Raw genomic sequence first — 60,948 nt, 5'->3', positions numbered from 1 at the left:
AGGGTGTGGGCTGTGCACAGGCTGTGGTGGCCAGCAGGTGTGTAATGGTAAGGCTTGTGCTTCACATGGTAGGTCTTTATACCCATAATAAACACAATATAAGTTTTAGTGGTACTTTAATCCTTTTTCTATACATGTCCCTTGTTCTAGGTGGATTCATTAACTTTCAGGGCACTTTGAGTGATGATCTGATTTGCAGGAAGTCACTCCAAGTTCATGCAGCAGTGTCATGTGCAGTCACTCTCCAGAGAAGAATTTAGAGTAAGATTGGATTGTTGTTTACTGCCTTGAAACAAATGCAGTAAATGGAGTTTTTACTTTTAGTTTTTACTATTCCAAATTATCTGGTGCTTGCCCTGAGGCAGAAGTAGACACAAAACCTAAGTGACTGAAGCACTGTGTAATTTGACCTTTCAGTAAATAAACTGGATCAGGTATACTTAAACCTGTGCTTAATATTATTTTGATCTCCTTTACCTCCCCGTGTATACATACTACTGTTGGATCACAGGATTTTCCAAGCTAGAAGGCAGAACTGGGAGCTGGGCATTGCTCCTCAGCTGCCCAGGCCGTGTGAGCTGATGCTTCCTCTAGACTGAAGTGGTTAATGTAAGGTTTTCTGACCTGAAACTGATCTGAAACAGTATGAAAGCCCCTGTTGTCAAGTCAGGAACTAGAAAATGAGGGCCATGCAGCCAAGAACCAACTCTTTAAAGTGTTCTCTGAGTATTTAACAACTGTGTTATTCCATCTCAGGTCCTCCACAGTCCTCATAATAGTGACCACATCAAAAATCAGTAGCGGCCTCCTCTCTTCTTGCCATGATTGTTTGCCTTTAGTTTCTGCTGGGTGTTTCCTGCATCCAGGTTCTGCTAGGTGTGCACTCCCCTCTCTTACCTGCTGCCTCAGGATTAGTTGGCATCTCTGCTGCTCCACGCTGTCAGTTCCTCCCATCTCCCCTTTCACATCGTGATCGCTCCCCACCTTCCTCTGAACTCCTGACACGGCTCTGCCCTCCCGGCCAGCCCTTTTCTTCCAGACTAGGTGTTAAGAAACTTAACTCTAAACCAATTTGTCAGCCTGTGACGGGAGGACTCCTTTGCCCTGGGTCCCACAGCAGCTCTCCTCTCTCTCCCAACTGCAGGAGCTTTTCCGCGGGCTCCCGGCCAGCCCCGGGCACAATTCCACTGACTCCCGCAGCATGCTAATGGTGTGCCCGCAGCACAGAGCACTTCTGTTGCCTGCAGGGCAGCACTTAATGAGATCTCCTCTCTTAACGAGGTTTCCCAGTCGGTAGTTTAGTTCTCTGAGGAGGGAAAGTGACTACAGTTAATTTAACCTTACCCCAGATCACTTTGCTGGCGTCCATTCTAAGTGCATTCCAACCTCACAGGCTACTGCTGTGGTATTGTAGGAATTGCCATGTAGCCACACATCTGTAATGGAAAACAAAAGCAGCTCGGTTTTGATATCTTATCTAACCCTTTGCATGACTAATAAGTTCATTAATCATTAAGCAGTTAATCAGTAAAGTCTAATAGACTAACAGCTGAATCTCTGTGTGCCAGGGATATGAGCTTGTTTTGGTTCTTGTAGAGTGAGAGCCAGTCAAAGATCTGGTGGCATTTTGTGTTCTAGAGACTGTGTGTGGGAGGAACTTGTTCCCCCCTGCAGTCCCCACAAGGTGTTAGTAGCACAGAAAGAACTAAAGCACCAAAACGAGGATAAATAAGCCAAAATATCACAGTGAGGTATTCAGGGGCCTGAGGTGGAGCTTGAGGTGTATTCCCTAACTCCAAGGCAATTTAGGAAAACATGATCTATCACAGAAGTCTCAGGTTCTACACCTGTGTTAGTGACCAGCTGTCATACTCCTGTCCAACAGCTTGGGTGGGTCTTGGGAGAAGTCGTGTGGATTCCTGTACACCCAGCCTGGTGGATTTGTTGTATTTTGTGGGCTGTCAGTCTGTGCTGGGCGGGCCCTGCAACTCAGGAGCGTGGCCTGCCTTGGGCTACCTGCCAGCAGCCTGCCACTGGAGTAGCACAGTCAGTGCTCATGGAATATTTATCTTGCTCTTGTAGGAGATATTAGGGAGGGGACACGATTCAGCTTTGCAAAACCAGAAGCTGAGGGGGATGTCAGCAGGTTTGGTGCCGGCCCTGCTGGCTGCTGAGTTTGTTAGCAAAGGCGATGCCGTGGTGGTGAAGCAGGTCACGGGGAAAGCTGGGAAGCTAATATGTAGTTCAGGATTAGCATCACACCCAGCGATGGCTGGAGAGGTCCAGAGTCGAGGCACAGTCGAAGGGCACATGGGCACAGCCCCAGCTCAGCTGGAGACCATCCCTCCTCTGATGCATCTCAGGGCTGAGCCACAATGCATCCCATGGTGTCCCGGGGTGTGGACGCCGAGATGTGGGATCTTGCAGTGATGAACGCTGATGTTTGAGGCTGGTGCAGGTGAGGCTGGGCAGGCCGGGATGGAGGATCAGCCGTGTGACCCAAACCCTGGATGTGTGACCTGGTGCTCGGCACCCAGTTGTGCGTCCCACTGTGGCCAAGCAGGGCTCCGGCTCCTGTGGCTCCTCAGGGCATGATGAAATGGCCACTGGGAGATGTGTTTGTGCACTCCCCAGTTCCTACGTCCTGTGTTGGGAGCACGCGGTGTTCCTGGGGCTGCAGGGTGTAATTACACATAGCAGAACAGTAATGAAGGGCTGGCTGGGACAAGAACTGCCCCCTGACTCTGCTCAGTGCTGGAAAACCCAGCCTGTGCCCTGTGCTGGTTTCAGATGTGAGGTTTGGTGACCAGCACCAGCAGAGTAAAATAAGATGTGGTTTCCAGCACTTGCTACATGAGATCTTTTCCCTAACTTGTCCAAAATGCTGGCAGGGTGCTAGCAGCATGATCTCAGAAAGGGATTCGGAGACCACCTTCGAGGAGGATTCCCAGCCCAACGATGAAGTGGTGCCGTACAGTGATGATGAAACAGAGGATGAGTTGGACAGTCAGCAGCCCGGGGCTGAACTGGGACCCAACCAAACCAGCAGGGACACCGAGGAGAGCCGAGATCCTGGGAAAAAAGGTATCAACACCATGAACTTGATTTGGGGAGAACACAATGCTGGATGCAGAGGCTGAGCCTCAGGAACCGATTGGGTTCTGTGATTATTCGCCAGGTAAGGTTTGGAATGACCTATCTGACTCTGGAGGAGTAATTGATGGCTGTTCAGTTTAACAAAGGTCAGAATGAAACTCAGCTTCATTCCAGCCTGCAGCCCAGTTCTGTGCCACTGCTCCTTGCGTAAAGATAATGAGCTGCACAGTGACCTCCTCCTAATTAAGGCAGGACCTGGATGTACATGACCTGTGCTCTGGGATCTGTTCAGATAGACCTTCAAGTACTTGTTTTCCCAGTCCTCTGGAAACGGGCTCCAGCATAATAAACATTTTGCTGTGCTCAGTCAGTGTGTTCCCTGGATTTCTGCTTGTGCAGAGCAGATTTCCACCTCACTGTTTATTTTGTAGCCTCATGAGTTTCCTGAAAGGTAAAAGGTGAGTAGGAGGTGTTCAAAGGAACCAACAGGTACAGCCTGTGGCTGCTGCCATGGTAGGAACAGCAGCGGGAGGAGCCTTTCTGGCATCCCTGTTCTGAACCTCTGCCCAAGAATCATCTGTAACTCCCCAAAATTCCCTTTAGTCATGCTGCACCATGAGTATTTTCAATGTAACTACAGTCTGTGTAATTTATACAGATTTTTTCCTGTTTGTGTGGGAACAGTTGATCAGCTCTCATTTCACATAACCACCTGTTAGGTGTTTTCATTTTACAAGCTCCTGTCACATGTTTAGTTTAAGACTTTTTTTATTATGACATCCTTTAAAGTTGATGAATTACCAAAGCAGCTTGCCAAATAATAGGTGTTAATACCACAGTTTAAAGTAATTTTGAGGAGCTTCCTTCCTGCAGGTTTTACCTCAGACCTAATTTGCCAGTTTTCCATCTGTTTTATCAACACTGCAATGTTTTTGGAATATGTTAAAGAAATGTTTATGTAGACTATATGGTTTTCTTTATGCCCTGTCATATTGACAAAATTTAATAACTTTCTCAATTCATGCATATAATCTTTTAACTCAAAAACATGGTTCTTCGAGATAAATATTTCTCTATTATCTTCTGGGCTTGTAACCAAGGTGCTGGAAATGAAAGTTGTATAGTCACAGGAAAAGTCCAGATATATCATTCGGGAATTCGTTCTGTGGTGGGTGGAAAAAAAAAAAAAAGTCTTTGTACTTGGATTTGGGTTTTGAAGTGCTAGTCACAGGCAAGCAGGCCCCACGCCTTCGCCGCCGGGAGTTTCACCCCATCCATGGGTGAAGATCTGTGAAACCAGGAAGAGCACCCATGAGTGACAATCACTGTGGGCTGGAGGAGAGGGGGAGATGCTTGGCCGGTGAGTCAGGAAAGCTGCATTTCAAAATCCTGTCTGCGTCATCCTTCCCGGGCAGGCAGAGCTGCCGGGAGCCGGCTTTGAAACCGGGGAAATGAGTTCTGGGATGTGGGCAGGGCTGTGTGTGGCTCTGCTGCGGGCTTGAGGGAATGGGAGCTGAAGGACCTGGGAGGGAAAGCGGCGGCCCGTGAAAGAGCAGACGCAGAAAATTACTTGATGGATGCAATTCCTGTTCCTGAGTTTTCTCACAATAGAACAAAACTGGTGGCTGAAGAAATAAGATGAGCATTTCAGATTTGTACTTTTTTATGGGTGTGAATGAAAACCGTGGCACAGTGTGGTTAAATCAAATAATTGCCTTCCAAAGGTGAACTGATCTCTTCATTTCCAGCAAGATACCTGGGTTGGAGTACTTTGCACATCACAGAAGCAAAACAAAAGAGGGGAGAGAAGGGAATTTGGCATGAATAAATGTTACTCTGCAGGTTTCCCACAGAACTTTCAAATGTTAAGCAACTCTTCTTCCTACCTCTGAATGTACTTGAATTGCTAATAGAGACAAACAGCCTGGAAATGTTTTGAAAAGGTTTTTAAAAGGATATAAAGCAGGTACTAGCCTTGCTTCAGTCGAAAGTACCTTTAAAATACGGATTTGAGAGAAAACCTGAAAGTGGCAGATTTGTTCCCTCATGTTTATAGCACTTTTCGACCCCTTTGGTCCCTTCCAGACTGCAGCTGGCAAGTTAAAGCAAATGATCAGCGCTTCTATGACCAGCCAAGCTTCAAGAGAACAATCTTCTTGTGCTTCAAGAAGAGCAAATATGCGGTACGTTGTCTTATCCCAATGAGGTGCTAATTGTCGGGTGAAAGATTCCTTAATCCGATAAGATCTATGGAATGGCTGGTGAGTGGTGTAAAAGCCACCGCTCACAATTCTCAGTGTTTCCAGCGGGCGGGGGGGGGGGGGGAGAAAGAATAACTGGGTTGGTGTTTTGGAATGGAAAATCAAGGTATTAAGAGATGTGTTTAAGGCGAGATGGAGAATTAGGAGTTTACAAATATGCACTGTACATTTGTGTTGGAAGGAGAAACTCTGCTATGTGACTGATGTTTTGGTTTCTCCCACAGGGAAATGCAATTAAGACATACAAGTACAACCCCATCACTTTTTTGCCTCTGAATCTGTTTGAACAGTTCAAGAGAGCAGCCAATTTCTATTTCCTTGTTCTTCTCATATTGCAGGTAAGCAAGATGGGGAATATTCACTGTGAAGGGAATTTGAGCTCAGTAACATTTATGACAGAATTCAGTGTTGTCCTGTCAGGGAATTGAGAGGCACTATCTGAACTGCTGCAGAGACCAAACCCATCATAACAGAAACCTGCAACAAATCTGGATGAGCTATGGCAGAGTTCTGGTATGAGCTAGTTGCACAAAATTAGAATGAACTCGTTGCAGAGCTCATGAATTTCATGAGGAAAAGATGTTTCTTGAGTTCATCTCATAAATCAGAAGCACCAACACACTATATGAGCCAGTGCAATTGTTAAAGGGAAGCTGATTCCTAAGTAGTGTTAACAGCCAAACTCTTCCCACAGAGTTTTGTTCATTTTCACAATCTGACTTAAAATTCTCTCTGGTGTGGGGTTTTTGTTTTTTTTTTTTTTTTTTTCTCTAGTCAGGTTACTATGGAATATCTCCGATTTAAACGTGTTTGATGATCCTATACTGAACTGATTTTATTGGTCTTTTGTAGTCGATTCCTCAAATAACTACCCTGTCATGGTACACAACACTGGTGCCTTTGCTCTTGGTGCTGGGAATAACTGCAGTCAAAGACCTGGTGGATGATATTGTAAGAAGCATTTTCTATTAATATGAAAAGCAAAACCCAGCCAGTGAGGCACATTTCTCCTGCTGTGACACAGAGCAGGGAGTACATTCTTTGCTCTGGTTTCAGGCTCGTTACAGGATGGACAACGAGGTCAATAACAGGACATGTGATGTCATCAAGGATGGAAGGTCTGTATGTTCCCCTCTGAGCTCTGTAAGTGATGATCATTGCCCTGTTGCTAAGCTTTGCCACAGATCTGAAGCTGTAGATGATAGGAAAGGTTCAGCTCAGTTCTCTACTGCCTGCCTGAATGAAAACCTAATTGAAGGTGGAAGAGAATTGCTTAAAGGAGTAATTTAATGATAATTCTCTGGGACTAAATCTGTGCTAAGTGTTTTACAGTAAATTGCAGTTTCTGAAAAGCAAACCCACAGCGCACCAAGAAGAATTTTTGTTCTAAGGAAAGTTCAGTATTGTAAGATTTACAGAGTGCATCATGTTCTAGATTAAAGAGTAATAATTATTAAACTATCTTGATATTAGGTTCAAAGCCACTAAATGGAAAGATATTAAAGTTGGTGATATCATTCGTCTGAAGAAAAACACTTTCGTTCCTGTAAGTGCTTCAGATACATGTGTTTTATATTTCTAGAGAGCTCTGTAGGAGTCCTGACCTGGCTTTATTTGATGTCTATTTATTTGTTTTCTAGGCTGATATTTTGCTGCTGTCCAGCTCAGAACCAAACAGTCTGTGCTATGTGGAAACAGCTGAACTGGATGGGTAAGGTTCTACTTAAGGATGTCTTGGAGTTAATTTGGACTGAGTAGGAAAAAAGCAAGGATTGTGTATGCTAGAGGCTGCTTGTCAAGCCACACCTGGGGAACTGTATCCAGCTGCTGATTCCCACAATTCAAGAATCATTAAAAATTATCCACTGGAGTGCTACAGACACATCAAAAGTATTGGAGAATGTGACATAGGAAGAAAGTGGGAAGAACATGGATTTATTTTTTACTTTAGTATAGGTTGCCCAGAGAAGTTGTGGTACCTTAATTTAACAGTATTTAAACTGCTCTCCTGTATCCATGGTATTAATAAAAACACATTTTTATCCTTTCTTCTTAGTGAAACTAATTTAAAATTCAAAATGGCCCTAGAGGTGACACACAGACACCTGCAGGAAGAAAGTGCCCTGGCAGACTTTGATGGTTGGTACAGTTCTACACCTAATGCTATTAGAACGTAGCTCAAATAGTTTGCAAGTCAATAAAAGTAAAGCTACAAATCAATGCATTTGGATTTAACTTGTATATTAAACACATTCTCCTCCAAATTTTCTAGGTCTGGTTGAATGTGAAGAACCCAATAATCGACTGGATAAGTTTACAGGAACATTATCCTGGAAAAACTCAATTTATTCCCTGGATGCTGATAAGATTTTGTTGCGTGGCTGTAAGATGAGGAATACAGACTTCTGCCATGGAATGGTCATATTTGCAGGTGTGTGATATTTCCCCACTAAAAGCACACCTGTAGAGTGAAAAAGAACCTTCATCATATAGACACTAACTGTATTTCATGTCCCAGTTTGGTAAAACTTTAATACCAACATGTGTTTGCTTATCCTATCTTTTCCCTTTTAAATTTTTGACTCTTTATTTTTAGGTGCTGACACAAAAATAATGAAAAATAGTGGAAAGACAAGATTTAAAAGGACAAAAATTGACTCCCTTATGAACTACATGGTTTATACGGTAAGCCTTTTTGTTTAAAATTCAGATTTTAAGTGAATAGTGAATGCAAAGTTAGGCAGCTTCTTTCCATGTGTGTGATAAATATGTTCTGACTTTTTTCTGGCCTGCTGAGCTGGGATGGAGTAGGAGGAAATACGAAAGGTGCCTTTGTGGGAAACGTTTGCTGCATTCCTCCCCACAAATACCTATCCTATTCTGTTTGGAACACGTGGATTTGGGATTTAAGTGGAGCAAATGTTTCTGAAGTGCGAGACCTCTCTGTGCCCTGTAGATCATCGTGGTCCTTATCCTGCTGTCGGCTGGGCTGGCCATCGGACACACCTACTGGGAGCAGCAGATTGGCAACTCCTCCTGGTACCTCTACGATGCTCAGGACTTGAGCCCTGCCTACCGCGGCTTCCTCAACTTCTGGGGATACATCATTGTCCTCAACACCATGGTGCCCATTTCCCTCTATGTGAGGTAGGGCAGTACCTGAGGAGGTGTCACTGTGTGGAAATGTGAGCTGCAGCTGGGAGTGAGAACATTCCTTCTCTTCCGTTTAGTGTGGAAGCGATTCGCTTTGGCCAAAGCTATTTCATCAACTGGGACCTGCAGATGTACTACTCTGAGAAGGACACGGCTGCCAAGGCCAGGACCACCACGCTGAACGAGCAGCTGGGGCAAATCCAGTACATCTTCTCTGACAAGACTGGAACCCTTACACAGAACATCATGACCTTTAAAAAGTGTTGCATAAATGGGCAAAGATATGGTAAGCCTGTGCAAAGGAGGAGGGTGAGGAATTTTAATGCGTGTTGGAGATCAGAGGCACACAAGTTCCAACTGAACTTCCACAATTTAGACCAGGAGTTGGGTAAAGCATAGAGTTGAATTGTTGGGGTTTTCCCACTTACAAAGTGGAAATTAAGGAACTTTAGTGGGAACTTCTCAGCTTTCAGAAAACCTGAAAATTGTTCATTTGCATATTTTTTTTTTATAAATTTACTTTCATTGGAAATGCTTTGGGGACAAAGTCAAGAAGCAGACAAGGAAATTTTAGTAAGAGCAGCAGTTTGTCCTTTTTCCTTTGCTGTCAGTCCTAGGGCATTACATGTTCTAGCTATGTTTTACTTTGGGGTGGGTTGTGAAAGCTCTCTTGTGCCTGGTCCCCCTGACTGCGGGTGCTTGCCTTGCAGGAGACTGCCGGGATGCAGCGGGGCAGCTGCAGAGCCACCCAGAGGTAGGATCTAGGATCATCCAGCCACTGCTGTATCCTGCTCCGTGCAACGGGAACGCTCCCTCGGCAGAGCAGGGAGATGCGGGTGGGCACAAAGCAGTGGCACCTATGGTAACTCAGACTCTCTTCCCCTGTTTTCTATGCAGCAAGTTGATTTCAGCTGGAATGTGTACGCAGACGGAAAGTTCTTATTCTATGATCACTATCTGATAGAGCAAATAAAATCTGGAAAGGAGCCGGAAATCCAGAAGTTCTTCTTTCTGCTTGCTATTTGTCACACAGTTATGGCTGACACTTCTGATGGTGAGTGTGGCTTTTGGGTTGGTTTGTTTTCCTTGTGTAGCAGAATACAATAATTCAAATCCAGATCCACAAGGGAGAGATCTGCAACTAATGCTGATACCATAAGGGAGGAGTGTTAGGCTGCACTTTTGAATTAAACAAAACTAAATGTAGAGGTTATCAGCTATTGAATTAGTGAATTCACAGGTTGGAAGATTCAATTAAAACACAGAGTATTAATACTGCTTTACTCCCATCTTTGTGAAATCTCCATGAAGCCAACAGTGTCCTGGTCCTTTCTTGTTCCTAATGTTTTTGGAGTTGTTTCCAACTCCAACTGTATTGGTGCCTCTGGCCAAGAATTTGTCTTTTGGAACTTCTTTTGAAAATGTTTAAACGACTGGATTGAGAAATTAGGGTATTGAGGTTTTGCTTTAATCTGTGGGGGGAAGCAGGCTGAGGACTGATGCTGTTTTGGAAGCAGATGTTACAGACTGGGGGCTCACAGTGCCTGCTCTCTGTGTGCACTGCTGGTGGGTGCTGCAGCAGTGTCCAGCTGTATCCTCAGCTGTGTCCTGGCTCCAATCCTACAGGTCAGCTCAATTACCAGGCAGCTTCCCCGGACGAGGGGGCTCTGGTGATGGCCGCGCGGAACTTCGGGTACGTTTTCCTCTCCCGAACACAGAACACCATTACCATAAGTGAGATGGGGGTGGAGAAGACCTACGATGTCCTGGCCATCCTGGACTTCAATAGCGACAGGAAGCGGATGTCTGTCATCGGTAAGCTGATTGCCACCAGCCTGCATGGAGAAGGCCACTTGTATTTCAGGGGTGAAAAGGGATGTGCAAAGGAAGCTGGGGTCAAGAATTAACAGCTGTGTGACAGTCCTGGGGTGCATTTGAATCCACTGAAGAAGAAACACCATCCTGTACTGTGGTACTTGGCAGTAGGCTGAAAAATCCAATCTGAAATGATTCCTTTATATAAGGTGCCACCTCTGCTGTTTCCCTCCACAGTAAGAGAGTCCAGTGGCAATATCAGGCTGTATTGCAAAGGGGCTGATACAGTGATTTACCAGCGGCTACACCCCAGGAATCTAAAGAGAGAAGCCACAGAAGAGGCACTCGATGTATGTTTGTATTTTGTACGCTCTTTTTCAAACAAAAATTGTTAATTTCTGACAATAGTGTTGTTAATTTTCTTTTCCTAAGCTATTAAGACAAATGGAAACCTGCAGTTGGTTCTGAAAGTTGGACTTTTTCTGTCAAACTTGTCAAATGCTCATGCTCTTAGCCTCATGTTTGGATTCTTTAGTGTGGTTTTAATTATTTTTCAGGTCTTTGCAAATGAAACTCTCAGGACACTCTGTCTGTGCTATAGAGACATAAGCCAGGATGAATTTGAAGTGTGGAATAAAAAGTTTCTGGAGGCCAGTTTGGCCACAAGTCACCGGGATGAAGCTCTGGACAAAGTGTATGAGGAAATAGAAAAAAACTTGATTGTAAGGAGCTGTACATTTTTAGTACATTTCAATTCTTACACTAAAAGAAACATGTTTCAGTGCTACTAACCACCTGTATTTCAAATCCCTTCCAGCTGCTTGGTGCAACAGCTATTGAAGACAAACTACAGGATGGAGTTCCAGAAACTATCTCCAGACTCTCCAAAGCAGACATTAAAATCTGGGTGCTTACTGGTGACAAAAAAGGTGGGGCTGCTTACAGCCAAACAGTTAAAAACAGGAGGATTTTTTCCTGTTCATCTACACTGTGGCATTGAAAGGGAATTCTCATTCTGAAACGTAAATGAGAAAATACTTAAGAGCACTTGAGCTGCATCTGGCTGCTCCTAACAATTACTTGTGACAGAGCTTTCAGTAAATACTTTCTTTCTTAATTTTTTTTTTTTTGCAGAAACTGCTGAAAATATTGGATATTCTTGTGAACTCTTAACAGAGGAAACAACCATCTGCTATGGAGAAGATACCAGGCAAGTGAAAACACAGAGCAGTTAGTTTTCACAATTTTCAGTCTGGGACTGACCTAGCTTAAAGTTTATCCTTGACTTTTCTGCAACCGTTTCTCCCTCTCTTTCCAGTGCTCTACTTCAAACCAGGCTGGAAAACCAGAGGAACAGGGCTGGATCCAGTCAACATTCCTCTCTCAGAATGAACGAGCCCTTCTTCCAGGACAGCAGAGATCGGGCTCTAATCATCACTGGCTCCTGGCTGGTATGTACAAAGGCTGTTCTCCCAAGTGTTTGGGATTTTGGGGCAACACCAGGCTACAGTGTTACTCCTTGAGGACTCTGTTCCTTTGTCTGCATCAGCAGTTCATTAAAGTGCCAGAAATGGATGCTGGGAGCATATTGATCTCAGGTGTGTTGTTTGGCAGTGCCTGGAGTAGGACTGGAAATGGTGCAGAAGGGAACATATTAAGTGTTATTTTTTTTCACAGAATGAAATCCTGCTGGAGAAGAAAAAGAAGAAAAAGAAACTTAAACTGAAATTCCCCAGAACAGCAGAAGAGAAGAAAAAACAAACTGAGAAAAGGAGAAGGGCAGAGGCCTACAAGGAGCAGCAGCAGAAGAACTTTGTTGATCTGGCCTGCGAGTGCAGGGCTGTGATCTGCTGCCGCGTGACACCCAAGCAGAAGGCCATGGTGGTGGAGCTGGTGAAGAAGTACAAGAAGGCCATCACCCTGGCCATCGGGGACGGGGCCAATGACGTGAACATGATCAAAAGTAAGGCAGCTGTCAAGCTCTCTCGCTAGGACAGATCTCCTCTGGCCTGCTCCTGCGGTCTCTCCACTGTCCCTCTCTGTCAGAAGACTCTTCCATCTGCTTTGCTGCCGTGGGGCTTTTAGCTTCTGTGCCAGTTTCCCTTTCTGAGGAAGCACTTTAGGAAATGGTTAGTGTTTTTTCCTGATCTATTTTATTTTTTTCTGTAGACATTCCCTGAGCAGGGACTCCAATCCCATCTGTTCTCAATGCTGTGTGTTACAGAACTGTAATATAAAGACCAAAGCAGTAGTTTGGCTGCCCCTTGCCTGGTGGCATTGGCCATCCCAGATTGCACCTGATACTCTTTAAACAGCTTCCCAAGACATCCCAGTGAGATAAAAACCATCTAGGATAGGGTTTATATCCTGAGGGTGTTTGTAAAGTGCCTGGCCAGTTTGTTCAGGACTTTACTCACTCTGTCTCATCACTTGGTTCTCCTTTGGTCAAATTTCCCAGGTGCATTCTGACAGAACAAGCACTGAGAGAGAATCCAGGTGACAGTAGAAATGTGGCCCCGGTCACGTTCCTGTCCCTTTGTCCAACCTAGTGTGTGGTGTTTGTGTCCTTCACCCAGCTGCCCACATTGGAGTTGGGATCAGTGGCCAGGAGGGGATGCAGGCTGTCATGTCGAGTGACTACTCCTTCGGACAGTTCCGCTACCTCCAGCGGCTGCTGCTGGTGCACGGGCGCTGGTCATACATCAGGATGTGCAAGTTTCTGAGATACTTCTTCTACAAAAACTTCGCTTTCACACTGGTCCACATCTGGTACTCGTTCTTCAATGGCTTCTCTGCCCAGGTAGGAAGGTGTGCTCATGTGGGATAACAACAAGCAGATGCTTCAGTCACTGTGCAACAGCAAAGGCTTAACCTGGAAAGTGTCAGGAGTGTGAAGTTGTCACCAGTGATTTCTGCAGGAGGATGTGATGAGTACTGCATGAGTTAGTTACAAGCAGCTAGGTATGGTTCCAGAGCACTAAAGTCAGGATCACTGTTGTACAGGGAGGAAGATTTGGAAGGAGGGGGGCATGTTAACATAGACTAAAGAGCTTCAGCAGAGCCTCGAGCCAAGGTGCTGCTGCCTTTGAGTAAACACCAAGACAGGGAGCTTAAAGCTGTAGTAGAGCACATGTGAGTTTTCTCAGGAACTGGAGGGGAAGGATGCAATAAATGAAATCTCTAAGCCCTGCAATTCCCCCTCTGTTGCAGACAGCCTACGAGGACTGGTTCATCACGCTGTACAATGTGCTGTATTCCAGTCTCCCAGTCATGCTTGTTGGATTGTTTGACCAGGTATCCCTGTGTTGTTATAACAGATGAATCCAAAGGTGTCTACCACCAGGTCTTTAAGTTACACTGGTTGTCCATTAAACAAGAGAGGTTTGGTTTTGTGTCTTTTAAGAATGTCTTCCTTTTGCATTACTCTGTGAAAATCCCTGCTGTTGGAAAGAGAAAGGGATCTGCCATTGCCTTTGGGACACTGTGTAGTTCAGCTTCTCACTCTTCAAAGCTCAGGCAAAGAATTGAGAACAACAATCCACAACTTTCTTTTTCCTCTTTCTTAAGGATGTGAGCGACAAACTGAGCCTTCGGTTCCCCAGACTTTATATTTTGGGTCAGAGAGATTTACTTTTCAACTACAAGAAGTTCTTTTTAAGTTTGCTCCATGGAGCTGTAACTTCACTGATCATCTTCTTCATCCCATACGGAGCCTGCCTTAAATCTATGGGACAAGATGGGGAAGCCCCTGCAGATTATCAGTCCTTTGCTGTCACAGCAGCATCCTCTCTGATATTTGTTGTCAATTTTCAGGCAAGTAAGCTTGGTTTCCTGAGCTCTGGTGCTCTGAGAACACTTTGTTCACTGTTCTAAATTTCTCTACAAGAGGGGTAACAACATGCAGAAAGTAGTTGATACTGTTTGGAATTAATAAAATTCATTTGGCACTTTTGTTTGCTTTTAGATTGGCCTGGATACATCTTACTGGACTTTTGTTAATGCTTTTTCAGTATTTGGGAGTATTGCAATTTACTTCGGGATCACATTTGACTTTCACAGTGCTGGAATCCATGTTCTCTTCCCTTCTCGCTTTCAGTTCACAGGTCAGTCCTGGTGGTTTGTGGTTCTCAGTCCTGTTTCATGTAGCTTTGTCATAAACTAACTTTTGCTCTTTTTATTCCCAGGAACTGCTCCGAATGCTCTGCGACAGCCATACCTTTGGCTTACCATGATTTTATCCATTGCTATTTGCTTACTGCCTGTAGTGGCACAACGCTTCTTATTCATGACAATCTGGCCTTCAGAGAGCGATAAAGTGAGTGAAATCTGTTATTTGAGTCAATATGGCAGGTGTTTATTACAGGGGCTGGTGACAGTGCTAAGGCATGGGCTAGTGGAAGGTGTCCCTGCCCGTGGCAGGGGGTGGGATGAGATGGGCTTTAAGGCTTTTTAAGTGGGTGATTTTTAAGTGGGCTGTTTAAGTAAGTGATGTTGCCCTTGGGAGAGCGACACAAGCCTGGCTTGGGTGCTGTGGGCAGAGGAGTGGCCACGGCGTTGGCCAGAGGCTCAGCGGGAGCTGTTTCCTTGTATGCCTGGCTGAGGTCTAGTGATACCACCGAGACCACATGAGGCTGCTGAGAGCCCCGGTTTGAGTTTAATTTAGGCTGGAGTGCCAGGATTACATGTCTAGAGTGTAGGGGATAGGTTTGGCTGCTTCTGCTCTGCCTTGAGCAGCACACAGCACAGAGCTATGAAAACACTTCAAGCTGTGGTGACGTTGTCCCAGTGCATGACGCGCTGTGTGTTCGTGTGCGTGCAGATCCAGAGGAACCGTCCGAAGTACCTGCAGGAGGAGCAGCAGTGGAAGCGGAGGCAGAGCGCGTTCCGCCGCGGTGTCTCCGCCCGCCGCTCCGCCTACGCCTTCTCGCACCAGCGCGGCTACGCCGACCTCATCTCCTCGGGCCGCAGCATCCGCAAGCGCCGCGCCCCGCTGGACGCCGTGCTGGCCGGCGGCACGGGCTTCGGGCACACGGGGGAGACCAGCTGATGGCCTGCTGCTGGGGAGGAGCTGTTCCTCACAGCGACTGCGCGAAGCTGTTCCGAACAAACTTGGGATCTTTTTTAACCTTGTGGCATAAGGATGTGAAGATTTTTATGTCTTATCACAGAAGTTTCTGGGTTTGTTCCTGGGAACACAGAAAGGCCAAGAGTTCTCCGTGAAGCTACTGATCCTTGTGTGACCACGCTGTATGACGGTGAAGGATACATGTGTTGGGAATGGAAACCCAGCAGTGTCTGTTTTTAGTGATGCGTGGAATTGCAGACTTTCCACTTTTTAATACTATGTTGGTATAAAACTGTATCTACATTTCATATTTGTCATTGAAAACGATTTTGCTTGTGTGCTCCATTTCATTAACTGCTCAGACACGATGGCTCATGGGGTGCCCAGACCTGGACAGGGCTTTGGCTGCTCCCATAGGAGCTGTCACAGCTGAGCTGGGATGTCTTTGGTGATAAACTCCAGTCAGTGTCAGATTGGATTAGGAACCAGGATAGATCTCAGCTCTGGAAGCTGCCCCTGGAGCTGGCACAAGCTATCATTTCAGTTCTGGACACAGTGGTGGATAACTAGAAATCAGTTACTTTCATTGGAATGTATTTCACTTGCTGGTGCCTCAGTTTTACAGTTTAAAAAGTATTTTTATGAGTCTCTACATTTGCACATTCTTTACTCGAGGTGTTTAAATGTTTCACTTTTATCTACTTCCCCCTCCCGAACTAAAGCTAATTATTGAAATGGTTTTATAGTAAAAATTATGACCTACAGCTCTCATTCAATGGAATGTACATTTCAAAAGTGTAATGCAAATAAATATCCGAAAGTATTCCCTTGCAATGAGTCCGGGGGTTAGACGGGGGTCGCGCCGGCGTGTCAGCACCTCGGGGAGGACCGGCCCGGCTTCCCCAGTCGTGTGCGGGGAAGGCAAAGGAACGGAAGGAAGGGAAAGGAAGGGAAAGGCAGGGAAGGGCGGAGCAGGGCGGGCTGGCTGACGCAAGGCGGTGGAGGGTTGGCTCAGCCCGCCTGTGATGCACTTCCTGCGCCGCGGCCATGGCGGGGGACGTGCTGGGCAGGACTGCGGCGCTAGCCCTCGGTGAGAGCCCGGGGCCCGGCCCCCGCACCCCGGCCGCCCCCCGCGTCCCTCTCATCCCCGCAGCCCCCGCCTGTGCAGGTGCCTCGGGGGGTTTGTGCGGGGCCGGGCCCGGCAGCGCTGCGGCCGGCGGGGCGCACCGGGAGCGGCCTTAACGCCGGGCCTCCCCGGGCCTCCCCGGGCACGGGAGGGATCCATCGCTTCTCATTTCGGTTCCGGCCATGGCCGAGCCCAGCGCTGCCCCGGCTGATCCCCGGGCCCCGTTTCCCTGCTCGCCTGCACAAAGCCGTTCCCGGGAGGGGTTGCTCCTTATGGTTCCCGGTGTGCGGCCGGTGTGGCTCCCGAGGGGTCGGTACCTCGGGAGCCCTTGAGATTTTAGCAAACACGCTGCATAGATTGACTTTTTAAGTGAAATGTATGAAATAATTCTAAACCTGACTGATCAGCTGGTGTCTTTGAAGGTTTGGTTTATCACTGCTGATAACCATCAGGATTTATTATAATAGAAAGGGTTGGGTTGGAAGAGGCCTTTAAAGGTCACCTCATCCAGGCCCCTGCAGTGAGCAGGGACACGTCCATGTGTGTCCACTTTCTTTCCCATAATTTTTTTTTGGGGTAATTGCCCGTTTTTATCATCTATCCCAGAAGAGCTGTATGTGTCTGAACGAGAGGGCAATGACTCCACCGGTGATGGGACGCAAAAGAAACCATTCAAGACTGTGTTGAAGGTGAGTGTGGAAAACACCTGCTCTGTTTGGCAGTGTGGAATGTGTTCTGGGCAAGTGATGGCCCTTGTCTTTTTGTACCTGTTTTTGCAACCTGAGCAGGAGCAAGGTGCCTTCTCAGGCTCTGTAAGGATGATTTTGGTTAATTTTGGTTATTTCCCTCCCCTTTTTAGGCATTGATGACAGCAGGAAAAGAGCCATTTCCTACAATTTATGTGGATTCCCAAAAAGAAAACGAGGTGCTGTGAAATGGAAGGTTTTCCTAGTGGGAATTATTTTACTGGTTCTCGGTGTGAAGGGACACAATATAATCTGCTGTATTTTGCTCTCTCCTTGAATTCTTTAGCGATGGGCCATCATTTCCAAATCACAGATGAAGAATGTCAAAAAGCTATGGCACAGGGAGCAGATGAAAAATGAAGCCAAAGAGAAGAAGGAGGTAGGCTGCAGAAGGAACAGAGCCCCATTGTTTTCCAAAAACATTACAGTGTCATCATCATTCCTGCACCTCCAAAAAAGCTGCAGGTTGTTCCTCACTGGTGCTCGTTTCACATGTTATTTACAACTGACCTGGTTACAGCTATTTAGTAAGTTATTTTTTTCAAACCAGGCAGAAGACCTCTTGAGAAGAGAGAAGAATTTGGAGGAAGCCAAGAAGGTTGTTATCAAGAATGATCCCAGTCTTCCAGAGCCCAAATGTGTGAGTATGGCCTGTGCTAGGGCATCTGGTCAGCACAGATATTGTGCTGCTCTGGGGTGGGGTCTGCATGAACTCTAAGAGGTGGTGAACCATTCTCCTATTTAATGGCTTTTATTCCCTGCCTCACAGGTGAAGATCAATGCTCTGGAGGCTTACAGAGGGCAGAGAGTGAAAATTTTTGGCTGGATCCACAGGTTACGGAGGCAAGGTAAAGCTCAAGCATTGTTGAGCCCGTGCAGGGAGATAGAACAAGTACAGCGGCCTTGAAATTTGGACAAAGAATGAGTCTGACAGCGCCTGGTCTCACATTTTTAAATCAGTTAGGTGCCCTCTGTGGTTGATCTCAATGATCACTGCAACACTGACAATTCTCCCTGATGTGGGTGCATACAGATATTTTTAGTTATTATTACATATTATTTTATGTCTATATTATACACTAGTATATATTAGTACTGTTATTATTAGTTATTATTATTAGTTCAAATCCTACAGGATTTTCAGTTTGGAGACTAGTCCTGCAGAATTTCCTTGACTTGTTTTGTGTTTTAAGCTAACCCTGACAAATGAGGGACTATCCAGCATCTGCTCATAGTGAAACCAAATTCCTTCTCTTTTTAACTAGGGAAAAATCTGATGTTTATTGTCTTGAGAGATGGCACAGGGTTTCTTCAGTGTGTCCTTTCTGATGAGCTGGTAAGCTGTGATGATTTTGTTCTGTTGTTAATTGAAGAGTTCATACTTCATCTGGTGTTCTCTTGTGTAGATGTTAAGTTCTCCTCAACCTACTGACTCAGTTGTGTTACTGTTAAATTGTATGTCCCACTGCAGTTTGTTGGTGTAAGAGCTGTTCAGAAGTGACTGTGTTAATCTGTGACTCCGGTAGATGCAGTTTGTCAGTGTGAGAGCTGTTCAGAAGTGACTGTGTGCTAATCTGTGACTCCAATAGATGCCATAGGAAAGGTAGGAATAAAAACTTGCTCACCTGTGCCTTTGTGTGTCTCGCTGCAGTGCCAGTGCTACAATGGTCTGGTGCTGTCCACGGAGAGCAGTGTGGTGGTGTACGGCACGCTGAACCTCCTGCCCCAGGGCAAGCAGGTACAGGAGCTCCTCTGGCTTCTCCTCCTCCCTCAGGGATCATTGATGTGCTGAGGGAAGCACAAGCAGAGGTGGAAGGAATCACTGGATTATTTCAGAGGGAATTAGGGCTAGGGAGAGAACAAAGCTCCCAAAGCTGTGCTGTCACCCACTGTTCAGTGTGAGACAGGTAACTGTGTGACTGTTCTACTTCTGCCTGAAATGATTTTCCACCCGTAATTCCTAGAGTATAACATGGAGAACTATGTTTCCTAAATGACATGACTTTACATTTCGGTTAAAATCTGTGGGTTAGCCTTTGAAGATTTGCATTTCTACCCTGAAAATGCTGTGATTGAACTAAAAATGACATTTATTGGGGTAGAAGGCAGCTGTGACCCCACATGGGGGAGCTGATGAGAGCAGAACTCAGTCACAGACTGTTTGGGTTGGGAGGACCTTATAGCTCATCCAGTGCCACCCCTTGTCATGGGCAGGGACACTTTCCCCTATCCCGGTTGCACCAAGCCCCATCCAACCTGGTCTTGGGCACTTCCAGGGGTGAGGCAGTCACAGCTTCTTGGGCCACCCTATGCGAGGACCTCACCACCCTCACAGGAAGGGTGGGAAGGATTTAATCCTAATATCCCATCTACCCTGCCCTCTGTCCATGGGAAGCCATTCCCCCTTGTACCTTGTGAAAAGACATCCAAGGGGCAAGCAGTGGATTTTTCCCCAGTGTTTGTTTCTCTCCCACTGCAGGCTCCAGGAGGCCACGAGCTGAGCTGTGATTACTGGGAGCTCATTGGCCTGGCACCAGCAGGAGGGGCTGACAATCTGCTCAACGAGGACTCGGAGGTGGATGTGCAGCTCAACAACAGGCACATGATGATTCGAGGTGAGAACATGTCCAAAATCTTCAAGGTGCGCTCCATGGTCGTGCAGGCCTTCAGGGATCACTTCTTTGCCAACGGATACTATGAAGTAAGTGTGTTCCCTGGTCAGCAGGTGACTGCTCTAGTGCCCTGACTCATCCATGTCCTCAGTTCTTCACTCAAGCAGTGACACCCTGTTCTCCTGCAGGTCACACCACCAACCTTAGTGCAGACGCAGGTGGAGGGAGGCTCTACCCTGTTCAAGCTGGATTATTTTGGTGAAGAGGCATACCTGACCCAGTCATCACAGCTCTACCTGGAGACCTGCCTGCCAGCTCTGGGAGATGTCTTCTGTATTGCTCAGTCCTACAGAGCTGAGCAGTCCAGGACCCGTAGGCACTTGGCAGAGTATGAACTGTTATCCTTGTTTCTTTTTAAAACCTTGATTTCCTTTGCAGTGTGGGAGTAAAAGAGGGTCAAAAGTGTGTGTTTGGGTTGTGGGTTTTTTTAATGAGTTTTTTCTTAGCTAAAGATGTGTTGCTTGTATGTGACTTTGCAATGGTGTGGCTCTGTTTCAGGTACACTCATATTGAAGCTGAATGTCCTTTTATAAGTTTTGAGGATTTGTTGGACCGTCTGGAGAACTTGGTGTGTGATGTCGTAGACAGAGTCTTGAAATCACCTGCAGCGAGCTTATTGTACGACCTCAACCCGGTAGGCAGCAATGGGAATAACCAGGAAAATAGGATCTTAAGCCTTTCCTGCTCAGCACATTCCTTTGGGAGATGCAGGGCATGGCAGTGAGCTCACTTACTATTTGTAATGGTGAGAAGAATATGAAACATAATAACAATGAAAAATCTGCAAGGCTGGTAATGAGGAAAGCAGGGAGCTGTGGGGGAAGATGTTCCCTGCTAGCGTGCTCCAGAAGCCAGCAGTGTTCCAGGATTTATGGAAGTGGGTGCTGTGCCAGTGGAATAAAAACCTCCATCCCAGAGCTGGGATATTGACTGGCTGGTGCTTGCTGGTGGAGCATGAGGGAGCAATGAAACAAGTGGTGTTTCAGTTCCTCCCCTGGAACATGGAGTCCTAAAGCTCTGGAAATACTTCCTTATCTTTCCTCCCAGGTGATCTGTGAGATTTACTGGGCTTCACATGGTTGTGTTTGGTTCAGCTTTGTAATACTGAGCTTGATTTGTTCATTTAAGCAATACTTTGATGTTGTGTGAGCTGGGAAGGGTTGTGGAGGTGCTGATCATCTAGAGAAGTAAGTATCCCTTTTAAAATGGTGCTCCTCCACCTATCTTTGCTCTTACCCACAGGGTTTCCAGCCCCCCAAACGTCCCTTCCGGCGCATGAACTATGCTGAAGCCATTGAGTGGCTGAAGGAACATGATGTGAAGAAGGAAGATGGCACTTATTATGAATTTGGGGAGGTATGCCCTGCTGGGAGGTGGGGTAAGGTCATGTAGGAATGCAGCTGTGGAGCTGTGGGTTGGGATTTGACCTGATGTCCTTCAACATTGGGATTAAAAACCTGTGTTGTCACCTGTCATCAGTTCCCTGGCCACACTTCTCCAGCATGTGAGACTGCTGTTTGAAGGAGCTCAGGAGAACCTGACAACATAGCCATGATTTTTTTTTCCCCGTGGTTTTGTCTCATATATTAGTGAGACTTAGATTTTAATTGAACAGATTTTTTCCCCTAGGCATGTGGGTTTTTATTTCTTCTAAAATAAGTTTGTTTTAAGAATTTAGATACATTAGGATGGATATGTGTGGTCTGAAACTCTCTGTTTCATGCCCACTTCATGTGGGCCTTGTGCATGGAGTGGTTTTGGTGCTGAACATTACTCAAGCCTTCCGTAACCATAGGATATTCCTGAAGCTCCCGAGAGGCTGATGACAGACACCATTAATGAGCCCATCCTGCTGTGCCGCTTCCCTGCAGAGATCAAGTCTTTCTACATGCAGCGCTGCAGCGACGACTCGCGCCTCACCGAGTCCGTGAGTTGTGTTTCCGCTGGGGTAGCATGGGGCAGGGGGGACCTTGGAGGGCACGAGCGCTGCAGGAAGCTCCTTGGAGAATCCTTGCCAGGTTTTGTTTGGGGTGCCTGGGCGTGGCTGGCTGGCAGTGAGCGCTCCCCTGCTGCGGCGGCGTTGCTCTGAGCGCGGTGCGCCGTGCTGCATTGCAGGTGGATGTGCTGATGCCCAACGTGGGTGAGATTGTCGGCGGTTCCATGCGCATTTGGGACAGCGAGGAGCTGCTCGAGGGCTACAAGAGAGAGGGCATCGATCCCACGCCGTACTACTGGTACACGGATCAGGTCAGTACAGCACATGTGCTGCTGGGCTGACACTACACTTGGGCCTTCTCCCCTCTTAGAGGGCTTGGTTGGTTGGTTTGGTATTACTGCAGATGTAAATTACAAGAAAATGTGCAATATCCCCTCCCTGAATTTCACAGAGAAAATATGGTACGTGCCCTCATGGAGGATACGGTTTGGGATTGGAGCGGTTCCTGACCTGGATTCTGAACAGGCACCATATCCGAGATGTCTGTCTCTATCCACGCTTTGTCCAGCGCTGCAAACCTTAGCCATCCTTGGGAAAAACTCCTGGAAAACTGAGCAGCTCATGCTTGGGAAAGAATGATACACGCTGCTGCACTACAGCCTGTCTGACAACAAGACTTCCTGCAACCTGTTGCTAATTCAAATACCAATTTAGGACGTGAAAAGGAAAAAAGTAAAACCTCTCTTCTAAAACAAAAGTGCTAGTATTAACTGGAAAAAGCCTTAGAAAAATTGTTTAGGTGCATTTATGCTCTTGAGTCATCACAAAACAAAGATCTTGATAAGTTGTCACTTAAAAAAACAAGATACACTTCTGCTTTTAATTTCTCTGACTTAAAATATGTTGGGCATTTGATCATTTTGTTTTTAAATTTGCTCTAGTTTTAATCTCTTTTCTCTTGGGATTTTTTGCTGGGGAAGTCAGAAGTTCAGGCTCTTGAAATTCCCTAAGAGTGCCCTGTGAGAATGGTATGGAGAGACATGAGCAAAGGATAAAAATGAGCACTGCATGTTTTTAGTTCCTGCTGATTTTAATGGGGGTTCTCTGAGTTGATTCAGTAGCAAGGTGTGTAGTGCAGTGCACAGAATTCCACTGTGAGAGAGGCGGGTTGGGCCTGGGGTGTTGGGGTTTTTTTCAGATTATTTATTGCTCAGCAGTGCTGAGGCTGCTGGCAAGGCAGGCTTTGCTCCCTTTCCCAAGAGCTGTGATGGAGCGCTGCCATGGGTCCGTGCACAGCCGGCTGGACTTGTCTGATGGCTCCTGGGCACAGGGGGATTCTGGTGCTTTTTGCTCCCTGTCTGCAGCCAGAAGTAACTGACTGAGACCCAGAGGAACAGTAACTGAAACACGTTGGATTTTCAGACTGTAGTCCCAGCAGTGCTTTCCCATGTCACACTGAGGTGTGTCCATAGAGCAGCTCCCTGTTTCCTTGTGCTACTGCAGCTGAGCAGCTTCCCTGGCTGTAATCAACTTATTTAATAGGGATAATGAAATACTTCATGTGTTGAGTCATCTATATAATTTCTAGACATAAAGCAATTCCTTTACCAGAGAGAAACAAAAGGGTAGGTGCATCATTTGCCACCTACACTGAGACTTGAGCTGGACTTGCCATTCACTCCTGGAATTGTTGAGCTGTGGATACCCATATTTTTGTAATAAGTGATTGGTTTTCTTCATCTTGCATGTTATATAAACTGGTCTAAATCAGCAACCAATAAATAATGGCAACAGAAGCTGGTGTGCAAGACAGTACTTGACATTTGCCTGTTCCTTTTACTGACTCTGTGGAGTTTGTTGCTTGATATAGTGTGGACAAAAGCCCAAAAAAATGGAAAAGGGAATTTTTCAAGTGCAGTAAACGTATCCCAAGAACTGTCATGAGATTTCCCCCCCTTTTAAACAAAATCCCCATTAATTAACTTAAAAACATGATTTTTTTTTTTAATTTGGAGGGACCACCTCAGCTGCCCAGTGAAATGTCTTGGAGAGAATTCATGTGGTGCTGACTAAGGTTACCAAGGTGGCAGTGCTGTAGGGAGCAGCCTGGACTTCTGGCACCAGGTAAAGACTATTAGATACTTTCCTTTTAGTGCCTGAAGTGATGGGAAGGGAGAAGTGTCGGGAAAAGATGCTTCTAGAAAAACATCCCTTGTTTGGGATGAGTTTTCAGTCCTTAAACCTGACAGGACTGAGCTGCTTTGTGAAGGTTAAAGGCCTCCTTATCAGGGGAGTTGTTAGAGGAAGGACTGAGGACTTAAGAAGTGCTCACGGAAGAGGCAGATCAGATAAGGAGCTTGAAAGGTGACCGGATGAAAGATGCTGTGGAACTTACCAGAGACTGCTGTGCAACTCCCTCCGCAGCTGGTGGAGAGAGGTGGGGTGGGATCTGGGAAAGATGCTGCAGCTGCTTGGAACACTAGAAAGGGGAAACAAGCCTGTAGAAGAGAAAGAAAATGTGCAATCAGAACTTGGGTCTCCTTATACTCACTTTCCTTTAGGGGACACCCGTCTCGGGACCGCCGCCTGCTCTCCCCGGACTACCCCGCTTACCGTGCGGGTGCTAAGGCGGTGCCGGGGCGGTGCTAGGGCTGTACCGGGGCCGTGCTGGGCTGTGCCGGGGCGGTGCTGGGGCCGTGCCGGGGCGGTGCTGGGGCCGTGCCGGGGCGGTGAAACGTGAGGGGCGGTAGCGGGACTGTCTGAGGGAATGCGGGCGGCCAAGATGGCTGCCGCCGCCGCAGCTGCTGCCGGGCGTCACTGTGAGTGTGGGGTCGCCGCCGCGATGGCTGGAACGGGGGCGGGGGGCGGCGGGCGGCCTGAGGGCTGCCCGGACACAGCGGGCGCTGAGCGGGCGGGAGCGCGCCGGCACCGCCGGCACCGCGTTACACAACGCCCGACAGGCTCCTTTCGTAACGCTGACCCGCGCTGGGGCCGGCGGGGCTGCTGCGGCTGCCGCCGCGGGGCCGTGCGGCCGGCCGGCTTACCGGGGCGTGCGGGAGGGGCTGCCCAGGATGATGGCGGTTTCCCGCCAGTGCGCTGAGGGGACGTGGAGAGCTGCGCGCTCGGGGGTCTCCGCGCCCACCCTGCAGGGGCTTCTCACCTGCTCGGGGTCTCCGCGCCCACCCTGCAGGGGCTTCTCACCTGCTCGGGGGTCTGCGCTCCCGCCCCTCACCTGCGGTGCTCGGTCTCTCTCCCCCCGAGGCCAACGAGCCCTTTGCTCCTGGCAGCCTCAGCCTTTCTCTGCTTGTCCGTGGATTTATGTATTTTGCCCTCTGTGGAATCAGTTTTAAAGGACTACTGCGGTGCCACTTCTGAAATGCAGGAAAGAATATTTTTACCGATGTTCCGTCAAGCCGGGATCATCGTTCGCAGGTCCCGTTCTGCACTGTGTCCTTAGTGATGCAGGTGGAAACATGCATAAACCTCACCTTAAGTGAGCAACGGCAGAATGTCCTGAGTGGGACGGGACTCCTGGTCACTGATTCACCTCGTGGCCCTGCACATCCCGCCCTGTGCCCGGGAGTGCTGTGTTGTCCAAGTGCTCCTGGAGCTCTGGCAGCCTCGGGGCCATGCCCATTCCCTGGGGATCCTGGGCAGTGCCCAGCACCCTCTGGACCAAGGACAAATGCATTCTTACAGTGCAGAAGTGTCAACGCAGCCGTTGAAACTTCCCTTTTTATTGTTCTCTATAATTGGCATATAGTGTCAGCACCTCAGAAAGCAACAGCCCGAGAGCTGGAAGTAAAAAAATGAACATTTGAGAAGCGCCTTTCAGGCATCGGCGATGCTTGGAGTTCTTTAGCTGGCAGCTTTTAGTGCGTGTGCAGGTGCAGATGCAGGCATCCACGGCTATGTGCTCGTAGCCCTGAGTAGGAGGCTGGCTTTGCAGGATGTGTTTCATTGCCATTGATTTCAGTGGGCTTTGAGGCCATTCAGCATCTGTTCGGGAGGTTATTAGAGAGCTGTGAGCTGTAAGATGCTCTTCCCAGCGGGTGGGTCAGCTGCTGAGGAGCTCTGTGCTATTGGGGCTCAATTGCTGCTGAGCCCCTGCGGTCTGGCAGGGGAAATGTCGCACTGAACAATTGCTGGAGAGACAGGGATGCAGAATTTAACCTTTTTTTTCTTTCCACCATGAGCAATTCACACTATTTTTGTGCTAAACGAATACTGTGTAATGACAGTGTACTCCCAAGGAGAATGAAGTGTGCCTTTGAAAAGGCAGGCTGCAACCAGCATGGAATTGTATGGAATGGGTTGGAAGGAGCCTTAAGGATAATCTGGTTGTGTTCAGATGTTCTGAGATAAGGACCTGGAGATCCTACAGTGAGCCCAGAGGAGACCACGGAGATGCTCCAGGGCTGGAGCCCCTGTGCTCTGCAGCCAGCCTGGCAGAGCTTGGGAGTGTTCACCTGGAGAAGAGAGGGATCCAGGGAGAGCTCAGAGCCCTTTCCAGTGGCTAAAGGGGCTCCAGGAGGGCTGGGGACGGAGATGGATGTACGCAGACTTGTAAAATCCTGGGATTTGTCCGATGCTGAAAACCAGATTAATAGCCATCACCTGGCTGGGTAGTGAGAAAGGTGGCCCAGGTCTCCAGGTAAATGGATTCTGGAGTTGCTGCTCAGTGTTCCTGACAAAAACAGGAGCAGATGTCTAACCTACACTCTAGACATGGTGTGAAAATCCTATGCTTGTCTGGGGTTAGCCCAGGTGTGTCTGCCCCACAAGGAGTTACACAGTCTGACACTTATTCCTCAGTGTCAGCCCCTTGTTTCTGCTCTGTTACCACCAGTTATTTTGCAGTTATGATTAGAACTCACAGATTAGTAAGGCTCTTGGTTGGGGTTTGGTTGCTGCCTGGTATCTGCAGAGCTGTAAGTATAGTGTACAAAAAAAGGCAGAAGCTCGTGATTTCCTGACTTCCTTTGATTCCAGGACCTGGATCTCGAGTGAGAAAACGCTGAGCTCGTGGCGCTGCGGTGGATTTGTGGCCAGGGAGGGATCTGTGCTGTTGTGGCATGGGATGATCAGTGCTGTATCTTGTCTTGGCAGGGCTGAGGAGCTGCTGCCAGCTGCGGGTGCCGGTGCGATGGAGGGGCCAGGCCACGGCCGCCGCCGTGACCCAGAGCACCAAGCCCCACGTCCAGCCCCAGGAGAGGTACGTGTGGGTTCTGAGCCTGCTGCCTCTCCCTGATAGGGACCTGGGGAGGGGCTTGGGGCAGAGGGCTAGGGGCTTGGTCTGCTTTGTGTGTGTGTGATTGTTTATCTGCCTGGCTGCACTCGTGTTCTCCGTGCCACGGGGCAAGGACAGCCTTGGTCCTGCAGAGCTTGCTGGGCCCCTGTGAGGTCTGAGGCACTGCAGGAGCAATGGAAGGATGTAGAAATACAGCTGGAGAGCAGGACTCAGATCACTGCTCAACTCATGACTGAAGTGGATATACTAGGTTTGGTAGGTCACAATCCCTGGCAAGCCAAAGCAGGACCCTGAATGGAGAAGCAAAAGGTGTGCTTGGTGTGCTTTGTTTAACAGAAATCATGCAAGGCCCTACATGCCTATGCTGGTCTGTGCAGAGGGTCTGTGCAGAGCTCTGATTAAGTAGTGTTTCTTAGAAACATCAATCGTGTGGTTGTGATATTTTTATCAGAGCCCTTTAGTTGAAAAGGTATATATATTGATGTGTGAAATCAATAAATCAGTTTCGTGCTTGCATCAAACGAAGGTCTTGTCTCTTCGTTATGCATGTGAGGGTCCCATCTCTTTGTTGATCACTCTCAGGAGGACATTCGTTATCATTATTATTTGAAGTTCTGGTTCCTGCTTCCTGGGTTTTATTCAGCAGCCTTTGACACACACTTCAGCCGAAAGAGAATGGAAGCTGAGGTCCTGAAACATTGGGCTTCTCTCAATGCCCTGTTGTAGGATTTTGGCTTTACCAAGAGGAGGGCAAAGTTCCCTGTGCAACCTAAACCATCTGCTTGGGGAAGTGAGAGATGCTGGTCTGTGGGCTCCCTCAGGCAGGGGAAACAATTCCATGGGGAAATTGGGTCAGCAATTTGTGTTGTGGTCAGCAGCCATTCTGTAAATGCTGATACCACCATCTGTGCTGCTGTGCCATGTGGGATGTTATCCTTGCAGCACTGTGCCAGACCTGCACCTGGATAGAAAATCCATTCTGGAAAAACCCAACCCAAACACAACTGGCCCTGCCCTGAACTTGTGTGTAGAAGGGCTCCTTGCTGCTGTCACTGCTGCAGGAGATGAGACATGTGCCCACAGTAATGAACACAAAGACTTGTGTGAGTGGCTCATCTGTTCTCCAGGGAAGCTGCTGCTTGGCTTGGTTGGAATCCACAGCTGAGACCCTGTTTTATAATCTCCCTGGGAGACAGTTTTCTCAGTGTGTTTCCAGCTAAAGTTTGTGTTACAAAGTGGTTACTTTTAAAACAAGCAAAGATAATGTAGATTCCTGCGTCTGGCCATTTCTGTTCCGGCTGAAGGAGCCTTGGAATAGGAGCTGCCTTTGCACAAGGCAAATGCGGGAGGCTAAACTGGTTGTTTTGTCGTCATAATAAAAGTAAAAGCTGTGGGTCACTTGGATTTGAAGTCTCTCTTGCTTCCATAGGAAACCTAAAACAGGAATCTTGATGCTGAACATGGGAGGCCCAGAGCGGCTGGATGACGTCCACGATTTCCTGCTGCGTCTCTTCCTGGACAGAGATCTAATGACCCTTCCAGCTCAGAAGTGAGGAGCACCGGGATCCCCTGTGGCACAGGCACAGTGTTGGGTGTTGCTGTCTGAGCTGTAGGGTCTGGTAGTTACCTTCTGTAGAGAGCAGCATTCCCTGAGACTGCTTTATCCTGGGAGCAGTAGGTGTGCCACGGTCGTTCTCTTTTAATGGCAGATTGAGGAGCGGGAAGGGTGGTGGGATAGAACAAACAAGCCGTGCTGCTTTGCTGGAATTTGCAGGTTGCCGGGGTGGTTTGGGCTGTGCTGTTAACACGTGTCCCTCTCCACTGCTGCAGTCAGTTAGCTCCGCTCATCGCCAGGCGCCGCACCCCCAAAATCCAGGAGCAGTACAGCAGGATCGGCGGGGGCTCCCCCATCAAGAAGTGGACGGCGGTGCAGGGAGAGGGCATGGTGAAGCTGCTGGACAGCATGTCTCCTCTCACTGGTACTGCTCTGCTCAGCCTCCCACGGGCTGCTTCTGCTCTCTGCTTGCTTGCAAAGCAGCTTTGGCTTCTTGGTTTTCAGTGTAGGGTGGGGTGGATTTCAGCCCTGCTTGGGAAGTCGTGGCAAGGATGGTGCAGAAGGGATTCCCTTCGTCCTTAGGGTGTTATGGAAGGCTGGGCTCGGCGAGTCACCTCTGTCCCTCCTGTGACTGGGGGAAGATGACTGTGACAGACTGAGTGTGTTATTCTCAGGTGTCCAAAGGCAGGTGCCAGGAGTCTGCCTTGGCGTGTGGCACTGCTAGGCATCGTACCTTGCCCTGTAAGCTCTGCTTGAGCCTGAGGAAGCCTGCACTGAAAGCTTGCCTGAGGCTTAGATGGGAAGAAAAGGGAATGTATTTCGTGTGAACAGCTAAGGTGGGTGTGGGAGGAGGGGTTCAGAGTGCTGTTCTCAGCAGCTGGTTCAGGGCTGGAAGGAGGACAGCTGGAGGAAAGACAAGGCTCTGTAGATGAGCAGTGGCTGAGTGATAGCAGTGAGCCCCACCCAGGGACACAGCAGGAGATAAGGCTGGACAGTTTGGCTGGGGTGGAAGGAGATGCTCTTTGCCAGTGCTTCGTGATGGGAAAACTTCAAACATGAATAGAGCCTTCCTTCCCTCTCTCTGTGTCTCAGAACCCCCCCAAAGCTCACTCCCTCCCAGCAAGGATCGCTGGCTGGTATGGGGTAGCCTGTGCCACTGTGCCTGGTAGAGTGTGACATTTCCCATGACTGTGATGGGAAATGGGTGCAGATGCTTCTGTGAATGCCCTTTCATGCAAGCCTATTTTGTAGCTCTTTGTGGCAGTGCCTCAGGCTTGGCCAGAAAAGGGCTAGAGGGAAAGGACTGCTAAAAGGCTCTGGAAGGTGAAAAGCAGTGTTCTTGGAAGGCTGCAATCAAATTTATTTTCATCCATTCAGAGTGTGGTGTGTCACTGGTGCCTCCATTCAGGTGATGTTTAGTCCTTTCTCTACAGATGTGACTCCCTAGCTTGGTTTGAGCTGTGGTCCCTGCAGGTGCAGCCAGAGCCTGAGGCCTGCTGTGCCATCCAAGGCAGGAGTGTTCTTGGAGCAGGAGCCCCTGGAGGGTCAGACTTGCAGCAGGTTCTGCAGATAAGGCTTGGAAGGTTTATCTGCTTTTCCCAGTGTCCCACTCCCACTTGCTTTTGTTTGGTGACCACTCTCTGTGCAGTCATACCCTTCTCTGGACACCTCTCCCACCTGATAAATCCTCTGGAAGCTTCTTTTTTTACTTGACATCAGCTGCAGTTTAACAATAGAATGTGCTGAGCGCTGCCAATCATTTCCTTCAGCGTCCCAAGTGACCTTACAGAAGAGCACTGTGTTCCTTCAGAATAGCTCAGAACACTTGGATGTGCTTGCAGCCAGCATTTGGGAATCTGGTGTGCTCACAGGTAGCACTTTGGGAGTGCTGAGCCCTCTTAACAAGTAGCTGGAGGTGCTGGTACCATGTGAAATGTGGCAAAAAAATAGAAACTTTTAGGGCTGTTTTGCTTTGATCTGGTCTGGGCAACAAGTGAAACCTCAGTGTGTCAGCAGCACTGCTCTCACCCTAAATGCAGACATAGCACTGTACCAGCTACCAGAAGGGGAACTGACCCTGTCTGAGCCCAGATCAGGACAGGATGTCACTGTTGTTTGAACAGTCTGCATACAGACACCAACACCTCTCTTTTGCTGCCCGTGGTCCTGAACAAAACCTGACACTGCACGGGTATCGCTTCCAGGTTGGCCATGTTCTTCCCAAAGTGTCCTTTCCCAGGTTAAATGCCTACAGCCCCTGCTGTGGTTAGTCAGACTTTTGTCTTTAATGCCATTCAAAGATGTTAATGAGGTTACTGTCTCAAGGGCTCCTGAAGTTGGGTCTTTATTTGCTGCTGCTCCTAGCTGGGAGCTCTCGTGCCTCCTGCAGAGAACTGGGGCTGAGTAAAACTGTTTTCTGAATCCTGCATAAATGTGTGGAGTGGAGCCCAAGCATGGGACATCTGCTTCCTTCAGAAACCTGCTAAATGTTATTTCAGAGCCACTGACCCGGAAACCCTGAAAAAGAAACTTTGCTTTTGTTCTCTTAAGAACCTCTGTCCTCCACTTTAAAAAAACAAAACAGCAAAACTCTCCTGCCTGCTTCCCATCCCCTAACCAAGCTATGCTCCCAAAGCTGACACCCAAAAGATTAGAGATAACAAATGGAGGAACCTGAGATGTCCTCATATTGCTACCAAAATTAGGTGTAAGAGCCATGAAGCTTTTTATATAAAACCCCTCCAAAATGAGAATGGGAGAGCACGTGTCCCTGATTCAGTGCTCTGCTGCCCCAGGGAGCAGTGCCGGTGCTTGGGGTTTGGGTGCCATCGGAGCAGGTGTGCTGGGCAGGGAGGGCAGCTGGAGCTGTGGGCTGTGAAGGCATTTGCCTGTTCATTTAGCTTCTTGTAGTGACACTTTTTTACACATTTTTACCATCATGTCATTAAAACCAGGACTTGCCCGGTGTGACACCAGGGCTCTGTCCAGGCTGGGAACTGTGCCTCTGCTAAATGCAGGAGAAGCAGGCAAGTGATATTCCTGTGGAAGTAAACCATAATATAAATCACTTCTAAATTCTAATCACAGCCAAGTGAGGTACCAGAAAATTGCTTGGCCAAAGAATGGGCTTATGTGACAGTGCTTTACAAAAGTAGCTAGAAAATCATCAGCAAGTTTATCTCAGCAGCTCCAGCCCGCCTGTTTGTGTCTGTTTGCCATGTAATGCTGTGTCAGTGTGAATTCTCACCTTTTGCTGCATTCCTCCCCCGTGCTGGGCCTGGCAGCTCCTCACAAGTACTACATTGGATTCCGGTACGTGCATCCCCTGACGGAGGAGGCCATCGAGGAGATGGAGAGGGACGGCATCCAGAGGGCCATTGCCTTCACCCAGTACCCCCAGTACAGCTGCTCCACCACAGGTGAGGCCCTGGGCAGGGCACAGGTGCTGTGGGCACGTGGCTGTCAATGTGGATAAACCGTTTGGACTCTGACCAGGCTGGTGCATTGTGTGATCTGGGATATAACTGTTCCCTCTGGGGACTCTCAGCTCCATTGATTGACGGTTGTGTTTTAATTATGTAGCATTTTAAAATATGATAATAGCTTGCTGCCAAGCTGTTTCAGTCTGACAGCTTGCTGGTGGCCTGGCTGAACTTGTGTTGGCAATTCTCTGTTTCAGGAAGCAGTTTAAATGCCATTTATCGCTACTATAATGAGAAAGGGGAGAAGCCAAAGATGAAGTGGAGCATAATTGACCGGTGGCCCACACATCCCCTTCTCATTCAGGTGTGGATCTGAAGGCTTTGAGGTTTACATATTTTCTTTTAAAATATAGAAAAAAGGAAGGATAACAGGAAAGCTTCAATCTGAGGGTGCATTTTGGTTGTGTGATGAGCTGGGTCTTGTCTGCCATATCTGAAATTACAGAAGGAGGTTATTTCATGCCCCATGCTTTGGCAAGATAATGTGTGACAGTGACCACTGTGCACATGCTGTTTTAAAAGCTGGGTGATGTTACCCTAATGGTGGTGGCTGGAAGGAACCTCTGCAGGCCATTAGTCCAAATTCCTGCTTGGAGCAGGTCTGTGATCAGCACACACACAGATTATTATCTTGGTTTGTCAGATTCCCCTCTGGCAGCAAATAGTCATTCCTGGCTGTGGCAGGAGCAATGAAGGGAAGCCTCTTTGCTGCTTTCTTTCCAGGGAAAATAGCTCTTTGGTCTTTATCATGGAGCTTCTCCTTTGGTGTGGGTTTGCAGTTTCTGTGGTGTGCTGAGTAGATGAAAATATCACTGAAGGCAGGTGGGGTGGAGCTGCCTGTGCTGGGTGATGCTCCCTGGGCACGGTGCCTGAGTGTTGTGCACACTGAGGGAATTTGGGAGCTCTCAAGGCAGCACAGAACGTGGGGTCACTGAGAACAGGGCTGCCTCCCAGTGCTGCTGGCTCAAGGCTTTGTTTCTGTTTCCCTGAGCAGTGCTTTGCTGATCACATCCAGAAGGAGCTGAACCTGTTCCCAGCAGACAAAAGGAGAGAGGTGGTCATCCTCTTCTCAGCACACTCGCTGCCCATGTCTGTGAGTTCCCTCAGGGCAGGGGGTGGGAGGGGACAGGGCTGTGGAAGTGCCAGGCACCCTGGTCGTTCCCCAGCTGTTCCCTGGTGACAGGGGTGTGTGTGTTTGTGGTGCAGGTGGTGAACCGTGGTGATCCGTACCCTCAGGAAGTGGGAGCCACTGTCCAGAGGGTCATGGAGAAGCTCAACTACTCCAACCCTTACAGGCTTGTGTGGCAGTCCAAGGTATGTGCTCAGGGAAGCTGAGCAGGCAAACCCTGTGCAGGCTCTTCCTGGAGTGAAAAAAAAATACACATTTATTTATTTTTTCAGTTATTTTCTTCAGTCTTGTTCACGTCAGCCCCGGTTTTAAGGTATAATGGTGGCAAGTGTGTCTTCATTAAACATTTAATGGGGAAAGTGAGAAGTCCTACCAAAAGCAGGGAAATAAAAGTAACTGTTTCTATCCCATCCATAACCTGTCATCCTGCCTGAGGAAATGTGGGTGTTCTTTGTAAGAATGATTTAATGAGTGTTCTTCCTTTATTTCTGCTCTTTTTGTTCCAGGTTGGGCCAATGCCTTGGCTCGGTCCCCAGACAGATGAGACCATTAAAGGGCTGTGCCAGCGAGGAAAGAAGAACATGCTGCTGGTCCCAATAGCATTTACCAGTGACCACATTGAAACCCTGTATGAACTGGATATCGAGTATGCCCAGGTTTTGGCCAATGAGGTGAATGCTCTGTGGGTTTGGTCCCTGTTTGGGTAGGGCTGCTCTGAAATTATTTCTCCTGAGTTGCAATTTGCTTTGCAGTTACTTCTTGCAGTATTATTTGGGATTAGCTTTACTTTCCTGAAAATCAAAGATTAATCTGAACTGGTTTAGCCACAAAACAGGTGGGAGTTTGTCTTTCTAGATTTAGGTCTTTAAACCATTACAAATATTGCTAAAAAAGAACAAATGTTTTTAAAACATTACAAATATTGCTAAAAAAGAACAAATGTTTTGGTAGCAAAATGCAGTGTTGCCCCGTAGTAAATTTTGCTATACTAAAAACCATGAGACTGCACTTAATCCTGTCATTTTGGGGCAACTTCTGAATGAAGTGGGGAGATTTTGAAGGCCACCCAGTGAAGGATCAGATTAACAGGTTTAACATTTTCCTCCTTATTTTTGATTCAGTGTGGCGTTGAAAACATCAGAAGAGCAGAGTCTCTCAATGGAAACCCACTGTTCTCCAAGGTATCTGCTATGTTGCAGCAGGTGAAAAGGTTTGCTGTTGTGTTTCCTGCTGAGTGTGGGTGTTTCCAGGTAGTTTTTAACGTGTTTTGAGTTGAAGAGCAGACACGGAACCCCCTTGTACCTAACCTGTGCAGCACAGAGGGGTTTATTGCACCACAGTTAGTGTGTTTATGCCAGAGGGGGGCTCAGGGTGCCCAGGTTGGGCTGGGGGGGATTGCACAGCTGGATTTGCTCCCTCTGACCCTTCCCACCATCCCTGCAGGCCCTGGCAGACCTGGTGTGCTCCCACCTGCAGTCCAACGAGGTGTGCTCCCGCCAGCTGACCCTGTGCTGCCCGCTCTGCGTCAACCCCGTGTGCAGGGAGAGCAAGGCGTTCTTCACCAGCCAGAGCTGCGAGCCCTGAGGTGCCACAGCCCTGGGGACCTGCCCCAGGCGAGGACCGGCCCTGCCAGCGCTCACGGGCTGCTGGGCTCTGTGCTGCTATCTCCCGTAGCAGCACGGAGAACTTCACTTGGGGTTCATCTTTCTTCTGTTTTCTTTGTTTGAGAGGAGCTGTAGGAAGTAGGGAAATAAGGGCATTTATCCTGTCAGGTGTGAGGAGATCTCGTGTCACCCGACCCCGATGGGACTTAGCGTGAGCCCAGCAGTAAGCACTGAAAACTCACACAGCTTTTTTACAATTAGCTTCTATATCTATGCAGGGATTGATTTGTATGCGGGGTGGTCACGAGTGCATTAACTTGCCAGGTCAAAGGTGCAGTTATTTTGGTTTTGTTGCTTAAGGTGCAGTCTGAGCAGCACAGTCTGTTGTCTGTTTTGAGAGGGACTTTGCAGCTGGCTTTGGACACTTTGGAGATCAGGTGACTTCTATTGCTTTTTAATAATGTTTTTATATATATATATATATATTTATTTTTTTTAGAACATAAAGATAAGGCTTTGTTTTGGTTTGGTTTTCTCCTGCCAGAAACTTCCGGTGAAAGCTTAGCTGGGATAGTAGAACGCACAAAACTTGTTTACATTTTCTAGGAAAAACATTTTCATTATCTGCAGGCAAGTATTAGAAGAGCATAAATTGAAAGGAATTAGCCTGCTTGGGTGATATTGGAGAATTTGCTCCATTGAACCTTCATGTTTCAAGGCTAGCAGGAGCATGTGTGGAAACATGCTGGCTTATCTGTTAAGCAGAATGGCTTTTAAAATTTCTCTTATTTTTTATTAAAAAGGGCTTTTTCTGTTTGGTGAAGTAAATTTATGAAGTCAGGCTTGTTCTCCAGGAGGTTTATAGATCCACTCTGTGCTTTCTACTGTGGTTTTGTGGGGTACCTATGGAGTGCCACAGGTAGGATTGATCTGGCTTAATTGCTGTTATTTAAATGGAGATGATCAGTCAGGGGTAATTTCCAGTTTCACATTGCAGATGCCTGAGAACAGGCAGCCCTCTGCTGGGCTCTTCTGGAAGCTGCCAGCCCACAGCAGGGCCAAGCTGGCAGTGCCCTGGCACTGAGTGTGCCCCTGGTACCCACAGGGTCCCCCCAGAGCTGTGGCCCTGGCACTGAGCCGTGTGTGTGGCAGCCCAGCTGGCACCTCCTTGGGGCACACGTTTACTTGATGTCCTTAGCACTGAAATGCCAGGACCTGGGCACTGCAGGCTGGCTCCTGGGAATTGCTGGTGACTGGGAAGCAGATGCCATCCTGCTCAGCCAGGTTGATCTGCTCAGGTAACCATGAGGCACGAGCAGTTTGGACCTCTGGTCTTTTGAGAACAGGGTGATTAAAGAGAGAAGAGGCCTCTGGTGGTATATCGGGGGTTTGTCTTGTTTTGTTTTGTTGTTGGAGTTAAAGAAGGGGTACTAAAGGAATGGATGGATGCTGTGTTGAGCACCCATGGAATGCTGTGAATCCCTAATACCTCTGGAGAGTTGCTTGCTCCATTGCCATACCTGCTTGCCAGGGTGAGACAGATTCCTTCAGTGCCAGAACCTCCTGCAGCATGCTGTCCTTCACAGAAAGGAGTCTTCCTTGACCCTTCATGCCTGTGCCTGTTTCAGTGGCAGGGAGACAGAAGCTTCTCTTCTCCTTCCTATCCCTCCCCTTGGGCTCTGCTCGCTGCCTGGGCAGGAAGAAGGAGCACAAATGTCCAGGATATCTGGGAACACTGGCCTTATGTCTCTTGTTGGACAAAGAACTTTTCTCTGTTTCATTTCTCTGTGTGACACTTAGGGATCAGTCTGTCAAATCTTCGTACTCACTCCTGTTGCCTCACAGCTGGAGGGAGCATGGACCTTCAGGTGGTCCAGGCTGTGACCACCACATTCACAAGTGTGGGAAGCAAAGGTTAACTTCATGTGAACCTTGTGGTGTAAATACAGATGGCTTTTCATTTTCATACTGGAGAGAGCCCTGAAAATACTAGCTGGCACTGACTCTGAGACATTACATTTGTCCCCAGTAATAAAAGGTACTTAAAATTCACTTTTGAGTGTTCTAACCACAAATGGGATAATTACTCTGTTGCTGTTATTACACCATCATGTAGAAATCACTTAATTTTCCAGCTTTTAGCAGATGGGGCCTGTCTCACAGAGCTGATGCTGCTGTTTGATGTCAGAGTAGTTGTCATCAAGGTTTTTGAGGAGTTCCTCATCTCTCAAGCCAATGCCCAGCAGGTTGGGTGAGTGTCTGCCCTGAGGAGAGATGAATGCCATGGTGCATGTGCCTTGCTGAGCCCTCCTCAGTGCAGTCCCATGGAGTGTGCAGCTCACTCTGCCCTGCAGGTGTTCCCAGTGCCCCCCTGGCAGGCTGGAAACTTCTAGTGCTACTGACCCTGGGCCTGGTGTCCCTGGATCTGGGAGGCTCTGGTCCCTGCCCAGCAGTGCAAGGACTGTGCAGTGCACTGTTCTGACCAGTGCACTCCTTTGGGAGGCTCTGGTCCCTGCCCAGCAGTGCAGCTGGGCTGTTCTGAGCAGTGCACTGCTTTGGCAGCACTGCAGCTCCCAGTGCTGCTCAGGCACAAATCCCTGGCAGAGGGCAGGCAGTGGGAGTGAGCCTGGGGGATCCCTGCATCCCAAGGATTCCTTGGTGAGAGCTGCGTCCTCAGGCTGGGCTGGAGCTGTGGGGGGCTTTGGGGATGGCAGGGGGTCACTGCCCTCCTGCCCCAGGAGTGAGCTGCCCAGGGGATCTGCCCACCAGAACTCCCAGCACTGTGGAGCTCTGGCCTCAGGATATTGACTGGAAATGGAGGAGTTAGGAACATCCCGTGGTGTCCTGAGGGAAGAAATGGGAAGGAAAGGGGTGAGGTTGTTTTCCTGCTTTCACACTCTGCAGTTTGGCTTATTTTTTCATTATTGAGTGATATTTTTCTCTTTTGAGTTTCTTTTTACCCTGTCCCTCGGTCCTGGCTGCATTTCAGAGAAGGTGGGAGATTCCCAAGGGTGCTGTGACACCAGAAGGTGTGTGGATAATGTCAGAGCTGGCCTCCTGCCATCCCCTGGAGAGGAGGAGGGCACAGCTGAGTTCAGTGGGGCCAGGGTTTCCCTAGGAGTACCTAAAAGCTTAGTGAATTCTCCCTTCCCACCAGAGAACTGGGGATCACCATGAAGTGTAAGCTGCAAGGCAGAGCAGCTCCTTTGATTTTGTTAATGCCAGACGTGTACAGATACTTGCTTTAAACCCAACATATGCATTTCAGATTGACTAAGGACTTCCATTTGATGTAAGACAGTAAATTTGGATAACCCTACTATGTGTCATTTGCCGTAAGGATGGAATTCCAATTAAAGCTTTTTTGTAGAAATAATTGAGCTGTGTGTCTTTGTAGGAGCCCTTTATGCTGGTGTTTGAAGTTCTCTCTGCACCTCTGGTGTCAGGCTGAGGTGAGTTACACCCCCTAAAAAGGCTGGAGAAGATGGTGAATCAGGGATTTACCCTGGTATGGGATCCCACCTGTGATGGATAATTTATTCTGTTCCCTGTTAGCGGTCTCTGGGCAGCTCCTTGCTGATGTTACTAATTAAGTGCTTGATTGATTATTTTCTGGAGCAGGGATTGGAGATGTTGGATACTTAAGCTGATCCATTAGCGGGCTCTTGTGACTGGGTTGTGATGGGGGAGACAGCAGGATGCAAACCCAACACAATGGAAGGTGGGAATCTGGAGGAGAGCAGTGCTGGTGCTTCTTCTCTTCTGGAATCTGAATCCAAGCTTTGCTGTTTTACCTTTGAGTGGGGATTTGGCTGTGTGAGCAGAACTTCAGCAATGTCATATTTGAATCCAAAACAATCTCTGACATAGTGGAAACACTTTTCCCTCCCTCCCTCCCTCTTTCTGAAGGGCTTCCTCTCCACCTGCTTTCCTGCTTGGCTGTTCTTTTCATGTTTCCATGAGCAAATCCCCCAGCTTGTATGGGCCGTCTCATCCTGTGTAGAAGTATGTGTCTCTAGCAGCACAACCTGGGCAAGGGCAGGGGATTTAATTGTAAATCAGCATTTCAAGCCCTCAGGACCAGTTTCTACTTCTGCCTGTAGGGCACAGGGATTTGCAAATTTGGACCAGGTCTAAAACCTGCCTTTTGTTTTCCTGCTAAATTTGTGCTCAGCAGTGTGTGCCAGGAAAAAGTTATTTAATTTGAATCCATTGGGCTGGCTGATGAGCATCCTTTCAATGACTGTGTGGAGATGCATTGTCTGTCTGTCCAGAGAGGGATCATCTCCAAGACTCACAGCCTTTGACCCCCTGGGCTCAGAGGTTGCTCTGGGAGGAGCTGCCTGGTACCACAAAGTCTGGAAGAAGTTCTTCCCAGCCCTAGAGCTGTTCAGGACTAGGCTTGGAGCGCTGGTCCAGTGGAAGGTGTCCCTGCCCTGGGGATGGTCTTTAAGTTCCCTTCCAACCCAAAGCAGTCTGGGATTCTGTGAGTCACTAGAGGTGCTGCCTGTGATCCCACTGCTCCCGTGCCCGGGGCAGGGAAAGGGATTTCAGAACCAGAGCCTGGCAGTTCCCGGAATGACGGAGATGGAGCTGTCACGGGGAATCCAGAGCACTCCATTCTCCTGTCATTTTTAAGGATGATCCATAACGTGTGAATATCACTCAGAATTGAGGCCTAATTGCGTTTCTCCAGGCACTTCCAAGGAAACTTCAACGAGCACTTAAGGGATAATGCTGGAGCAGTCGGGGCTGGGCTCCTCACAGCCAACTCCCCCAGCGCTTTTAGCCCGGTGTTACTGGACCATTACAGGTTGTCTTTTACTGCCTTGGATCTCTTATGCTGTCAGGAGGGAGGGGAGGGATGTGTAACATGACCCAAAGTGGTCTTGTATGTTTAAATCTGCTGGTCTAATATCTTACGGCTTCCTGCCATTATCCCTTTCTGAGCTGGACCCTGGAGTCACTCCTGGAGGTTTGCTGTGTGCAGAGGCTGAAGGCAGCTCCCAGTGGCTGCTGCCTGTGGCAGGCAGAGCTGGCTTCGGCTTGTTCTGTATGTGGGGGCACTGGTGACAGCTGTTCCCACCTGATGATCCCACCGTGGTGGTCCTGCCACTCTGCCTGTTACAAGCTTTTGTTTGTCCTGGTTGCTTCCTTCAGCACCTCCATCCCACACGTGCTGAAAATCAGTGGCATTGCAAAGGCTCCTGCTGTTTTCCTCCAAAAGAAACCCAGTTCACTCACCCTGACTTGCTGTTGTGGAGCTTTTTCTGCAGGCTGCATCCCAGGCTGTTTCCCGAGGGAATTCCCGCAGGGTTTCAAGTGCTGCAGAGTGTTTGGATCAGAATAGCTGCCAGCACTTCATCTGCAGTCAGGAGGGACCCTTGCTGTGATCACTGCAGGTCTCACAGGGCACATCGTTGCTGTCAGGTTCATCCTGACAGATGCTCTGCTGTTCCCGGTGCTGCCCGAGGAGTGGGAGGAGGAGCAGGATGGGAGCGTGTTGTCTGCTCCTTCGGGCTGGGCTGCACTGAGGGTGAGGGCTCCCTCCAGGGAGCAGGACACCATCTCCAGCCTGGCTGCCTCGAGCTGTCCCTGCATCCCTGGGATGGATGGTGCTTTGCTTTTTTTATCTTTGCTGACAAAGCTTTGGGGGTTTTGTAGCACTTTAACGGGGAATTATTGTGATTCTTGGCTGGGTTAGGAAACAGTGGCTTGGGGGGAATTTACAGGAATGAGCTCCATGGGTACAGATGGCCCTGGAGCTAAACACAGGGCACAGCCTGGCACTGGGAAAAGCTGATGCTGATACAGCATCCCAGCCTGGCTGCAGTCCTACCACACACCCAGCTCATCCTTCAGCTTTCGGCAGCTTAATGAAATGGTCCCATTTCCTTCTTCCAGCTGTGCCCACGGCTAAGTGCCTGGAAAATGCATTCCCGGGGGAACAATCCTGCAAGTGAGATGGAAATGACCTGCCGTGGCTGCATTAGTCTCAGTGTCACCACTTTTGCCTCTTTGCTGTTCAAGTAGTTTTTCTACCCTTCCTGTGCTCTGCCACCACCCCAGTGGCACTGGCTCCTGCACCCTCACCACCCCCTTGCACAGGAAGGGGGCCTGGGGAAACCCTCCTCACCCAGCAGCTTCCCTCTGGCTCAGCCCTGGGCCAGGGGGCACAGAGGGCTCAGGGCTCCCCTCCAGTTCCACGGGAGCCCCTGCACACCCCAGCCAGAGGGAGAAGGAAAGGGGGCTGGAAGAGCCACGTTCTGGGCTCTGAGACACAAAGTGCTGAGGAGGCAGCTCTGCCTTTATCTGCACCTGTGGCCACTCAGCAGAGTGAAATGAAGCAGCGTAAATTTAATTAATGGCAGAATCTGGCTCGGTGTCGAGAGAGGGACACAAAGAGAATGAGCATGAAAACAAATTTTTCAGTGAGTTTATTAACCCCAAGGTTAGATATTGGTGCCAAGGTTAGATCCCAGACAGTAAAGCCCACAGCCTTGTTACTGCTCTGGGGCTGGGACATGGTGCTGCTGGGGGCTCTGGGGTCCCCCCATGCCCTCCTCAGGCTGACCCTGCTCCAGGTGCTCAGACACGAGTGAGTTAGGCCAGCAAAGGGCTGGCTTTGTTTGGTTTTTAAAGACACAAATACAACAAAGTGCCTTCCTCGTGTACTTCCTCTTGCTTTTTTTCAAAGAGACAAAACGAGAGTTGTCCACAGCTAGGGTAAGTGACTGACTGAATGAATGAACAAAGGCAAACCTGCTACATCCTCCTTGCCATGGAATTTCAGCTCCAGGAACCTCCTGCCTCCTCCCATAGAACTGCTTCAGGGAAAGAAAGTGCAATAACTGACATAATTTTACGGTAATTACATTGCATCATATAATTCCATGACTTACATAAATAAAAAGTGATTTCCCCTGTAATATCACAGCTACACAAGCTGTGCTTGTGGGAAAAGGTGCCAGATCTTTTTGCAAGTACTTTTGCTCACACTTGGCCAGGCCCTCAGTCCCAGGTAGCATTTTTGGGATGTGCTCTGCATTAGTCTGGCTCTGCTCAGCTCTCCTCGCTCTCCCTGTCCCTGAGAGCTGCAGCAGCCCAAGCCCCTACTTGGCTCCACTCTACCCCTTGGTGTGGGATGGGGCTCTGGTGGAAAAACCCTGGGAGAAAAAAACCCCTTTTGATTGCACAAGGAAACAAAAGTATTGTTTTCCTCCTTTATTGAACTTTGGCAAATAATATGTGTGTAGGGGCTTTACATCAATAGCTATAAATAAAACTTTGAAAGCAATGTAATACTTGTCATTGAGATAAAGGACATCTATTGGCACAAATCAGTGAGTAAAAACCCTTTAATGATAAAATAACATTCACTCTTTAGCTACTTTATTTGTCTGAAAAACTCAGCTTACACTCAATTCACCATACCACCTTCCACAAAGTTAAAAAATGACATAAAATGACATAATAAAATAGACCTTAAATTTCATAATACAAGTACCTTGGCAAATTCCAGCCAGCTGGAGCAGCTCGTGCCAGCCCCGCTGTGCCCTTGCCATGGCCTCACATACCCCTTGTAGCCTCTGGGCTGAGGAATGCAGGTGAACTCGTCCCTGGTTACAACTGCGTGTCGTGAGCAGTGGTGGCATCTGCCAGCAGGGCTCTGCCCAAACATCCCGGCTCTGCTTATTGCGGAAGAACGTGGGAACTTTCTGGAAGATTAACCACTGTTACAATCATCAACTGTCTTACAAAAGCCCCCACTCAAAGTTCTTGTATCTGTTACTGTCTTTGGCAGAGGAATCAGGAGAGAAAAGAACCCGACTACATTACACAGCTTTCATTATTATCACAACCTACTGAGTAAGGCCAAATAAAAACGTCTCCTTGCACTAATGAGAGCACATCTCTAATATACCCTTAATGACAGACGAGATCAACACTCTACTGATGGCACTCAGAGGCCTCCTCAGGAGGCTGAGACTGCCCCCTCCCTCCCCAGGCCTCCTCTTCCATGCAGAGTAAAGGGTATGGAGCAGTTGGTTTGGCTTTATGTCCAGTACAGCCTGGGACCAGGGGGACACCGGGGCTCCAGAGCTGGGCCCAGAGAGAAAACACAACCTATTCTTAACCATGGGGGCTCAAGTGTAACTTTGGGGACAAATCAAAGCGGGGATAAAGCACCCAAACAAACCTGGCCCCAGAGCAGGGTGTGGGCAAGGGGCTGCTGGGGTCAGGGCTGCCCGTGGGGCAGCAGCAGCACGGGACACAGCTGGGATGGACACCCAGACCAGCAGGGCTGGGATGGAGACCCAGGCCAGCAGGGCAGGGATGGAATGGACACCCACCCAGTGCAGGGGTGGACACCCAGGCCAGCAGGGCTGGGATGGAATGGACACCCACCCAGTGCAGGGGTGGAATGGACACCCACCCAGTGCAGGGGTGGACACCCAGGCCAGCAGGGCTGGGAGAGCACTGCCCAGCCTATGCTTGTGTGTCTTGCCCGTGCTGGCCAGGCAGGGCAGGAGCACAGTGAGGTGAGCACCCTGAGCACCCACCCTGGCCAGTCCTGCTGTGCCCAGGGGCTGCCACAAAGCCAAAGGAGCTCCTGATGTGGGAAAAAACGGCGCAGCAGCCCCCGTGGTGAGCAGGACGTGCATTGCCACGTGACTGAACGAACCGAATGGCTGCGGAGAAGCTTGGCCAGATTTCTGCTCAAATGGCAATTTGATTGGAATTGAATTTGGGTCTGTTTGACACAGGGACAGACCGGAGCTGATCTGGACACCCGCCCTGAGCCATGCTGAGCTCACAGGGCGTGATTTCACAGCGTCAATGCAAACACAACTGCGCCACGACTGCGAACAGCTAACAGGCTCCATGCATAAATAAATACCATCAACCCAAAGACCTTGGCCCAAACCCAAAGGAAGAAGTTGCCATTAAGAACCACGATGCATCACACTGCTAAGGGTTTGCCTCATGCATAAACATGGGAGCGCTGATTGGCAGTTGCTAATTATAATACTACACCGTCACACAGGACAATCAGCTCGTCAGACCAAGTAGCACAAATGTAGAAAATAATTTTTTTTCCTCTTTTTTTTTTCTCTTTTTTTTTTCTTTTCTTTTTTTTTTTTTTTCCAACAGAGCAAATGAACACAGATTGTTTCTTCAGCAAAATATGAAACTGTAAACTTTGGGTTCATTCTGCAACTTTTCCCCGATCCATAAAAACAAAACAAAAAAAAACCCAATGGGAAGAAAAACTGACGTACATTTTTAAGCGCACCTTCTCTGTCTAGTACAAAAGCACAACCTAAAACATATAAAGCTTCTTCTTCTGTTTTTTTTTCCTTTTAAATCACAGTTACCAAAAAGAAACAGTGAATAATTTATTACATACGCTATATAACATTACTCTAAACAGCTATTCTCTATGAGGTATATCTGAGAAAATTCGGTAAGGGATTGCACGGTCTGCATTGCCAACATGCCCAGTTTGTAATAAAGCTTTGGAACCATGGAGAAAGAGAGATCAGGGAGAGGGGGGAGGAGGAGGAGGAGGAGGAGGAGAGCCTTTGGTATTATCAGGAGTCTGTTCTTTGCAGGGCTGCATCGCAAAGCACCACAGTACAAAAGCCCACCAGGTACGATTCGGTGGCCCAGTCGAAGCTGAGGTATTCACAGGAAGAATAAAAAAAGCACAGAGAGGTCTAGACTGGCAAAATCGTTGCTTTGGTTCAAGCAAGGCACTCGTCCCGTGGTAACATCACTCTTTGCAAGTGAAGCAGGAGTCGGGGGGGCCGCGGGGACCCTGCCAGCTCTGGGGACTGTCTGTGTCCGAGGGCACAGGGACAATCGGCTCCCCCCGCCCAGAAGGCATCCTGAGAATTATTATAGCTTTGTATTGAAGGAACACAGAGACAGAGAGAAAAGCACACTTGTCAAGTCCTACCGTTTCCAACGCAGACTTAAACCCCCAAAGAAATACCAAATCAAAGGCAACACTGAATTGCAGCGCAGCGTTTGTGTTGAGCTGTCTCAGCCTCTGTGAATCCCAGGGCCGGCTCAGGCAGATTCCTTAGGGAAAGGCCCGGGCCCTGCAGCAGCTGGACCAGCCTGGGCTGGCGCTGGGGGAGCTGGGGACACTGAGCAGTGCCCGGGGAGCAGCGCCCAGGGCTGGATTCGGCTCCTCAGAGCATTAAACAGCAGAAAACAGGCTCCAAACCCAATGCCAAAGGGCACCACTAATTCCCTAACCAAACAGCCAAACAACTTGGAAGTAATCACTCAGAAACGTGATGCTAATGGAGCTTAATGTAGCTCGCTTCATTGCTAACTTGAGAAAAGTAATTAATTGATTTTTATGTGAAAACCGTACTTGTAAACAACAACCAAAGGTGAGGAGAGGGAGCAGCTCCTGGGTCCGTGCTGAGAGGCTGAGAGGGGGGCACGGGCAGGAGAACCCCACAGCAGCCCTGGGCTCTGCTGGAGCACGAGAATAATCACTGTTAGCAATGCTAATTGCTGCTGCAAACACACCCCGGAGCGGCCCAGGCAGCACCTGCAGAGCCTTTCCCCGGGGAATCTGCGGCCGGACAAAGCCGGAGTCACCTCCAGCTCCACACGAGCACCGCAGGCAGGACCTGGAGTGGAACCGGCTCCACATCTCCAGATGGTTTTGGCTGGCAGGAAGGAGAAAGGAACACAGAAAAGGGCATCACCAGAACTGGCAGCTTCCAGGGGAGCGTTTCTTTGGGAACCTGGGCTCTGCTGGACGTTTCTGGGTGTAGGAGAGAACAGTGGGAGTTATCAGAGAGCACAAGCAGAATGCAGACCGCACAGAGAAAGAAATCTTTGGTATCTTTGGTATCATCAACACGATTAAAATTACAAATGGAAAAGTCAGTGAGGTAGCCTCTTTGGTTCTCACTAGAAATAGAAAGGTTTTTCTGTTTTTTTTTTCTTTTTTCCTTTTTTTTTCCTTTTTCTTTTTTTTTTTTTTTCCACACACAGAAGTTCATTCTTGGAAGCAGCTAGTTTAAGGGTTTCTCTCTTTTTGCTTAGCATGGATTATTTTGCCCCCCAGCTTAAGTTTCAAGAAGCCACAAAGTTCAGGCAAAGTAGCCCAGTGTATTTTTTTTCTTTTTCCTACTTTTCTGAATGCACAGTTTTAGGCTGAATATTCATTGCTTGTCCTCAAAGTTCACTCTGCTGTTCTTAGAGGAAATTAGCTATAGTGCTTTATAGATAATTCTAAATAAAAAATAAAACTCTACAAGGGCATCCCTGGGTGATGATGAATAAGTTAAATAAATAAGTTATATTATGAAGGCTTCATGTGCCATAATAAATGTATGTCACACTCCAATCAGGAGGGAAAAGACTAACTTAAATAATTTAAACTTTGATATTTAAACAATTAAAATTAATTAGAGGAAGGAATAAAACTAGACTTCTGTTTTATGGACCGAGTTGTTGTTCCCCTGTCTGACAGAACCTGGCTGCTCTACAAAGCAATACCAATTCTGAAGGGTATTTACTAACAGGCTTCGCATCCCCGATGCGCTACAACAGTCCTACGGATAAATAAGCAAAATTACTCCCAAATGAATTCACAAATGGCTGAATTAAATAGATACAAATAGCTAACATCAGAGCCTCCCCAACCCTCCCCCCCTAGTCTACATTCAGGCAAAACTGTCACTGAACTGAAAAGCTAAACCAATACACAATGGGATTCAGACTGAACAGAGATCTCAGGACCTGCCCTAAGACTAAATTAAATAAATTACATTATTGATAGATAATATATCGGGTTAAAAACCCACAAGTGTCTGGGAAAAAAAAATAAAACCATTTTAAGCTTTGCCTTCTTAAAAAATTTAAACAATAAAAATTCCCCATAATAAATATAAAGGAGGCCAAGTAGAAAGTTTCCCCATATCATAAAAATACTTTGGAGTTGTGACAAGCAAGGGAAGCATTGGCCGTGTCCGAAGCCAGCACACTCTTTGCAATCCCATGTTGTTCCTGTGCCTTCCTTGGGGAGAGGAGAGCCCTTCCCTCCCATGGGGCTGAGTCCTCTGCAGGTCTTTGGATTCAGCTGTAGCTAAGAGAGATCCACAATAAAGCTTTGCGACCGAAGTCAGTGAGCACATTCTTTGTTCCTGCACGGGAGACCCAGCAATATCCAAGGCTTCTCGAAAGTTGAATTCATCCTGGCTGTGGCCAAGGTTGTGACTCCAAGTTCCTGGTCCAGAAGATGCTGGGATACTCTCTGCACACACGAGTCTTTCGCAGCACAATACATAAAGCAACAGGTTACGTGACACAGCCCTATAGAATCATCAACACGTGGCCTAGAGATGGAACACAAGTGCTTGGGTTCGGTGTGGTGTGGGCACAGCACGGCACAGACTCTGCCCACACAGACAAACACCTCCACTGCAGCCTCTGCCTCCAGGGCTCCTTGTCTGAGGGAGCTGCTACATAAAAGCCTACGAGAGCAGACAGTGAAATGGAAGACGTCACACAGGGCCATGAGAGATGCAGGGATAAAAAATGCAGCAGGGTTTTGGGTGGAAATGGATTGTGAATGCTGATAGATTTGAGGCCCCAGCCCAGAGAAGCTTCATGTGCATTGCAACTCCGTAAGGCTGCATAACAAACATTTCCACAATTTGGAGTGAATTTCACTGAGGAGAAATTTATAAGTCATTCAGTACCCGATCTAAACTCCCTTTGTTGGGACTATTGGATGAGCTCTGAGCAGGAGCAAAAAGCCCAGGTCTTTGCTCCCAGGCTTCCCTAGAAGCTGTGAGCAGGTCCCCTCTGCCTCTGGGGAAGGTGGCAGGCAGAGCTGTGGCAAGCTGGATGTCCCTCAGCTGACATGAGCCTGTGAGGTGTCCCATGGCCATGCCTGGGGCTCCTTCCCCGTGGGACACTGCACTTCCCTGCCCTCCCACTGCAGGAGGGGGAGGTGAGCCATGAGCACTGGGCTTTTCACTGCTCCTGTGTCATCCCCTGCCACTGTAGATTGCAGCACGAGGACAATGCTGAGCTCAAAATGCACCAGGGGCTGGTTTGGTGGACACTTTCATTTCATTACTGAAATGAAACTTCAGTATGACCACATCACCTCAGCTGGGCCCTGCTCCACAGCCTGCTAGCTCCAAACTCCACACTCAAATACCTGGCATTTGGGTGAGGAGCCCTCAGAACACTTCAGTCCAGACTGGGACCGTTTTTTGGCAACTTTATTCCATGTCTGGCTAAAAGGATTCTCCAAATCTCTTTGGAATTTGCCTGGAAATCTCTGCCAAAGGATCCTTTGATTCCCAGAGCACACACATGTTGTCAACTCAGCTGTGAGGATCCTGAATTTGCTCTCAGAAAATTCTCCTGCCCTGAGCAGACAAGGCTTCTTGATTTAATTTTTTTTTTTTCTATTTTAAGTGCAGTCATTGGAAAGTGACTGCAGCAGTTCTGTGAAGCAGTTAAAATGAAGCCCTTGTTTAAAGGCAGAGAGGAGCAAGATGTGCTCTGGCTCTGAGGTTAAATTTGGACACGTCATGATCTGGATCATCATGACCTGGATCAAACAACATTACACAGCTAATAGTCCTTCAGCAACTCCTGAACTGCCTGACAAACTGCTGAATACTTGGGTTTGGGTCAGGTGGAGGCTTGGAGCCAGGCTGTGGTGCTGCTCAGCACTCCCAGTGACAGAAATGGGAACACACATATTGCAAGTTTTATCCTTGGGGAAGAGAAAGAAGGGTGGAGGTCACTCAGCTGATGTCACGCACAGGAGGGTGGCTGTTCACAGCTCCAGACACACAGGACACAACACACAAGTCACAGCCAACCCACGAGTGTTTCCTGCAGGGAGGAGACACACCAGTGTAGTATCCCAACATCCTGCACCTGGAGCCCATGCAGCTCTTGGAGAGATGCTGTGTGGGGCAGAAACAGGGGAAACATAAATAAACCCACCCTTCTGGTTGCACAGAGACTCACGAGTGGTTACCTGTCCAGAGACCAGTGGGGTTATATGTGCATTAGTCGTGCAAGAGGAGAAACAAACTGAAACACAAGTAGTGAGAATCTTCATCTTTGGTATTGTAGCTGTTGAGGTTTTGGTTGCTCTGTTCCTTGTTCTTTTGAAAAAACTGCATAGGCACAAATTAAAGACAATCTTCAACTTTAAGATGACTTGAGTTGTCAAATGAAGCAGCAATTGTACTGGCTTTGCTTTGTTCTCATTCTTGTCAACCCTTTCTTTGAGATCTGCTTCCGAAAACGTCCAAGATGTCTGTAGAACACAGTGTGGGACTCGTTTGCTTCCTGACATGCTTCCTTGGGTTTTTTTTGTGTTTTTTTTTTTTTTTAGTTTTTATTCTATCTTTCAATGGAACAGTTTGTTGCAGAAGAAGTAGGTGCAGAAAACGTTTCTTTGGTTTCGATTAAGTAGTACATATAAAAAGTCTCAAGTGTCTGTAGCAGAGCACGGCCGTGCCAGGCCGGTCAGCAGCCAGCGGCCGCCCCGCCGCCGCCAGGGCGGCTCCTGCAGCTGCAGAGAGGGCTTGGAGCTTGCCAGGCTTCCCCAGCGCCAGCCAACCACCCGCACCAGCCACGACTAAGAGAAATGGCAAGGTATAAACATCTTTGGCTTGCAGAAATCCTGTCTCTTTGGTGTGCTGTGTTCCTGCCGGCTCGGGGAGCTGGCAGGGAAAAGGAACTTAGGGATGCTATAGAGCGAAACGCGGCACATCTGAAACGGTCAGTGGCATCCGAAGGGCTTGTTTCTGTTTCTTTTCCTGCCTGAAAGTACCATAAAATACTGAGAAAGTGGAAAAAAATACACTGAACGCTAACAGGGTGTCAGTAACAGCCGTTGATGAGCAGAAACCAGATTCCCAGAAACTAAAAAGGATGTAATAATGCAAATTAATCTAGATCTTCCAAAACACTGTGTTTGCTCCATGAACTGCAGCAGTTCCATCGACCTCCTGAGTGTGCATTAGGTACAAACACAGAGCTTGTGAGGAACTGCCAGCTGTGCTTGAGGCTCGAGCCGTCTCTGGGTGTTCCTGGGATGTGAGGCTGCAGCTGGCACAGCCACCCTGGGCAGCCCATGGACCATGGCTGTAGCTACCAGCTTTGTGCTTGATACTTGGAGCTCAAGAGAACCGAACTTTTCTGATCCAAGAACAAGCTGATTCAATTAAACCAAAAAACAAACAAACAAAACCCTTAAATCTGATTTTTTTTTTGCCCTAAAACACTTAACAAAACCGTGCCTGAGTTTAAAAAGAGGGCCTGGGGTTTCTAGTATCCGACTTTGTGCTCCGTTGTCGTGTGGCCGCAGGGTGGTGTGGCCAGCACACGGCAGGCGCCGGCCACGGAAACCTGGAGCTCGGGGGAAACCTGCCTCGAGGACGACTCCCCTCCGTTTCAGAGCTGCTTCGCCTGTCCTGAGCGTTGTGTGGAGAGAGGTGGACGTGGAGCCTGACGAGAAGCCATGGGGATGTCCCGGGGAACCGCTGGGCTGGGGGTGCGTGCGGGGGGATTGTGCTTTAGGTCACGGGCGAGGGGCCGTGCTGGGAGCCGCTCTCTCTGCGCCAGGCCGGCCGTGCCGCGCCCCTCACGCCTTGCTGCAGGTGCTGGGGGCTGAGGAGGAGCCCCCGGAGCTCAGGTCGTCCTGCCACTTCTCCAGGCTGCGCCGGCGGGCGTTCATGAAGAAGTTGCTGACGGTGGTGAGCTCCAGGCCCAGCTGCTGCGAGATGGTGATCTGCATTTCTTTGGAGGGACGCTTGTTCTCCTTGAAGATGGCGAAAAGCGTTCGGCGCTGGAGGTCCGTGAAAACAAGGCGGGATTTCTTCTGGGAGTTGTTCCGCTCTTTGTTGGGCTCTTGCTCTTTGCGTTTGCAGGCTGGGAGGGGGTGGCAGAGACAGAGAGAAAGCGTCAGGGTGGTGCCCACAGACCCCGCCAGCCGCCCCGGCGGCAGGCACTGTCACACGGTGGGGGCAAGTGTCGCCAGCTGAGCTGGCACCACTCTGGCACATGGGGCCGGAGGGCTCCCAGAGGAATCCAGTGGTCTGCATTGCTTTTACAACCCCAGTACCTCTCAACAGCCAGGAATAAGTTGTCTGCAACTTCTGTCCCTTTAAGCAGCCCAAAGCAAACCCCAGTCAAAGCTCAGGTAGCAGCAACCTTGTGGGACCACCGAGGCGAAAAACCACCATGGAACTGCTTGGCTGCCAGCACAGGGGTCAGGCACTGGCTCACCTGGCCCTGCCCTGCTCCTCCCCTGCCACTTGACACCTGCAGTGCCACCACCCCAGGACACCACTCCCTTGCCTGTCCTCCTTCCCGCGGCATGTCCCGAGGGGGAAGCCAGGCAGAAGCACCCAGGTCAGGCAGGGCAGCAGTGCTGGACCATCGCTGAGCCATGCTAATGGATCCTAAAACCCATTCGTATTAATAGCTGCTCTGTATTTATTAGCAGAGAGAGAACAGCAAGTGCTGAAACCAATACCGCTGCCGGAGCACACCCACACTTAAAAATAGCCTGCCCAGGCTGTCTGCACTGGGCGCAGAGAGAAAATCCATATGCTGACATGGTTAGGTAATGTGCTGGGACAAAATGAGCCCAGAGAATTGATAAGTGGGAGGGTTTTAAGCAGCCCTGTTAAATAATTCTGTAGGTCTGGAATGTGAAATGAAGCTGCCCCAAAAGTAAAAGTCAGACTGTGGAAATGTCTGTAATTAACCCAGTCAGGGCTGTACCTGTGTGGAGCCTGGCCCAGGCACTGTGGCACTGACTGCCTCCTTCCCTGCAGGGACAGCATTTCTGCAGGAAACTGAAGTGTTTGGTTGCTGACCCTGACCCCTCTCAGCTGCCAAATTCCAGTGGCTCCCCCCTGGGAGGGAGGTGAAGGTCAGACCTCAAAATACCCCAAAGCACAAGAGAAGGACGGCCTGGGATTTGGGCTGAAACCTGACAGGGACTGTGGGTGAATGTTCCCAGCACAGCTCTCCCAGAGCTTGCCACCAGCACTGGGCTCTGGCTGGGAGCCAGGGCAACAGGAAGCAGCACGGATGCTCCTGAGGCATCAAGGTGAGCCTGCACCTGTGTCCCAATGGTCAGACTCACCTCTCTGAGGCCATTATCTCGGAGGCAGCAGGAGGGAAGAATTTGGGTTCTCTGACATGCAGAGATAACATCCAGCTGAGCTGAAAAAGCAGATTTTAAGCTGGGTTTACTTGGCCACGTGTCCAGAATCCACGTGGCGATGTCCCTGGTGCTGGGGACATGATGAGCACCAGCATCTTTGCTGCAGCTTCTAATCGGTTCCGGGACACTGGGACGAGTGGAGTGTTTCCTACCATCACTAATTTATGTCCTGAGATACTCTGCGTTTTCCAGTTATTGGTATCTGATAATAAATAATGCAGAGGTATGTGCTTTTTGATGCATTCAGTAAATACTTTCCTTGAACTGTGGAGTTTGCTCTTGAAAAGGCCCCACAAAGGCAAACGCTGCACCTGACGTGCATCTCTCAGCAGAGAAAAATGGGGTGAGCACTCTAATAAAATCAAGTGATTTTCTGGGAAGACAGAGGAAGGTTTTAACAGCAGGGGGAAAGGAAGAGACCATCTGGATTCTAAGCACAATTTGATTTATTAGCTGCGGTGGAAGAAAATGGACAACCAGCAAGAACTGAAAGACGCAACTATGGAAAAAATATAAGCATAAAAATAAACAAAAAAATTTTCTCCTGCATTGGGTTAAAGATGCTCTTTGATAGAAACAATATAGGAACTGCTCAGAATTGGGGTCAGTGCTGCCTCCCTTAGTGGAGCCCCACGCCTTGAAGGGCGTTAAGAGGGTGCAGGGAACCGAGGCTGTGCTGTGACACCCTAAGTGTCATCACACTGCATTTCCCTATTAAGAGTTCATTTGTCTGATTTTCTGCAACAACGACTCCGATTTTCCATTTTCTTCCAGGCATGAGAGGAACCCAGCCAGCCCAGGCATTCCAAACTGCCACAAATCCTGAAAAACATCCAGAAGTGCTCAGCTCAACCCCACCCTCTGAGCTCTCAGGGTGCGAGGATGCTCCAAGGCATCCCTCGGCTCCTACCAGGAGGGAGACAGAGGAGAACACGAAGGTCACCAGCATCAGAAGGAGGAAGAGCCCAGGGAGGGGTCCCAGGGGCTGGAGCAGTGGCTCAGCAGCCCCAGGAGAAGCAGAGCCACTTGGGACATTAGAAACATCACCAGCACAGCTCCTGTGCCTCTCTGGCTCTGGATGGTTTTACTCATGGCAAAAGTGACTCTGCAGCCAGGAAACAAAGAGCAGGTGCTAAAAAGGAGCCAAGCAGAGAGCAAGATTCCCTTAATCCATTGTTCCTAAGGACAAACCGTGAATATTGACCCTGCCTATGTGGTTTGTGTGGGTGCAAAGTCACCCAAACCCAGTTATCTGTCTGATGGAACTAAAACTGCTCCTCTATTCGATTTTGGAGAGGAATCATGTGAGGGAAATGTAATTACTCTGGTAATACTGAACACAATGAAATGACCATCAAACCATTTTCTAAAGATTTAAAATGCTTTTCTTTTGCTGTGATTCACTTAAAGCAACCCCTTGTATATCCCTGTTACTACAATCTCTTAAAAACTAGGCCTCAGAAATCAATTTGATTACCTCTCTGAATTAAGTATGCACGAACGAGAGCGATTGAGATCAATACAAATTAGGTTAAGTACTCCGCTGTGTACAAAATCATTACGGAACAAGGAGCAATCAGAATGAAGATGCAAATAATCACATTGTCGGGGTGGGCAGCCAGGGCTGCTCATCCCAGCTGCTGCACACACACACACACACACACACACACACACACACACACACACCAAACTCCTAATTTTTGAAACCCTAGGAATGCCCTTGATGGCATTTATCCAGAAAAACAGATTGCATGTGTAGCACAAAGTTAATTCTGTTCTTCCAGAGAAGATCTGCTGGCTCATCCATTGCAATGGTGAGGTGCTCCCCGTTTGGAGATCCAGGGACTCCTGCAATGCTCTGTAAAAGAGCCTCACAGCCTGGCTGTTCCCAGGAAGGTGTTTTCTTGGTGCCCCACCTGATTTTTCCTTCTCAATCCTGTCACAATCCCAGGGAATGCTGCCCCCCTCCAGGCCCTGCATCCTGCAGCTCTCTGAGAAGAAAAGATGAATGTTTTTGGGGACATGGCTCCTTTCTTTTTCTTCCTGGCATGCCACAGCTCTCAGGTTGTTTGTCTCCGATCTCCTGTAAATCTGCTGGATGGCTGGAATTGGGCTGTAAATTCTGCTTCCTCCCTGCAGTGCTGCAGCACCCACCTCAGCACAGGATCTCTGACAGGAGCCTCTGGGTACCACTGGAACCTTCCAGCACAGCACAGCTCTGGATCCTTCCAGCTGCACTCACAGAGTCCTTCATGTCCAACACCTGGGAGATTTACGCTTCCTCTTGTTGTGGAGATTCTCCCTTTTGAATTCCAAAATAGTTTCCAGCTGAATTATAACACTTTACAGTGACAAGGATTTAAATGCCCCTTGTCAGAGCACAGGGATGAAGCCAGGTCTTCCCCACGCTGAGTGCTCTGCCTGTTGGAGCAGCATCTCAAACACAAGTGATGTGCCAGCACTTTGGAAAGTACCAAACACAGCTATGGCCTTCTCCTGTGGAGAAAGGCAAGGACTCTGGGCATCTTTTCCAAGAAAGGGCTGGGAATTTAAAGCTGGGCTGGGTAAGAGCATGAAATCTTACTGCAAGGGGAAGGACTGATCTAGTGAATCCTTGCTGCATGCTCCTGTTTTCAGTTTTGACCCCTGGCACAAGCAGGACATGAGTATTTCCTTTTACTGCCTGTTATCAATAGCGGAATTAGGAAGAACAGGAGAGGACAGGAGCTAAGCTGTGCCAGGTTATCTGGGAAATCCAGCCCTGTGCTGCCCTCCAAACTCTCCTTGCACTTTGGCTGAACACAAAGCCAGAGCAGCTCTGTTTCTCTACACACTCTGCTTCCCAATTCCTTCTTGCCAGGGGCTTAGGAAAGCTCAGCTTTAGCAGGAGAGGGTCCCTCCTGCTGGGCTCCAGAGAGGTGGAGGTGAGGAAGGGAGAGGAGAGGGGCCATGGATCCCCCCATACCCGTGGGAAGGAGAGGGCAGGACGAGCCCTGGGGAGAGGGAACATGGAGAAGAAGGTGTGTGGGAAGCTCTCCGAGGAAGACTTCCTCTGCTCTTCCTCCTGCAGCTCAGTGCTGCTTGCCAAAGCTTAATGCCTGGGCATGGGCCCCGTGCTCCCATCCCATTATGAGGGGATGAGAACTGCTGGAAAATCACCGCTGCTCATAAATATGTTCCCTGCTTACTGAGAGATATTTTGGTCTTGGAGACAATTTGCGTTTTGGGAACCTGCCAGCCTCTATCGCTTGTCTAATAATTCCTCTGTGCAGCATTTACCAGTGGTTTGAGTCCCTTTTTTCACCATGGAGCAGTATGATTTTATAGCTCAAAACCCCCAAACAACTCCAAAACACACCAATTTCTTTTTTGATTGCATTTCTCTCTGCCATCAGCGAGTTGTCTGGCTGATGTTATCACTGGACCCATTTGAGATTAGTCTGGCTGGTATGACTTCTGTGTGCAAACCCCTCTATAAATCAGAGAGCCTTTTATGCAAAAGTCTGCAAGATTGATAGAGCTGGATACAAAATCTTTTACCTTGGAAAAAGAGATGCATTATCTGTCCCGTTGGATACAGTGCTTTCCCTGCATATTCATCGCCCAGGTATGATGGGCTTTTTCCAGAGAACGCAGCAGACAAGATAGGAGCCTTAAACACAAACAGATCGCTATCAGAAGGAAGGGAGTGCTCTTTTTTTGCTGTGTCTAGTGGGGATAAGATGAGAAGCAAAGGATTTAAAAGACAAAAAGTGAGATTAAGACCAGTCATTAAGGGGTTTTTTGTACCTGTAAGCTTGGAAGAGATCGCTGGTAAAAAATCCCCCTCTGGAGATTCCTGAAGAAAGAGACAGGTTGTCAGGACAAGTGATGTCTGCAGTCCCTTTCAGCCCTGCTTTCCCTCTGAGATCCATTCTCTGCACACCTGCAGAGCCCCGTTTGCACTCTGCAGGCAGCTCCAGGGGAGCTGCCCTGATGAGAGGAGTCTGCTGCCTTTAGTGCTCAGAGGCTCAGCACAGCCGTGTTGGGTACTGCAGGAAGCTTGTCATCTCCCAGGAATGGCTAATTGGAAGGGAAGGAAAAGCTCTTGCAGCTGCTGGATGGCAGCAACATCCAGGACAAGGTTCTGGGAATAATACCAGGGAGGAGCACCAAGGATGAGCAGCCGGGGCCACAGGGCAGAGCAAAACCACCCATACAGAGTGTGGGAAGAACCAACACCAGTTCCTGGGAAATTAGCCTTTTGGGAAAAATGTCCTCCCCTCTATGCATTCCTCACCACAAATAAATTGTGGCAATTTTCAGCTATAGAGGAATACTTGAGTTTGGGATATTTCAGTCCAAATCCTGATGGGCAAGAGATACAGGAAAAAAAAAAAAAGAGAGATGCTGGGGGGGAAATCTTATAAGGAAATAGTGAAGAACAGCTTCAGAGTGAGTAACATGATGACCAATTAATTGTTTATTTTGAAAAGTAGGGGTGAAATATAGAAATGCATTTAACCCAAAATGTACTCAGAATTCACCGAACAATCAAGAAACGGAAAAAACTCATTCGCTTCTCAAAAACAGGATCCAGATTTCTCTGTGGCAGAAACGCCTTCAGAAATGATGTGGAACAAAGAGCTGGGGCGGGGTATTATTTCGAAAAGTTGGTAGATGAGAAATATAATTTATCAGCCAGCACCACAATTTACCGCATGGATTGTTCAAACACAACCACTAATCTATAGCTGAAGAAAGCACCAATATTTCAAGGCACTAAGCACCTTTCAAAGAACCTTTACATACCTGTATATTTAGTTCAACGCTAAGAAATAGCTTTATAAATAGGTAACGTGCCTGATACAGATGTTATCATGCCTCAATTTTTAGCTGGGGATACAGACAACAAAACAGTTTCAAAATCCAGGGAAGAAATAACTTGGTAGGGCACAAAGAAGCAGAAGATGGGTCACTCCTCACCCCTCTCCTTGCCCTGGGGCACTTGGGAGTGCAGGGGCTCAGAGCCACCTCCTCCTGGTGCTGTCACCCACGGCTGCCCGGGCCAGGGACGGCCCGCGGCCACCGCCTGTCCCTGCCTCCCTTCCCCTCCGTCCCTGCTCCCATCCCTGCCCGCCGCTCTCCGTGGTACTGACAGCTCTGAGCACGGAGCGGGGATCGGGCACTTCCGCGCTAATGAACCACGGATGGTGCTCCGGTACAAAAGTGTTTAATCATCAGCAAGGCACCGCAGAAGGTAAACAGGCGGCGGCGGAGCGCTCTGCTGACCCCGCAGAAATTTCGGGATTGTCCGTCGGGGCTTTCCCGACACCTTCCCGCGGCGGGGAGGGAGGGCAGGAGGGAGGGTCAGGAGCCCCGATTCCCCCGTGCCGAGGGCAGCCCCGCTGCCCCGGGGCCACCAGCCCGTTTTGGGGACGAGGTCCCGGGATGATGCCGCTGTCGGGAGTGGCTCTGCGACAAAACCGTTGTGCCGCTTTTTTTTTTGGTGTCCCAGCACGGTGTCCTCGGGTGGGCACTTGCCGCTTCCCAGGCGCGTTTCTGGGACCCCAAAAGGGTGCTCAGAGCTCCAGAGCATCCATGGAACTCCTCACTCACAGCGGGTCCTGCCGGCACCCTCCCGCACAGAAACCCCCAGCACCGTCCCCTGACACAGGAGTCCCAAAGACCCCCAACAAGAGACAATAAGCACAGAAATACCAAGATTAAATTAGACTAGGTTAAATAGAACAGACAACACTATATATCTTCTATAATAAGAAAAAATACTAAGCACCCCCACATTGTTTCTGCTCCCACAGGGAGAGGGGGATTTCCCTTCAAGGAAAGTAGATCTGCACCCCGCTTGGGAAAAATTTCCAGCACTATGGGGCAAATAGCTGGTGGGTCTTTTCTGTTTTTAAAAACCTGGTATACTTGTGGCTTTTTTCCCCATGCTCAGAGGGATTTAAGCAATTTAAGCAAGCGAGTAAAGAAAGGGGAAGAAGAAAGCACTGAGGCAATGGGGCCGCATATTCACACGTGGTAATAAAAGAAAATTAAAATAATCGATTTCCTGAAGGGAAAGGTAATTTGCAAAGGTCTTTCCCGCTCCATGGGGAGTCCGTGGCCACTCAGCACCTGAACTCTCTCCAAACTTCATTCCTGGAGGCAGAGGCATTCAGGGAGACTGGCAAAGCAGAGATCCAGAATTATACAGGCAGAACTCTGCCTGTAGCTGTGATTCCTGATTTTCTGCTCTATATGCAGGGCTTCACGGGGAACCCCCACCCGGGACCAGTGCTGGGAAGGAAAAGCACCAGCCACGTTACTGGAAATGAGCCGGCTCAGATTCCAGATCAATGAAAACTGGGTCCACGCGTTGATGCTCCTGTTGCCAGCATTAATGCTCTTTTAATCTTCTAAACATTATCTGCATCGATTTCCCTCTCGATACACGTTTGTTTGAGAAGGCGGCAGCACCGCGTGCTCGGCAAAAAAAAACGCAAACCCCTTCTGTCCCTGTGACTCGTCTGTCGCAGACAGAGCTCGGCACCTTCATTTGGCTGCGAAAAGAGAAGAGCCGGCTGCCCGCGGGTGCTGGCAGGGACGAGAGGAGTTTGCAGTCGGCCTTAGAGCCGAGGAGGGGATCAGCGTCCCTCTCCCGACGGGCAGCACACAGCGACTGCCTCGCAGTTTTCCGCAGCTCGGGAAAGCCCGAGCGCTCTCCGCGGGGACTGTGCAGCCCCCAGGCCGGGGGTGTTTAACCCGCAGCACCTCTGGTTAGAGGTCGGGCAGGGATTAAAGCCATCAATCATCCACGGCTCCTCTTCGCCCCTCTCCGCCGCATCCCAGCCTCGCCCGGCAGCTGCAGGAACTCTCTGTGCCCATTTCCCCACGGCAGAGACCCCCGTGTCCCCCCAGACCCCTCCGGGTGTGCCGGCAGAGGGGCCAGCCCTGGGAACAGCCCGCTGTGTACCTGCCCAGTGGGAAACAATCTGCCCGCGCCGGGACCAATTGAAATAAAAGAAGGACGGACCCGGTGGCTCAAATACCCCCGATTTTTGTCACTGTCAGAGCAGAGCGCCTCAGCCGCTGGCCCCGGCCCCATGCCACGGTGTGTCCCACGCGTGCCTGCCCGTCCCACAGCCCCCCGTGTCCTTCTACACCCACGTCCACGGCCTTGCGGTTTCCGGGGAGCGAGAAGGCGGCCCCAGCCAGTACCGGGCCTGTCAGTACCGGGGGTCGGCACCGGTGGGTCAGCGCCGGGGGGTCAGTACCGGGGGGTCAGTACCGGGGGTCGCTGCCCGCCGCCCCCCCGCGGCCCCCGCAGAACAATGGGGGCTGCGGCGCTCCACGGCCGCGCCAGGGGGCGCCCGCGCGCCCTCCGCGGACAATGCGGCCGGGCCGGGGCCGCGGGGGCTGCGCGGGGTCCGGCCCCCGGCCGCTCCCACCGGCCCCGCCTGTCCCGGGACGCGGAGCCCCCGCCCGCACTCCCCCGCTGCGCCCGGCAGCGCCGGCGCCGGCAGGAGGGATGCTCGCGGAGAGCGCGGTGCGGTGCGGAGTGCGCACCTTCAGCACCCGGCCCTGGAGAGCGGCCCCGGCCCCGCCGCCCGGCAGCGGGAGCGGAGCGCGTCCCTCCGCCGGCCCCGAGGCCCGCACAGCCCCGCCGGACAGAGCCGGGCTGCGCGGTGCCGGCGCTGCGGGAGGCGGGGAGCGGCCGGCTCCGCACAGCCCCGTGGCTCACGGCGGAGCGCGGACGCGGCCGTGCCGGCGCAGGACGCACTGCGGGACCGGCCGCTCGGCTCCGAGGGTCGCGCTCCGCTCCCCGCGTGCCACCGGCTTGCACCTACCTGCCAGCCGCAGGGCAGACATCCTCTGGAACTCCGGCTCCTGCAGCCACTTCCACATCCTGCGGAACGTTTCCCGGCCGGACTTGAGTTTACTCCAAGGCTTGGGGTTCCGCAGCAAGTCCGAGAGGGTCCCCTGGGAGCGGCACAGCACTCGTTGGGCGAAGATGGCCTGCGGGATGCTGTAGCGCTTCAGCTCCGCCGTGATCCTTTGTGCCACCTCCTTGGTGTTGATCTCCTCCAGCTGCCCCGCGCCGCTCCCCTGCGGGCCGGCGGCGGGGGGCGGCCGCTCCCGGCCGGCGGGCAGCGCGGGGCCGTGCGGCGGCGGCGGCCCGGGGGGCGCGGGGTGGTGCGCGCCGTTCAGGGGCGGCAGCATGGCCGGAGGCGTCCCCAGCCCCCGGGGCAGGTGCTGCTCCCCCCGCGCCAGCATCGCCGCGTGCGCCTCGAAGTTGGGGCTCAGCATCTTGTCGTGGCCAGGCGGCCCGTAGCCGTGCAGGCCCTGCTGGGCGCCAGGGAGCGGGCCCAGCCCGTTGCCCAGCGGCGAGAGGCTCTGCCCCACGGCCGGCACCTCCTTGTAGGGCCCGTAGAGGCTGTTGACGGCCGGCAGCCCGCGCTCGTCCCGCATGAGGGCGAAGCCGCCGCCGGCGCTGCCCGGCAGGCGCTGGTGGTGGTGGTGGTGATGGTGGTGGGCGTGCGGGTGGGCGTGCGGGTGGTGGAACTTGTCGGAGACGGCGGAGATGGGCGGCAGGGGCTGGAGCGGCGTCAGCGTGGTGTAGGTGCCGCTCATGCCCATGCCGGGCGGCGAGGCCTCGCAGGGCACGCTCATAGCGTGGTGCAGCGGGATGGAGAGCTCGGGCCGGTACTCGGCGGCGCCGTCCAGCAGCGAGGCCATGCTGGGCACCATGGCGGGCCGGGCGGCGGGGGGCAGCTCCTGGTGCGGCGGCGGCGGCGGCGGCGGCGGGGGGGGCGGCACCCGG

The 60,948-nt window shown here is 49.6% G+C and overlaps 4 protein-coding genes across 6 annotated transcripts in view; 3 read left to right on the top strand and 1 right to left on the bottom strand.

The window, feature by feature from the left end:
• The first annotated feature begins 2,903 nt into the window (after positions 1–2,903).
• On the top strand, positions 2,904–15,372 carry ATP8B1 (ATPase phospholipid transporting 8B1). Its single transcript, XM_062513991.1, has 27 exons — positions 2,904–3,084; positions 5,182–5,279; positions 5,582–5,695; positions 6,210–6,308; positions 6,414–6,475; positions 6,831–6,903; positions 6,998–7,068; positions 7,414–7,496; positions 7,630–7,788; positions 7,954–8,042; positions 8,314–8,504; positions 8,588–8,796; positions 9,221–9,264; positions 9,408–9,564; positions 10,137–10,325; positions 10,563–10,675; positions 10,883–11,047; positions 11,143–11,254; positions 11,460–11,535; positions 11,644–11,776; positions 12,003–12,288; positions 12,902–13,125; positions 13,536–13,619; positions 13,893–14,138; positions 14,290–14,428; positions 14,510–14,640; positions 15,145–15,372. The coding sequence occupies exons 1-27, from the start codon at positions 2,904–2,906 to the stop codon at positions 15,370–15,372; spliced, it is 3,756 nt and encodes a 1,251-aa protein (XP_062369975.1).
• Positions 15,373–16,435: 1,063 nt separating this feature from the next.
• Positions 16,436–23,891, top strand: NARS1 (asparaginyl-tRNA synthetase 1). Of its 2 annotated transcripts, none has more exons than XM_062513383.1 (15): positions 16,436–16,480; positions 17,123–17,205; positions 17,376–17,441; positions 17,549–17,641; positions 17,813–17,902; positions 18,032–18,110; positions 18,528–18,598; positions 18,914–19,000; positions 19,742–19,963; positions 20,063–20,262; positions 20,433–20,568; positions 21,177–21,290; positions 21,730–21,861; positions 22,050–22,181; positions 22,322–23,891. In XM_062513383.1, exons 1-15 carry the CDS (start codon positions 16,438–16,440, stop codon positions 22,451–22,453), a joined length of 1,680 nt encoding a protein of 559 aa, XP_062369367.1. In that variant the 5' UTR covers positions 16,436–16,437; the 3' UTR covers positions 22,454–23,891. The 2 variants fall into 2 exon arrangements, with proteins under 2 accessions (XP_062369367.1, XP_062369368.1); XM_062513384.1 differs by having other exon boundaries at positions 16,459–16,480; positions 17,126–17,205.
• A 749-nt stretch (positions 23,892–24,640) lies between these two features.
• Positions 24,641–38,267, top strand: FECH (ferrochelatase). The gene is made up of 11 exons (XM_062513813.1): positions 24,641–24,689; positions 26,980–27,085; positions 28,551–28,670; positions 28,952–29,100; positions 31,961–32,095; positions 32,356–32,462; positions 33,153–33,251; positions 33,365–33,472; positions 33,794–33,958; positions 34,409–34,468; positions 34,731–38,267. The coding sequence occupies exons 1-11, from the start codon at positions 24,653–24,655 to the stop codon at positions 34,869–34,871; spliced, it is 1,227 nt and encodes a 408-aa protein (XP_062369797.1). The 5' UTR covers positions 24,641–24,652; the 3' UTR covers positions 34,872–38,267.
• Positions 38,268–50,549: 12,282 nt separating this feature from the next.
• Positions 50,550–60,948, bottom strand: part of ONECUT2 (one cut homeobox 2) — a 10,572-nt gene continuing 173 nt past the window's right edge. The window contains exons 1-2 of one of the 2 annotated variants that reach the window (XM_062513594.1): positions 59,975–60,948; positions 50,550–50,836 (exon numbers count right to left, since the gene is read on the bottom strand). The exon at positions 59,975–60,948 is cut by the window's right edge and continues 173 nt beyond it. In XM_062513594.1, the coding sequence (XP_062369578.1) occupies positions 50,550–50,836; positions 59,975–60,948 (1,261 nt within the window). The remainder of the gene's footprint in view (positions 50,837–59,974) is intronic. The other variant, XM_062513595.1, reaches the window with a different exon arrangement.

Source organism: Cinclus cinclus, chromosome Z, assembly GCF_963662255.1.
Source record: "Cinclus cinclus chromosome Z, bCinCin1.1, whole genome shotgun sequence".
Lineage (NCBI taxonomy): Eukaryota > Metazoa > Chordata > Aves > Passeriformes > Cinclidae > Cinclus > Cinclus cinclus.
This window is presented reverse-complemented; position numbering and strand designations above follow the sequence as displayed.

Bases quoted from the DNA above. Each gene is read 5' to 3' on its own strand.
- NARS1 (XM_062513383.1), top strand. From the start codon at position 16,438: ATGGCGGGGGACGTGCTGGGCAGGACTGCGGCGCTAGCCCTCG. The intron at 16,481-17,122 runs GTGAGAGCCCGG...CATCTATCCCAG, and splicing joins GACTGCGGCGCTAGCCCTCG to AAGAGCTGTATGTGTCTGAA. The intron at 19,001-19,741 runs GTACAGGAGCTC...CTCCCACTGCAG, and splicing joins TCCTGCCCCAGGGCAAGCAG to GCTCCAGGAGGCCACGAGCT.
- ATP8B1 (XM_062513991.1), top strand. From the start codon at position 2,904: ATGATCTCAGAAAGGGATTCGGAGACCACCTTCGAGGAGGATTCCCAG. The intron at 6,309-6,413 runs GTAAGAAGCATT...CTCTGGTTTCAG, and splicing joins AAGACCTGGTGGATGATATT to GCTCGTTACAGGATGGACAA. The intron at 11,777-12,002 runs GTATGTACAAAG...TTTTTTTCACAG, and splicing joins TCATCACTGGCTCCTGGCTG to AATGAAATCCTGCTGGAGAA.
- FECH (XM_062513813.1), top strand. From the start codon at position 24,653: ATGGCTGCCGCCGCCGCAGCTGCTGCCGGGCGTCACT. The intron at 32,096-32,355 runs GTGAGGCCCTGG...TCTCTGTTTCAG, and splicing joins GTACAGCTGCTCCACCACAG to GAAGCAGTTTAAATGCCATT. The intron at 33,473-33,793 runs GTATGTGCTCAG...TTTTTGTTCCAG, and splicing joins GGCTTGTGTGGCAGTCCAAG to GTTGGGCCAATGCCTTGGCT.